The 72089-nt window shown below is 39.2% G+C and overlaps 2 non-coding genes across 2 annotated transcripts; both read left to right on the forward strand.

Annotated features, from left to right (window-relative positions):
• Positions 1–16948: 16948 nt before the first annotated feature.
• LOC114201692 (U6 spliceosomal RNA) lies at positions 16949–17052 on the forward strand. Its single transcript, XR_003607686.2, has one exon. It is a non-coding gene; the product is annotated as a U6 spliceosomal RNA (small nuclear RNA).
• A 53654-nt stretch (positions 17053–70706) lies between these two features.
• Positions 70707–70788, forward strand: TRNAS-GCU (transfer RNA serine (anticodon GCU)). The gene has a single exon. It is a non-coding gene; the product is annotated as a tRNA-Ser (tRNA).
• The last annotated feature ends 1301 nt before the right edge of the window (positions 70789–72089 follow it).

Consider the following 72089-nt stretch of genomic DNA (forward strand, 5'->3'; position numbering starts at 1 on the left):
TAAGGGACGATTTTCTTTAACTTTTACTTTTAAATTTCCTCCCTTTAGCATAAAGCACAAAGGGCAGGCAGGACTAGGAAAGAATAGAAAACATAGATGGAAAGGAGGAAACAGCAGACTACTAAAGGGCGTGCACTTTGTCTTGTAAAAGCAAACAAAGAACTTAATTTTCCAAGAGTCAAAGGAGAACAGAAAATGTGAGCAATGGAAAACTGAGCTTGCCCTGCTCAGTGATAGCAATTTTCTACCTTTTTTTTTTTTTCATTTTAGATACACAAACAATCGACGTTAAAGAAAAAGTAAACCCGTTCATTCTGAATTCCTCTTTGGTTTCTTTAATGAAATCTGGTTATGTTTTCTTTAATGAAATCTGGCATAAGATCAGCCATAAGAAAGACCTGATGTAAAAAAATATGTAAAGAATTGTAAAGAAGGGGTGCCTGGGTGGCTCAGTCAGTTAAGCATCTGCCTTTGGTTCAGGTCATGAACTCAGGGTCTTGGGATCAAGCCCTGAGTCAGCTCCTGCTCAGTGGGGAGCCTGCTTCTGCCTCTCACTGCTCCCCCCTGCTTGTGCGCTCTTTATCAAATAAATAAAATCTAAAAAAAAAAAATTGTAAAGAATACTTAAAATGTATTATATTAGGAATTGTGGTAGCCCCAAGATTTTATTTTTTTAAGCCCCAAGATTTTAAAAAAATTATTATATTCAAATGGAACAGATCTGAATTACGAAGATACCAGGTAAGTTAATTACCTTTGGCCACTTTAGGCAATTATTAAAAACAGTTTGTTGGTAGAAAGACACATGTAAATATTTATCAGGCATAATTCCCTCTACAAATTCACTGAACTTTTGAAAAATTAAGCTGATTTTATACCTATCTTAAAAAGATTCTTTAAAAAGGTTTATTTGAGAGAGGGAGAGCACAGATGGAGAAGCAGACTCCCCACTGAGCTGAGACCCCCCCCCCCCGATGTGGGGCTCGACCCCAGGACCCTGAGATCATGACCTGAGCTGAAGCAGACGCTTAACCAACCGAGCCACCCAGGCGCCCCCTCTCTTAAAAATTTTTATCCTCTCAGATTTTCACTTTATCTACTACTGTCCTTTACCAAGATTTTATACCTTCAAATCACAGTAAATAATTAGACATTACTTTCAGACCGAAGAGCAGGAGAAATTAGATACACATTTTTAGAAAGTTTATAAAATTGACCTGAAAATCTTTTAATTTTCCCCAAATTCCCACTTTTACTTTATTCCCACCATGCTTTTGCTGTAACAATACCCTGAGTTTCAATGTATGTTTTAGCCAATAAATTTAAAACTTTGAAGTTTAATTGGTATATAAATTGAATATACAATTATACACATGAAATTAATACAGAAGATTTGGGGAGAGGAAGCTTTCAGCAACAGAAGTAACAAGCAAGGAGTAGTCAAATGTGCTTCAAAAACCAAAATAAGTCACATGAATCACATGAAGGGGAGCATAGCTGGAGATGAGCTGGGAAGTAAGGCAAGAAGAAATCAGTTTAATCTGTTACAGTTCTCAGAGACTAGGAACCTTTCTGATCTTTGATAATACCTCTTGGTGCAGGTCTTATATTCTGTTCAACCACGAGCCTTTTCTCAGGAATTAGCAGAAGCTATACACATGGCTCTCATACTCAAGCTAATGTTTCTAGTAATAGGAGTAAGAAAAAAGTTTTTTTTTAAATAAGTTTTAATTGATATCCAAGAATTTAATTTCTGCATATTATGTATATCTAAAAACCATTTTCCAAAAAAATTTGTTTTGAATTTTAGAAGTTACAAACATGTTTTTAATATATGTGCTGCCAAAGCAAACACAATAAACATGTTTATTTTTTTTTTTAAGATTTTATTTATTTGAGAGAGAGAGCAGGAGCACGAGCAGGGGGAGGGGCAAATGGAGAGGGAGCAGCAGACTCGCCACTGGGCAGGGAGCCTGACAAGGGATTCAATTCCAGGACCCTGGGATCACGACCTGAGCCGAAGGCAGACGCCAACTGACTGAGCCATGCAGGTACCCCTAAACATGTTCTTTTAAAATGCTGTCCTTTTTTAGCTTATTTTCCTACGTAATATCCTTTCTCAAGCACGATGATATATTACTACATGTAGTTTATTTTGTTAGAATTTGATACAAATTAAATGCTTCAAAATTTTAATTACCCAATGTTAAAAAAGACGTAATTTTTAACTTTCATTAAGAAAATTCTATCCTGTCCTCAGTAAATAAAAAAGTATGGTTTTGGTATATATTAGATACTTAAATGTTTATTGTTTAATATTCTTAGCCTTTTTCATTCAGAATCAATGCCAATATAATTGCCTGGATATCTACTAGGTAAATGGATATGGTAATTACCAATTTTGCCTTTAAATAGGCCTCTTTTTTCTTCTACAGTCTACAGAATAATGGTAATTATACAGTAGAATGGCAAAGACAAGCAATGACTTTCTAGCAATTTGCTGCAAAAGAACATGGTTTACTTTTTAAATAGAAAAAGTCTCTCAGATCTTCTAAAATATAAAAACTTATTACATATGTACCTGCAGACATTCTCTTCCAGAAACAAAGGGTGAAAATGAAAGATTAGTTCTAGTTTTGCCAAAATACCCACTCACTATAAGAGGCTCTTTTAGCTGGGCAGCCACTGGAACACCTTCCAGGAATCTCAAATTTACCAACTCCAAAATGGGACCTGTCATCTTTCCCATCAAAACCCACTCTTCCTTCTCTGTCACCCATGTTTCAATCAATGGTAAGTACATACTGCCTTAGTCAGACTCCTGAGAGCCATTCTTAACTCATACCCCATATTATCGAGTCACCAGGACCTGACCATACTACCCTGTAATCTCCAAAATTCTTCCACTTTTCCAACTACTACTTCACTTGGCTACTAATCATTTACTGTCTGTACTACTGCAAAAACTTCCTTAACTGACCTCTATACTTCTAGTGTTACAGTTTCTCCAGTCTTTTATGGTTGCAATGTGAAGATGTGTTTTCTACAAAGAAAATGTGATAAGGAATGTGAAACTGAATAAAGGAAACCTCATTTAAAATGGAGTCGGGAGGCCAGAAGGACTTGAGATTGTGGGTACCAAAAGGGAGAGACATACCTCACATTCCCAAAGGGAAGAAGCCTACTTTACTCCTACAGGAGAAGAGAAGAATTTCTCCTTGCCTACAGCAACAAGCTCAGATATTAAGAAAATACCACAACTCCACCTATGAGAAACCATCACCACTGAACTCCCAATTTCCTCTAAAGGACTTTTGTTCAACTTCCAACTTTCTCCTTTTCTCTACGAAGTAAGGTTCTTCTTTGATCTCAACTTGCCCATGGTGTCCCAAATTGCAATTGTAGGTTGGCCTACTATCTACCCCAGAGCTGATACCCATTATTTTTAGAGTGAATGAGTAAGAACTTTGGAGTTAAGACCTACATTTCAATCCTAGTTCTGTCACTTATGTGATCCTTTATCAAGTTACTTAAATTGCTGGGGTGCCTGGGTGGCTCAGTCATTAAGCATCTGCCTTTGGCTCAGGTCATGATCCCAGGGTCCTGGGATCGAGCCCCACATCGGGCTCCCTGCTCAGCGGGGAGCCTGCTTCTCCCTCTTCGTCTGCCTGCTGCTCTGCCTACTTGTGCTCTCACTCTGTCAAATAAATAAATAAATAAAATCTTTAAAAAAAATTACTTAAATTGCTCCTAAACCCTAAGTTTTTTTTTTGATGATTAATAATACCTACCTTGCAAGGTTATGACAATTAACTAACATTATATAGAGAGCAGCTAACACATAAAAAAAGACAAGTGTTTGCATTGGTAAAGACTCTTCTGGCTACAAGGACAGAATCTGACTAAAGGTAGCTGAAGCAAAAAGGAGAATTTTTTTTTTTTTTTTGAGATTTTATTTATTTACTTGACAGAGAGAGCACAAGCAGGGGGAGCAGCAGAGGGAGAGGGAGAAGCAGGCTCTCCACTGAGCAGGGAGCCTGATGTGAGGCTCGATCCCAGGACCCTGAGATCATGACCTGAGCTGAAGACAGAAGCTTCATGACTGAGCCACCCAGGCACCCAAAAACGGAGAATTTTTATAAAGCCTACAGGACTTTCTCATGGAATTCAAAGTCATAGGGAAAAACTAGAACCAGGAACTTAAATAATAAGTACATTTCCTTGTTTTCTTTTTTCTGGTCCTTCTGTCTGCCCCCCTTCCAACCCTTTCTTCCTCATCTCCTCCTCTCCTATTTATCGATCTCTCTCCTCCTTTCCCTTCATGTGTTTGTTTCCATCTCTCCCCATCTTTCACCTCTGCTACCCTGTTCATCTGTGTCATTCTTCTCTCCTACAGCAGAATAGCTTTTTCGACTCTTTACAGGGTAGAACATGGCTGCCAATACTTCGAGTTATAGATCCTTATTTTAGAGCTAAAGAGAGGGATTCTAAGTATGAACTCCAAATTCCTAAAGAACTCTAGCCCAGACCCCTCAGGCTAGTGGGATCACCACTGAAACATGGCAGATGGGGAAGGTCTTAGAAAATGAGGGAGTCTAGGCAATCAAAACATTCGGGGCTTACTACTCCATCCATTAAGTAAATGCTATTAATGTTTCACAAGAATTATTTTACTTAAGTGAATTAGCTACAATAAGAATATATTAGTAATTAGTCAAGTTTTAAGTTACACTTCTCTGATTTTAAGTTTGTATGAATGGAAAATGTGATATCAACATGAAACATGTAAAAAGGATTATTCTCTTTATTTTTAACTCCCTGAACTTCTGATCTGAACAGCTAATGACGCAAGACAGACTACAAAGTATTTAAGGATATTCTAAGAAAATTCCAAATTATACAGCACACTTCTAGCTAGAGATCCAGAGAGAGCTGGGAATAGATCTCAAAAACACCTTTTAAAATCTGAATTAGCACCCTCTAAATGCCTTCCTCTTATCTTGTTCCAAACTGAACAGAAAACCTTATATAAAGTGGAAAAAAACATTTGGGAAAAATCATCACATAACATTTTACATCTCTCTAGCAATAAGTATAGATCCAAGGTTATAACAAAACTGTATCTGAGAGCTCAACTTAGTTCAATTGGAAAAATCAGCATAAAACAGTCAGAGTGAGTTAACATATCTACTTCCCTGCCTCTACACAGATTTTTCTAAGCTTCTATATGTAGTATCATTTACTGGTTAATTTTTCACCTGATATTAATATTTGTAATATACAATTAAAGTTTTTTACCTGTTTCCTTTAATAATAAAATAAACACGTTATTTACACTAAAGAAAACAGGAATGCTAAATTAACTGAGTCTTCCCAAATTTCTTATTTGCCAAAATGCCTATTTTGAGACACATTTTGTCACATATATGGCCAAAACTTTTCTTGCAACTGTAATGTCCATAGGATATTTATTAAACACAATTTCTAGTTTCTTCTTGTATTAAGAGCAAGTTTTTAAAATTTTCTTTTTAACTGCAAATTTCCTCCATGCTCATATTAAAATTTAAATAACAGATGTGGGGCACCTGGGTGGCTCAGTCAGTTAAGCATCGGACTCCTGATCTCAGCTCAGGTCTTGACCCCTGGGTCATGAGTTCAAGCCCCACACTGAGCCCCATGTTGGGCTCCACACTAAGTGTGGAGCCTACTTTATAAATAAATAAACAAACAAATAAATAAAACTTAAATAACATGTATATAAAGTAAAAAGGTGTTGGATGCACTAAGTGATTTAATTCAGACAGTAACCATTGAAGATATGTGCCATTATCCCTGTTTACAAATGAGGAAATTTAAAACCTGAGAGATTAAGTTGGTTCTATGTCACAAAACTAGTAATAGAGACAAAGCCAGAAGTTGAATGAACTCAGATTTTGTCTGTGTTTTCTACTTCTACTTCCGCTTCAGGCGTAATAAATTACCTATTTCTATTGCTACCATAACAAATTGTCACAAACTTAGTAGATTTAAACAACACAAATTTATTATTTTACCATTCAGAAGTCTAACATGGGCCTCATTAGGCTAAAATCAAGGTGTCAACAGGGTTGCATTCTCTCCTGGAGAATCTATGAGACTTGGTTTTCTTGTCCTTTCCAGCTTCTGGGGGATGCCTGCATTCCTTGGCTCATGGAGTAGTCTCTTCATCTTCAAAGTGAGCAACACTGCCTGGCTAAGCTTCTGCCTGTTAATTTCTTTGACTCTTCTGCCTTCCTCTTCCACTCTTAAAAAACCCTTGTTACTAAACTGAACCCACGTGGATAATCCAGGCTACTCTTCCTACTTTAGAATCAGTTAATTAGCCATGTTAATTCCATCTACAACTGTACTTCCCCTCAGCTATGTAACCGAATACATTCACTGGTCCTGGGAGTTAGGATATGGATTTTTTGGGGAAGCCATCATTCTGCCTATCACAGTGCCTATATTTGTAATAAATATGCTACCAAAATTATACTGATCTGTTATGGTTTAGATAGTGAACATGTTTTGGCTCAAAATGTATCATATGTTAATTAGGTACTAAGGAACATAACTTTTCTAAATTAGAAGAATGGTTTAATTTATTTAGCTCTCAAAGTAGAACAAAGTCAACTGAATGAACTCACTCATCTAACTAGGTCTTAGAGGGAAATAAAGCCAATAAGAGATATCATCTTCCTCTTCCTTATTAAACCTCTGAAGCACTAGCCTTTGGTGGAGGAGAAACAAGTAAAGCTGGCCTTGTTCTACGTGGCTAGGAGGAGACAGAAACATTGTAAAAGGCTTGAATCCTGGTAACAGGCCTGTGGTTGGCATAAACCTGTTCGGATGACACTGGACCCAACTGTTCTTCAAGTGCACCCTAACGAGAATTCGACAGGAAACTGGTCTCAGCAGAAAAATTACCAAAATTACCAGGGATTTAAAGATGGGAGACTTTGGGTGAGTACATGGGTGACTTCCTTCTTTGTTACAACACCAAACATCGACGCACTTTTTCCTTTTTATCCCCTCCCTGCAGAGGGAGGGGTGCTTGATAAAAGAATACTTAATTTGAGGGAGTTATCTGTGAATTAGCCTACTCTACTAAGATTTATCTGTAAACACCCCTAACTCAATGTTCATGGCGTTTTTATGGTCATTTGCAGATACGTGCAGAGCTGTGAAAATTTAAGTTGCCAGATCCACATGTCCCCAGCTCAGGTCAAACATGATTCTCATACTGTAAACAAGTGTCCTTTCTGAAGTCTATCATAGTGTCACTTTGTGTGTGTTTTGTTGGTGATGTCATTGTTTAAAATGGCCCCCAGATGTCAGTGCTGAAGCGCTGTCTAGGGGTCTTAAACCAAAAATGCTGAGGTGTGCCTTAGAGAGAATGTGTTATATAAGCTTCACTTGGACATCAGTTATAGTGCTGTTGAGTTCAGTGTTAATGAATCAACAGTATACATTAAATAAGATGTCACACATTGAACAGAAGCACACATGGAATGAGATTATGAATTGATCAGTTGATAGAAACATTGTAACCAGAGGCTCAAAGGAACCTAACCTTGTAACTCCTCTAGGAGCAATGAGTCAGTATTCACTAATTCAGTGTTCACAGTGACTTTCTAAAACATAACTACTGTAAATAATGACAATTAACTGTATATGAACACTTTGATAGAAAAAATTTCTGAGTCAAAAGTTATGCTTTTTTAAAGTTGTGACATATAGTATCAAATTTCCCTCTAATAAATTTTTAAAAGAAAAATCTAAAATGCCATACTTTTAAAATGTTTTTAAACATTTAGCTTCTTGGGATGCCTGGGTGACTCAGTCAGTTGAGCATCTGCCTTCAGGTTGGGTCATGATCGCAGAGTCCTTGCTCAGTGGGGACCCTGCTTCTCCCTCTGCCTCTCCCCCTGCCTGTGCTGTCTCTCTGACAAATAAAGTCTTCAAAAATAAATAAATAAAATTTAAAAAATAAAAGTATAATTTCTTGTTTGTTCTATTTTTAAAGATTTTATTTATTTATTTGACAGAGAGAGACACAGAGAGAGAGGGAACACAAGCAGGGGGAGTGGGAGAGGGAGAAGCAGGCTTCCTGCTGAGCAGGGAGCCCAATGCGGGGCTCGATCCCAGGACCCTGGGATCATGACCTGAGCAGAAGGCAGACGCTTAATGACTGAGCCACCCAGATGCCCCTGTTCTATTTTTAAATTACATCTTTAAATGAATTAAAACCAACAATATCCATACTACCTTTGTATTTTTGAATGAATTAAAAATCCATTCAAATGAATTGTTACATTATATTGTTTTGCCTTAAACAGAGAAAGTATTGAATTTGCTAACCATGTATTTCATTGTCAATTACTAAAAAAAAAAAAAAATCAGGGGCACCTGGGTGGCTCAGCTGGTTGAGTGTCCGATCTTGATTTTGGCTCAGGTTATGATCTCAGGGTCCTGAGATAGAGCCCCACATCAGGCTCTGAGCTCAGTGCAGTCTGCTTGTCCCTTTCCCTCTGCTCCTCCCCTCACTCCCACATTCTCTTTCTCAAATAAAATCTTAAAAAATAAATAAAACAAAAATCAATGTGAGCAAATAAGAACAAGTAGTTATGACATTCATATTTTATATGTATATTTAATAATGCACATTAAATTATTATTACATTTCAAAGGGTTTTGATGAATAAAGGAGTAAACGAAGTAACTGAACACAAGGTAATACACCAAGAAGTAGTCTGATGAAGTATGTAGAGTAGAATAACTAATGAACTGAATTATAATCTAGCAAAAAAAATACATTTCTCTTAATTAGATGACAATATCTACAAAACAACAGATGACACTTACTGAGCAGTTACTACACTGTAGCCACTATGCTTAGTACTTAGAATGGTTTATCTCATTTAGGCCTCAAAATATCCTAAAAAAACAATTACTGTTACTTTTCTTATTTACAGATACAGAACCTGATACACAGAGGATTAAGTAACTTGTCCAAGGTCATACAGCAAATGAGGCAATAAGACTTCAGAGCTCCAGTGGTTTACCAGTGTCAAAATAAACATATTTAAAGCTTCAAGTTGTACAAAAGTGTCCCTACAATAGCCTCAGGTATTTAGTAAAAATGAAGGTTCCTGGCTCTCAGTCCAGGTTTACTGAATTATAATTCCTAGAGGTAGAATTTAGGAGCCTACATTTCAACAGACATCCCAGGTGATGAGTAGCAACAGTGAAGTTTGAAAGCCACTAAGTATATGACTGACCCCTATTCCTTTTTTTTAAAGATTTTATTTATTTGAGAGAGAGACAGCGAGAGAGAGCACAAGCAGAGGGAGAGGCAGAGGGAGAGAAACTGACTCCTCACCAAGCAAGGAGCCAACGTGGTGGGGCTCAAACCCAGGACACCAGGATCACGACCCAAGCTGAAGGCAGACGTGTAACCGACTGAGCCACCCAGGCGCCCCGTGACTGACCCCTATTCCTATGCTAGAAGCACATACATTTCTGTGCTAGAAGCACCCTATAACCAGAAAGCATCTTGCCTTTGCCATCTTCTTTGTGTCTTTGTTCATGTTATTCACTCCCTCTGGAATGTCCATTTATCCTTCAAAACACTCAAATCCCACCTCCACCACGCCTTCCCTGAACGTGTGTTTCTCTCCTCTTGATCTGCCATTGAACTTTAAACCTCCAATACAAAATTTCTTCTAAGTCTACAGTAGTAGTATATAGTAGTATATTTAATAAACAGGAAACTAATAAACAGAGTTTCCTTTTTATCTCCTAAAAAGCTTAATTAACATGGTGCCTTGCCTGAAGTAGACATTTTTTTTTCTTTTGAAGTTTGTTGAAATGAATTACAGGTCCTCTCCCAATCAATGTTTACGACTGGACCCAAAAGATAAATATTAGCCAACAAATTAACGTCTGAATCTGGCTTCTTTAACTGAAGGGAGTGTAGATAAAAAAACACTGCATGTAAGATAAAAAAAATAAATTCAACCCATAGTAAACATATATATTAATTTACTAGTTACCTATATCCCCTTTAAGCTGTAAAGACTTGATAATGCTATGACTTCAAAAACTGCTCTAGCTTCAAAATGTCAGTATAAAGTGGGTGACAAGACAAGCAGTTACATTAGAAAGGCAAAATGCAGGGTGCCTGGGTGGCTCAGTTGGTTAGGCGACTGCTTTCGGCTCAGGTCATGATCCTGGAGTCCCGGGATCGAGTCCCACATCGGGCTCCCTGCTCAGCAGGGAGTCTGCTTCTCCCTCTGACCCTCTTCCCTCTCGTGCTATCTCTCATTCTCTAATAAATAAATTAAAAAAAAAAAAAAGAAAGGCAAAATGCATGGTGACCATTTCCAGAAATCATCTTAGCAATTCAGGGAGGCAACAAAATTGATATTATTAGTTTCCTGTACTGTTCATTATTTAGCAACAGCTACTCTTTCCATATAGAAATATTATAGATACTTGAATAAACTGAATTTTACGGGAAAAAAGTATTTGGACATAACAAATTTTTATATATTTGAGCTCCATGGACCATATATGTATCATAAAATCAAATATATCGCATGACATATGTTCTGAAGAACTTCATTCCATCTATAATTTGAATCTCCAAAGAATATGAAGTTGCCTGCTTTTACTTTTTGAAGTAAAAAAATAATGTGGAAATAGTATGAATGGTTTTGTTCTAGTCTGATGAAGGTGTTGCATTAAAAGGAGACCAAGTTTTTAATTAAAGAAAAGTTGATGTTTTCTTTCCTTCTACCTTCATATTTTATAAGTCTTTTCCCCTGAGCTAAGAATGATCACTTAGTCTCAGTCCCAAGTTCCTTCGCATGACTTAAGAATTAAAGCCAGAACACTGGTACAATATTTCTGAACTATTCCTTACCTCTGTGCTCTACTATTTCAATCCTGTTATTTTTTAAAAAACATATGTATGGTAACTATGTATATATAAAATATTCTCTAAAATCTTCTTTAAAAAAAAAGAACACGTTTGATTTTTAAGGTTTCTCATATACAGGAGTAGAAGTTTCCAACTATGGAAAACTATTAGAATTCAACAAGAATTTTTTTTTACTCCCCAATACTATCTTGTGCTATTACCAGAATCTTAACAGCAGTATTAGCAGTATTTGCTTGCTCAGGTCAAGTATCTAAAAAAGTTTGAACTGAATCACATCAACATTTGTCATATTATTATGGTCTACATTTTGTATTTCTGGTTTGGGGAACAGATATTTAAAATTCCACATACATGAATACGTTACTTCTGACTGGAAACAATTTTCTGATGTTTTTATCATTTAGTGAGTATCGACAACAGAATATATACTATAAAATCTGAGGAAATGGCAACACAAGAATGTTCTGTTTGGGGCACCTGACTGGCTCAGTCGGCAGAGCATGTGACTCCATCTCTCAGGGTCATGAGTTCCAGCCATACATTGGGTGTAAAGTTTACTTTAAAAAAAAAAAGTTTTCAAGTTTTCCTAGATAAATACATAAAGTTTTTCATGATCCAATACTCTTATGTCAAAGAGGAAACAGACTAAGTTATAAAATAAAAAGAGTAACAACTTTTTACCACATTAGTGAGCTTCAGCAAAGGCTATATTCAGAGCATAGCCTTACACACTTACTACCAAAAAGGAAATAAACAAGGAAAAAACAAAAACCAAAAAAACCCAAAAGAGGATTATTTTTAAATCATACTGAGATTTCTTTTTCCATTGTTTCTAATTCATTAACTTTTCTTTTAATTTTCTGTTCTTTCACTATTATAATAAAAAAATTCTAATATGGTTTATAAATAAAAATCAGTGAAATAAGTTGCTAGATTTAATCTTAATCAAAAAACAACAAAAAAACAGAGTATCAGGTGCAAGAACAGTGCTAGAGCCATCGAGGATTTGAAATGACTATAAAAGGGAACTCTGTAAAACACCTTGCTCATAAAATGTTAACTAGATGAGGGACACCTGGGTAGCTCAGTCGGTTAAGCATCTGCTTTCGGCTCAGGTCATGATCCTAGGGTCCCACGTCAGGCTCAACTGGTCAGCGGGAAGCCTGCTTCTCCCTCTGCCAGCCACCCCCCTGCTTGTGCACGTGTGCGCACTCTCTCTCTCTGACAAATAAAATCTTAAAAAAAATTAGAACAAAATTTTTTTAACTAGATGAAAAGGATGACTATCTAGGCAAATAGAAATTAATAAAAGTTCAGTTAAAGACAGGAGACCTAAAGAAATCAATAAGCATGAAAATACTTCAAACCTTTCCCAAAAATCCATCAAAAAAAGAATGTATTTCATGGATAAATTAAGTTTTCTGACACTTACATGAATAAATTAGTCTTACACTCTTTAATCTCTTACAAAGCATTCAGGAAAAAGCTTCCTTCTTATTTTTTTTGCTGATAGCCCAATCGCGACAGAGCCAAAAAGTCGGGGGAACAAGGGCAAGATCTAGTAAAGAGGCTCTGAGTGAGGTAAATCTCTCTCTTCCCACCCTCAAGAATCTTCTCTTGAACTGCTAGAAAATATAAGCATTACTTAGTCACTAGCTAATCAGTTTTCCTGGAGAAGTAACTGCACTGAAAATCCCCTAATATTCTATAACCACCAAGGACCAGCAGCAGTGTTCTCTCCTCTCCCACCATATTTGAACCCTGAATATAATTTTTTGTTTTTCAGATCTAGAGTCTAGGACAGTTCTGAAAATGCAGTGCAAATACAAAAGAATACATGTTTTTCTACTTCCTAATCTTAAAACATCTAATTTGTCCTTCGATTTTTCTAACCTTTTGATACAAAGATTTAACCTAAGAGAGTAGTCCAGGCCATTTGTCTTTTAGAGATTTCAATTTTCTTGGTTGTAGTATTGTTTCAACAGACATTCTGGGTTATCAAAATACCTGCTTCCCAAAGACTCATAAAACAGTGATAGGTGCCAGAGAAATGCTAGAGCCAAGGAGCTCTGGCACAGAACTCCTAAAACCCCTTGGAATTTCCTAAGTGGTAAGAGCAATAAGGTGAAAGGAATACCTTTTGTTATTCATACTCTCTTTCAACCACACTTGCGTTTATGTTAATGTGGTGATTTTTGGAAAGCCCAAAGTGTAGAGGGCTGCTCACCAGAGGACCAACCATGTATGATTAGTTGGTTGGGACTTTCTGCCCCACCACACACTCCCACCTCAGGGAAAGGAAAAGAAACTGAGGTTAAGCTAATAACCAACAGTCAATGATTTAACCAGTTATTTCTACGTAAAGAAGCCTCCATAAAAATCCTAACTGAAAGGGTTCTGAGACCTTCCAGATTGGTGAACCCAGGTAGGTGCTAGGAGGGTGGCTTACCTGGAAGTTCATGCCCTTTCCCACATATTCTGCCTTACGCATCTCTTCCACCTGGTGGTTCCTGAGTTGTACTCTTTTATAATAAACCATTAATCTAGTAAGTGAACTGTTTTCCTGAGTTCTGTTAGCCATTCTGGCAGATTATCAAACCTGAGGAGGGAGTTGCACAAACTCCCAATTTATAACCTTGTTGGACATAAGCTGTGGGTAACCTGAGAATCCACTATTTACAACTGGCACCTGAGGTTGGGGGTGGGGGACCAGTCTTGAAAAACTGAGCCCCTAATCTGTGAGATCTAAAGCTAACTCCAGGTAAAGAGTGTCAGAACTGAAGAACACCCAGCTGGTGTTGGAAAACTAGCTGTTATGGGAAAAACCCCATATGCCTGTTGACCAGAATATTCTGTGGGTACTGTACAAAGGAAACAGAGTTTTCCTCTAGCTTGTTTTTTTTTTCCTTTCACTACTATACTCGACAGTGCTTGTAACCACTATTGTATGCTTCTCTACTAAAAAAAATATGTAGTTTATTCTCAGAATCTAAGGACAGTTTTGTATTAGTATGTCTATTCATAATATTAATTCATATTACAAAATAAGAAAAGCCATTAAAAAAACCCAAGAGAAAAAATTAGGTCAGCATCCACCCCTACTTGATAAAATAAATCACGACACAGATATAGAAATCCTTCTATTATGGGGCGCCTGGGTGGCTCAGTCATTAAGCGTCTGCCTTCGGCTCAGGTCATAATCCTGGGGTCCTGGGATTGAGCCCCGCATCGGGCTCCCTGCTCAGCAGGAAGCCTGCTTCTCCCTCTCCCACTCCCCCTGCTTGTGTTCCCTCTCTTGCTGTGTCTCTCTCTCTCAAATAAATAAAAAAAAAAATTTAAAAAAACACCAAATAAAATCTTAAAAAAAAAAAAGAAATCCTTCTATTCTATATCCAGAGCTAAAGCTCAAATAAACTCTGGCATCATGGTTTAATGACAAACCCTAGAAACACTCTTAACTAAATTTATAACATTTTGACCTGTTCTCAAAGTACTAAACAATGTAATTAGACAAGAGAACCAAATAAGATGGAAAAATATTAGAAATAAGTTGGGGATAGAATAATTATTTATGCATAGTGATTATTTATACAGAAAAACCTAAGAGAATTAAATGAAAAACCATCAGAAACAAGAGATTTCTATAGAACAATTACAAAATATATACAGATAAATAGCTTCTTTATATACCCAAAATAGCCAGTTATAAAAATATACTTTAAAAACAAAGCATTCAAAATCACACATACCTGGCTAAAAGGAATCAATGCTCCTTCGATAAGGAGCAAGGTAAGTACAAGATGAGCCTGTACATCTCACACCAAAAAAATAATAATAATAATAAAGTAGTTCTCAGAAAATGATGGGACTAAATCAAATATATCAAAAGTACACAGGAAGCATCTTGAAGATCTTGCTGGCCAAAAATAGAACAAATTTGAGCATCAAAATTAATAAAGACAGGGGCACCTGGGTGGCTCAGTTTTTTAAGGGTCTGATTTCGGCTCAGGTCACGATCTCAGGGTCCTGGATGGAGTCCTACACCGGGCTCCCCTGATCAGCAGAGAGTCTGCTTCTCCCTCTCCCCCAGCTCGTGCGTGCTCTCAAACAAAATCTTTTTAAAAAATGAATAAGGATATTAATGGATTATAACCTGTTGACTAAAAAAAAGTCTATAAATCATTCTGATAGTAAACAAACGAGGAATATGGAAAGGTCTTCTCTTACAGAATCTCAACTAATAAACATAGAAGGAATTACAGAACTAGAAAAGTATTATTTTGCAACCAATGTTAAATAATCAATTCAGGCAAGACTCACTGATAAATGAGCTAAAAGTACTTCCCCACATACTACTTATTAATTTAAAAGAGAAAAATGCTAACTCTACAGTGAAGAAGCCTGACAGGTATCACCTTACCTGAGTTAATATTGCCAATAATGGGGCAGACTAACATAGAGTGCCTCTTCATGGCCTATACTAGGAAGGACACAATACTCCTTACATAGCATTGCTGCCCTAAATTCATAATCTTAATCTAATCATGAAAAACACCAGAAAAATCCTAAGGTACACTGTACAAAACATGTAGTCTGACTTTTCAAAAATACCAACATCTGAAAGTGCTGAAGAACTGTTCAAACTAAGAGACCAAAAAGACAGGATAACTAATTGCAATAGATTAGATTCTGGATTTTTGTCATAAGGAATTACGAAGACAACTGGGAAAATACCAATTAGTTTCTTAGGGCTGCTATAAAAAAAAAAAAAAGGCTTAGGACAACAAAAATTTAAGCTCTCAGACTAGAATTTTGAAATCAAGGGTGTTAGCAGGGCCATGTTCCCTTTGAAACTCTGGACAGAATCCTTCCTTGCCTCCTCCTAGCTTCTGATTGTTGTTGGCAATCCCAGAGGTTCCTTGGCTTGGGCTGGCTCACTCCAATCTCTGCCTCTGTTGTCACATGGCATTTTCCTCTTCTTATAAGGACACTGGTCATACTGGATTACGGCCCACCCTAATTTGGTATTAATTCATCTTAACCTGATTACATCTACGACTACCCTTTCAAATAAGGTCACATTCACAAGTACTGGGGGTTAGGACTTAAAACTATCTTTAAGGAAAAGACAATTCAACCTACAACTGTATATTGGATAACTGTATAACAGTGTCATTAAAATTTCTAAATCTAATAATCGTACTGTGGTTAAGAAAATGTCCCTGTTTTTAGGAAATACAGGCTGAAGTACTTAAGGGTAATAAGACATGATGTTTGCAACTAATTTTCAAATGGTGGGGGTGGGTGGAAAGAGTGGGAATATCCATACACATATACACAATGCGGGAATATAAAATCAAATGTAGCAAAATGTTAACAACTGGTAAATCTGGGTGAGGGAGATCCAGAAGTTCTTTGTACTATTCTTGTAACTCTTCTGTAACTTTGAAATTATTTCCAAGTAACAAGTTTTTTCAAACCACACATGAAATAATACCTACAAATAAGTTTAAGGAAAAATGTTTGGAGTCTATATTACAAAAATAAAACTGTGTGATATAAAGAACCTCAATAAATGGAAACCTATAACTTTTTAGATGGTAAGAGCCATTATTAAAAGATGCCCATTCTTCCTAAATAAACCTAAATAATTAACATTATCTAAATCAAAATCACAATGAAGCTCATATGGATAAGTGAACACATAATAATAGCCGGGAAATTTTTGAAAAAGAAAAATGAGATTTGTCCTACTAGTAATCACAACTTCATAGTTCAGAAAATGGGCTCTGAAGTTAGAGAGTTGGTTGTAGCCCTAGCTTGTACATGAATAAATGTAACATCTTGGGGTGCATGGGTGGCTCAGTCATTAAGCGATGGCCTCTTGATCTCAGCTCAGGTCTTGAGCTCAGGGTCGTGAATTCAAGCCCCACGTTGGGCTCCACCCTGGGTGTGGAGTGTACTTAAAAGAATACTAACTCAGTGCTCCCTTTGGCAGCACATATACTAAAACTGGAAAGATACAAAGATTAGCACAGCCTGTAGACAAGGATGAAACACAAATTTGTGCAGCATTCCGTATTTTCTTATAAAGAAAATCCTTTCACGAAATAAAATGGCTAAATGTCAGAATATTTAGCCAAATTTTCAGAAGAAAAATACTTAACTCATAGAGTTTTGTGAGAAATGTTAAAATATATTAAAGTATTTTTTACCATGACTGGCACACAGGCAGTACTCAACATTAACTGCTCTTCTTGCTGTTATCATGGTCCTAATCATTAGGCTACGTGGTATTGGCACAGGAATAAACAATATCTGGACAAGAACAAAAGCCCAGAAACAGGCCCGAGAGTAAACAAACCTCATTTAAGGTATCGTTTAATCAATTTTTTTTTTTTTGGAAACGTCTACCTGTCTCTATTTATTTCTCTATTACCGAGGCCCTGGGAATATGAGAAATGTCTTTCAGAACCTTCAGAAAGAATCCTTCTGGACCTAGAAGCTTGAAATCAACTGAAGCCAGATGCCCTCTTAACTATCTATTATCTACTTTCTTACTCTCTTTTCTAGCTTTTCTAACTTCAAGAGCATGTTACAGAAGTCAGGAGATTCAAAGAAGACATGCTAGGCATTTCCCATTATCTATTATGCCACCTTCCCTAAGTTGTGGATCTGTGGCTTCCTTCTTCCAACTTTGAATTTATCTCTAAGAATCATCTACATTGTCATTAGTTTTTTTTCTCCTAGGCATCAATCATTCTAAAAATCCTATTCATCTTCTGACAATATCCTAAGAGGTTCTTGACCCTCTCTTCTACTTGACCTTTACTGAGTTCCTCCTTCTGACTTAAGTCCTATTCATTAAAAAAAAAAACCAAGGGTGCCTGGGTGGCTCAGTTGGTTAAGCGACTGCCTTCGGCTCAGGTCATGATCCTGGAGTCCCGGGATCGAGTCCCGCATCGGGCTCCCTGCTCAGCAGGGAGTCTGCCTCTCCGTCTGACCTTCTTCCCTCTCATGCTCTCTCTCTACCATTCTCTCTCTCAATAAATAAATACGAATCTTTAAAAAAAAAATAAAGATAAATAAAAATAAAAAAAACAAAACAAAAAAACAAAAAACAAAAACTAAGCCCCAGCAGGAGTGGCTAAGGGGGTGAGAAGTAATGAGGTGGGAAGGAGGGAGTGGGGTAGGGCTTTAGCTCTATCAAAATTCCCACCTGCTACTATCCCCACCAAATTCTTTGCTACGGCTAATTACTATCTTTTCTCAATCACTAAAAGGACTACATAAATGCAGATACAATCCACAATTCTCCTCTGACCCCCTCCCACATCAGAGCGCTTCCCAAGCTCTTCGTATAAAAAGTTTGGGGCCTTTTTAGACTTTTCATTCCTTTAGGTGGAATACTGCACATCAGAATCTGAAATCAAAGACTCTTGCTGGTTTTCAAATATGTTTCCTAAAGTCTAGGGCATACATCTTCTTACTGTCCAAAATTACTTTTCCTGTTACTTTTACTATAAACCCAGGGCAACATGGTCCCTATCTCCAAAAGTTCTTTCTATAATTTGTATATCACTTTTTCCTACTGGTCCTAATTAAGTTCAAAACAGCAAATATCTTTATAGCTTCCTTTACCACCTAAAACATGAAATGATATTTTTCCAGATGCTCTGCTCTAAAAAGCAAACTTCCAGAAGGTGCTGGGATGTCTGACTTTTTCCATCATAATTAGTTTGCTTCTGTACTAATATGTTGTCTTCAATTAAGAAGATACCATCTTGGGGCACCTAGCTGGCTGGCTCTGTCAGTAGAGCATGCAACTCTCGATCTCAGGGTCATGAGGGCATTCAGCGTAGGGCTTACTTTAAAAACAAAAAAAAAAAAGATATCATCTTTATCCACAACTTTCAAATATTCTAACCATGTTTCTACAACCAAATAGTATATTTCCATATAGATGTCTAACTTTAACAGGTTACTTTCTCTCCCCTTCTGGGACAAAGGCAACTACTCTTCCACCAAAAATTCATTCTCCCCTTCTAAGGCTGTCACTGTAAGGTAGTCCTACCACAGACTATTTTTCTTAGTCTACTTGCAACCAGATATATGCCTATAACTCATTTACATCAACATACTGTAAGAGGAACTGATGTGTGTCACAGTTTTTAAGAAACACAGCTACTAGAAATATAAAGAATAAGATATAAAGAAAACAAATCCCCTTATTGCACATTTTTTTTTTACTGGTCTTTAACACAAGTCACTGCTAAATCAAACCTCAATTTCTCCAGCAGACTCAAGTACAATGTTTATTTGAATTCACCCTGAGCGGGGCACCTGGGTGGCTCAGTAGGTTAAGTGACTGCCTTCGGCTCAGGTCACGATCTCAGGGTCCGGGATCAAGCCCCTCATCGGGTCCCTTGCTCAGCGGGGAGTCTGCTTTTCCTTCTCCCTCTACAGTTTCCCCCACTTGTCTCTCTAGCCCCCCCCCGTTAAATAAATAAATAAAATCTTAAAAAAAAAAAAAATGAATTCACCCTGAGCACTGATGCCACTAGTTTAGCTCTAGGCCTGCCACTCCAAGGAGCCTGCAGTAAAAAGCAGCTGTGTTTGCAGCATGAGTTTCCAATGAGGAGCCAGCTATTTGTTGACATTTCTTTCTCCCATGCCCATGAGAAGCAAACACTGCCAGCAGACTGTTACACTGTCATACATTTTAGAGCATTTAATAAGTGCCAAGATTGTGCTATTGTTCCAGATGCTTGAGATAACTTCTGTAACCAAAACAAAGATCCCTCCCTACCTCCATGGAGCTTACATTCTAGCAGCAGCCACTCCCATCATTTAGACTTGGTGCAACAGTTTAAAACCTATCTGCCAACACTTACATAGACTTAATAAACATGGGCAATGATGGAATTGTTGGAGTGATGTATGAAGGAGCTATATTCTATGTGGGATAATAATGCTACGATAATCAACCTAGCATTCCCACTAGAAAACAATGCTCCAGCTTATTAAAGAGGACAAAGGGTACATTCTTAGATACAACTGAAGAAATAAAAGGAAGCCAAAGAAGAAAAGGCTTCTAAGGTGGTTAAAGAAATCTTTGTCAATAGAATTTGACACAGTGGTAAATAAGTAGCAAACAAAATTTCCATTTGGAGCTTTAGATGAGATTTTCATCCAGAGAGTAAGGAATTTATATAAGAAGATTCATAGGACAAGCCAGTATGGAAGAATCCTACTGTATCCTCCAGAAGGTAGGAAAGCTTTGAATGGCTGATGAGTCTGTACCAAGGTGTAGGAAACTGCCATCTTACTGACAGGGCAAATTAAAAAGTATGCTCTCTTTCTGCAGCATATCCAAAATATGATGTAGGACCATTCAGAAAAGGCAGACCTTCCATCTATTTCTACCAACTCATCTAGGAAAAAATGATTTAATTAGTAGAAATAAAGGCAATGTTGCACAATAGAAGTTTGAGCCAGCTTTTGACTCAGAAGACTCATATTTGAGCATAAACTCAATTCAGGGGAGGAGGAATGACAGGGAAATAGAGAGAGGAGCTGACTATATACACACAAACTCCATATACACTCTACACACCCAAACTTACAAATGGACAGCATTTGCTACAGTTTAGTTAGCGTAATACCCATCTTTTGCCTGCTTTGTTCTTTTGATGAGTTAAATTTAGATTAAAAAAAAAGAAAAGCAGCAGCTTGATTAGAAAAACATCCAAACACTGCCTCTTTGTTAATCTGGGCTGAACATCTTGTTATAAAAAGATAAAGAGCGCTCTGGAATTAGTATATCAATTTTCCATTACAAAGCCAAACTACAAAAGGAAAGCATTTGCTAGAGTTTAGTGTAATAACCCATCTTTTTCAGTTCATATAATAACTGACCTTGATTCCCATTATGAAATAAGTATGGCAAAGCTACGTCAATTAAAAAGAAAAGTGTGAGTTGAAAATTCACAGCCCCAATAAAAATGTACAGTTTAAGGGAGAAGGAAAAAGATAAATTCTCCTTTCTATCACTGCTCGTTATCCATAAGGAAGTTGTCTTATAGGGAACAGGCTTATTGTCAGGTAGATAAATTCAGTTCCACTAGTCATCACTAATCATGTGACCTTAGCAAATTACATATACTTTCTGATCCTCAGTTTCTTCACATGTAATAAATGCCTATTTCATCCACAATTTTTTTATTTTGGAAAGGCATTTCAAATATTTAACTGCAATAATGCATATGAACTACACATGTAGCACAGCACCTGCCATAAAACAGGTTTTCTTCCTTCATAACCAATTCCTATGACAAGTAAATGAGTGGGAAACAGAAAAAAAGGCCCAAAGAAGGAAATTATAAACTTCTACATTACATTCATTCCTCATTTTCCCAAGCACTTTTCTACTTTCCTCATTTTTGTTTCTCATTTCCAATCTTTTGAAGCTTTCCCATTCGTCACACTGTCCTATAGGGATAAAGTAGGAAGTAGGCTTAGAGTGCCTGGAACAAGCAGGTGGGAGAAACTAGGGACCCTCCTGTACTTAAATTCAGCTTAACAGCAAGGCGTCACTGGGAGGGTTCCTGGCATTCTAATATGAAACTCGTAACAGAGTGATTTTTAAATGGTGAAGAGCTGGGAAGGTGAGGAGACAGTGTAACTGGCAAGGCAATGGGGTCATACCCTATATAATCAGAGCATTTAGTGGACCAAATATTTCCTATGTTCAAAGAGCTCAGATTTAAAAAAACAAAAACCTGAAAAACTGAAACACTATTATAACTGTTAAATTTTTATAAACTCTAATGGTCTGCCTAGAAATCCAACCAAAAAGGCTAACCTTCCAGGAAAGACTTTTTCTGGGAAAAGATTTTGATTTTCAAAGACCCAACTGACAAACTTTGGGAACACAAACTACTTATAATTTTAGTGGCTTTCTTCTTTTTCCTTTTTTTAACAAGATCTTTTTTGCAAACCTTAAAAAGCTAACCATTTTCTAATGTCTATGTTTATTTTGTTCTAACTAGTAACTAAATGTGTTAAAGAAAAAAATCCAGAACAATTATTCTGTGTTTTTATCAATTAAAAAAATTAAATGTTTTAATGTTAGTGGCTATTTTCCTGATATAAAGTGGCAAAGCTATCATCCAAATAGTCATGATTATCTGTTAACTGACATCACATCTAATTGCCTCAATGAATAAAGCCCTTATCTTTTTAATTTTACTGCTAAATAAATCTGCAATGTTTATTTATTTGACACAGAGAGAGAGTGAGAGAGAGAACACAAGCAGGAGGAGCGGCAGGCAGAGGGAGAGGCAGGCAGAGGGAGAAGCAGGCTTCCTGCTGAGCAAGGAGCCCAACGCGGGGCTTGATCCCAGAACCCTGGGATCATGACCTGAGCTGATGGCAGATGGTTGACCAGTTGAGCCACCCGGACACCCTTGAAATGGTTTTTAAAGGCCTTATTTTCAAATGTGCCTCTTTTTTTTTAAAAAGATTTTATTTATTTATTTATTTGAGAGAGAGAATGAGAGAGAGAGAGCACATTAGAGGGGGGAGGGTCAGAGGGAGAAGGAGACTCCCTGCTGAGCAGGGAGCCCGATGCAGGACTCAATCCCGAGACTCCAGGATCATGACCTGAGCCGAAGGCAGTCGCTTAACCAACTGAGCCACCCAGGTGCCCCCAAATGTGCCTTCTTATAGTAAAACTTCTAAGTGTTATGGAACCTGCATATGTGTCACACATATCCGTAATGAACTGTCTAGAAAATCAAATCAAGTCTTCCTGCCTAGAGAATTGAATCAGTTTGCTTTGAGGCTACAAGTATCTAGTGCAAAGGGATTCATTAAAGTTTCAGAGGTATCACACAGTAATACCATCAAAAACCAGAGAAGTGTTGTACTAGATTATCACACTAAAAAGATCTACCCATCTACAAAATTTGTAACAATCTCCTAATCATAGCCAGTCCCACCCAACTGTGAATTCCTAAAAGGCAGCAGTCATGCTACAAACATTTTTATAACATAAAAACTAGCACAGTATTTGTTACGCCATGGGTTTAATAAATATCCACTTAATGAAATAATACTATGTTTGCTGGAGAAAAGTCCAGTGCCAAGTCCATGGGTCAGGTTTTTACTACAACCTTTACTTACCTGTTATTCACTTCAAATTCTAGATTCTGAAACGTTTCCTTAAAATGTTATCAATATAAAAACTTCAACTGTAACAGAACCACACATTTATATAAGGCTGAAAGGATATCAGAAACCATCTGGCCCAACTACCTCCTGTTTCAAATGATGAAACTGAGGCATAGGGCACTTACTGAACTGACCAAGGCCACATAGCTCCTCATTGTCCAAAGTGGCATTAAAATCCAGATGACCTTCTACCTTTTAGTCCTTTCCTTATTATACCATGTTGCCTTCTCTGCTCCTTTTCAAAGTCCTGACAGCGATTATTCTAAAAATGTTCTTATCTGTAAAATAGTAATTGGGGGTGCCGGGGTGGCTCAGTTGTTAAGCGTCTGCCTTTGGCTCAGGTCATGATCCCAAGGTCCTGGGATTGAGCCCCACGTTGGGCTCCCTGCTCGACGGGAAGCCTGCTTCTCCCTCTCCCGCTCCCCCTGCTTGTGCTCCTGCTCTTGGTATCTCTCTGTCAAATAAATAAAATTTTTAAAATAAATAAATAAATAAAATAAAATAGTAATTGTGTGAGAACAAATGTAAGAAATAAACTTGCCAAAGAACAATTATAAGTATTAAATTATGCAGCAAAAGCCACCAACTTTCTCCACTCCACTCCCATTTCTACTTAACGCTAACAAACTGTAAGTTACATTAAAAAATTAGAGAACTAGCCTCCATAATTAAAGAAAATCTATAGTTTACATACTGCTAGGAACATAGGCTGAAACCAGACAATCTTTAAGTTTCAGTGGTCAGCCCTTTCCTCCCAGTACTTCCTGTCTTCACCCACACCCCCAGTAACAGCAGACATATCCTATAAAATACACATTCTTTTACACACATTACATCAAGAAAATCAGGACTTTTTTCTTTTTGTCCTTGGAAGATATGAACATAAGCCATGATTATAATACTGATTGTCACTAGTAACATGATAGGATGACAAATGTATTTTAGAAAAATCTAGGTTTCTTTCTTTCCTTTTTTTTTTTTTTTTTGGTGGATAGCCTGGGCTTTCTATATGCATTAAAACAGTAAAAAACAGGGGCGCCTGGGTGGTTCAGTCGTTAAGCGTCTGCCTTCGGCTCAGGTCATGGTCCCAAGGTCCTGGGATCACTCCCTGCTCAGCGGGAAGCCTGCTTCTCCCTCTCCCACTCTCCCTGCTTGTGTTCCCTCTCCTGCTGTGTCTCTGTCAAATAAATAAATAAAATCTTAAAAAAAAAACAGTAAAAACCATTTCTTTAAAATAAATCTTATTAAAGACTAGTTTAACTTCACTACAAAGAGTTCCCAGTTTATTAGAAATATCAAAATGACCTTTAAATTCACATTTGCAAGTGTTTACAAACTGTTTTATAAAATCATTTTCTAGAACAAAACTTTGAGGGTAAAAATCTAAAGAATTTGTTTTAACATTAGCTTACGGAAAAGCACTAAGTTTTATAAAATTTTAGAGGTAGATCTTTAGAACATGTGTAGCAAAAGTCTGTATATTATAGTCATAAAACACACAGAACCACATCTCTGTATACAACTCAAAATTTATTAAGCATTTATTCTACTGGAGACTGTTCTCAAAAATTCATATAAAACAGTTCCTTGCCACATGTATCACAGTAATGGAAAGAATTATAATGTAAGGAGAATGTGCTTTCATATCAGAGGAGTTTTGTGGGAGCACAAAGATGGGAGCCAATATACCAGTGTTTTGCTAAGTATGTGCCACAACGACAATGTGCACTTGTTAACGTTCAGGAGTACGGTCTTCCATACCTCTTCCTTCCTTCTGGTTATATATGTTGGAGCACTGATTCTCCCAATGCTCCCTATTACCCACCCCAAATTAGCCAACCCCAAACTAAGTTTCAAGCCAGAATTAGCAAAAGGAATCGTCTCTGCAGATTTTCTGACAGTCATGGTAAAAGAGAGGAAAAGATAATGCTCTTTGCTTAGCATGTTTATAAAATGAGTAACATTTCAGAAGCAGCAAAATTTGCCTGTGGCATCTTCCAGTCTGGGGCTCGCCATATATAGCTGATAATGTATCTGCGTTTGTTGATGTCCATCTTCTCATACCCCAGGAATAAAGAACAAAAGAAAAGAAATCTAGGGTTCCTACTTGCAAAATTCAGGCAGACACAGGGCATATACCATGTGCAAGTAGTTCTAGAAATAATCCCTCTTGAGGGTCTTCCACTTCCTGGGAAAAAGTAGGATGTCCAAAGAACCTGCATATAAGCTCTCCTGCAACTCCACAAACAGTAATAGCAGCAGCACTTCTAAGTGACACAGCTTGCGGCAGCATGGAGTATATGGTATAAATTTCAGGGACCCTGCAGTCGCAATATAGGCACTCAAGCAAGAGAAACTGAAGGGCGCTGCTCTCCTGGGCTAGGAGGCTTGTAATTCAGTCCATCGGTATTATCCTGTACTTTGAAATTACAGGATTCTCTCTCTTTCCTGGAGTGAGCTTCAAGATTTTAAAGAGTAACATCAGGTAAACTCAATCCAGACCAGGATATGTTGCCGTCAAGTCTGCCAGTTCCAAGACAACAGTAGTGCTGCTGCAGCCAACAATTCCTTGGCATAGAGACATGTTAAAATGATACTGGCAGCAGCACTGGCTCTTCTCTTTCACCCTCTGCTGTTACTATAGCTCCTTTTGCTAAATCTGCCTCTGAGTTTAGACAGGAGCTGGATGGTTCATAATCACCCAGCAGCTGCAGCTGAGCAATACTCAGCCTAATTGTGGCACTGGAGCAGCTGAGAGGAAGAAAAGCGATAATACATACCCTACCATAGCCACACACAAACTGCTGTATACAATACCAATAAGATGCCAAGATACTTTAATAGGAACAGATTACTACCTTTAAAGAAAAGCAGTTGTACTTCTCTGGAAGAATTCTGGATTTGTATTATAGACCTGTTTAAATGTGAACTGAAGATGACCTAAGCCACATAGAGCTCTGAACAATGGAAGATCTTAACTAAAACTTCCTGTAAATATTCATATAACAAAGCCAGCGCCGCAAACATCACCTTTATAACATGACTAAAAGTTCCTGTGATATAAGAATCTGGCACAGACGTGATCTCTTCTTTAACTCTACATTAAGACAACGCAAAGCAACAAAATCAACGACTAAAACAGCAAGCCATTACATAAAGCAAGGAGCATAATACAATGATTCTCAGCATTTTTGAAACTCCAACACCATACTGTCATTTGCTTTCTTGAAACAAAACATACTCTTCTGTTAGGTGCCATATGGCACATCTTCATAAAGCTTAAGTAAACGAAAACTTATTATGCTGAGAATTTCATTATATCCTTAAGAATATCAAAACCAAGGCCAAAATTACTGATCCAAAGAATTACTGTTACAGAAAACAGAAAATGGGGGGTGCCTGGGTGGCTCAGTCAGTTAAGCGGCTGCCTTTGGCTTGAGTCATGATCTCAGGGTCCTGGGATAGAATCCTGCCTTAGACTCCCTGCTCAGTGGGGAGTCTGCTTCTCCCTCTCCCTCTCCCCCCAGCGCGCGGCGCGTGTGTGCACGTGTGTGTGTACACACACACGCACACTCTCGCTCAAATCTTAAAAAAAACAAAATGGTTAAAAGACTTATTACCTTGATGTGACAGTTTTGTCATTTACATAATTTTATGAAAAATAAACTGTATTTTATATTTGATGACAGAATAGTATCCATTAGTTTAATAAACATTTTGACTACCAACTATTTACCATTTACAATATATAAGCTAAAAGGATTTAAAGTTAGTAAAATCTGGTGTTCTCCCTCAAAATATTAACATAATTAACAAGTTATTTATATGTCAAAGTAGTGACAAACACTAGCTGGAATATGACAATTATGATTTAATAAGTCTAATCCTGTTTGCAAAGGATAGCCCAGTGTTCTAAAAGCACTCACTAAATGTTAAGTTCTTTACCCAAGCACCTTATATACTACATTACACCCAGGCTTTTTTTTTTTTAAAGATTTTATTTATTTGAGAGAGAAAGAATGAGAGAGAGAGAGCATGAGAGGGAAGAGGGTCAGAGGGAGAAGCAGACCCCCAGCTGAGCAGGGAGCCGGATGTGGGACTCGATCCCGGGACTCCAGGATCATGACCTGAGCCGAAGGCAGTTGCTTAACCAACTGAGCCACCCAGGCGCCCTACACCCAGGCTGCTTAAAAAAAATTTTATGTGGATTAAAACAGATACAGAAAAGCATACAGAACAAATGTATGGTTTGGTGAATATACTAAGGAACACCCTTGCAACCACCACCAGGTTAAAACTTTGTAACCACTGCAGAAGCCGGGTCCCAATCACAACTTCCTCCCACCTCCTTATCTTTACTTTTATAGAAATCACTTCCTTGCAGGTTTTTTTTTTTAATATAGTTTTATTTCCCAAGTTTGCATTCCCAGACACCAGAGCTTAGTATTGCTTTTAAATTTTTTGATATTAGGCAATTTTTTTTTTTTTTGACTGAGAGAGAGCACAAGCAGGCAGAGTAGCAGGTAGAGGGAGAGGGAGAAGCAGGCTCCCCGCTGAACAAGGAGCCCCAATGCGGGGCTCGATCCCAGGACTCTGAGATCGTGACCCAAACCGATGGCAGTTGCTTAACGAACTGAGCCACCCAGGCATCCCTAGGCACTTCTTTTAATTGAAGTATAAAAGACATAGAATACACTGCCAGTTTCAACTGTACATCATAGTGACTTGATATTTTTATACATCATGAAACAAACCCCTCCAGTATAAGTCTAGTTACCATTTGTCTCCGTACAAAGTTGTTACAATATTACTGACCATATTCTCTATGCTGTACCTTACATTCCCGTGACTTATTTTGTAACTGGGTTTGTACCTCTTCTTAATATAATGCTAAAAGGAACTAATGACGCCTACACTGAACACTAGATTGAGAGCTACATGTTTATTAAAAAAATTACTCACGTTAACAAATTACTGCCTAAAAATATGCAAATGTGGACTTTGCATTAATAAATCTTATACCATGGGTTGGTAATATTTCACTTATACTGGATTGTTGCTATTAGCTTAGAACATTTATTCTTTTAACATTACATATCAGGAAGGAGATTTGCATGGACGTTGATTTTTCAGCTTGAGATTTTCCTGAATTAAAAAAAAACAAAAAAACCTTAAGCCATGTATTAATATTATACTTCAGCCATAAGACAAATTCCACCTATCCCAGGAAGACAGGTCAAAGCCATAATTTCACTTTCGGTTGAATAGAAAGGAGTCAATTTTGTGGTTTATGAAGTCAGCAAAAACATACTGCAAAATTAAAAGCTATTATAACATTATGGTGGTTACAGCAGAGTACATATTTTAAGAGCCTTTTTGTCTTTTATTCTGGAAACATGGATATGAACTGTCTTTTATTTAGATTCAGATCAAAGGCAATTGTTTCGTTTTGTTTTTCAAATTTAGGACCCTATGAATTGTCAACCAGCATTCAAAATCTCCACTTGAGGTTTAGGTAATGTCCAAAATTTAAAATAATTAAACTTCCTTTTCTTAAGTGTCAACTCTGACAGAGGTCTCACGTATTAGTAAAACAAAACATATGTATGGCTTAGTGAAATACAACTTTCTTACAGAATATATGAAAATCATGTATGATGCACACAAGATCCTCTTTCTCCTACAAGACACTCCTTCATAACCTGCCCATTCAAAATGTTTTCTGTCCACTGTATGCATTGCCCTAGTTAAGATACTAGATTTACCAGGATACTATGCCTAAAGTGCACAGTTACATGTACACATTTAGTAACATTGTCCTTAGTGTGTAACTTAACTTTAGAAATTTAACAAGATGGTTTAAATATACTCAGAATTAATCGAGATACTTTCGGCACTGAAATCCTAGTTACAAGGACACGAATATACTACAATCATATGCATATATGTGAAATCATGTATGTGAAAGCACACCACGAAACACATATACATAATGGCATGAACATAAAGTTGTGATTCCATTAGAGACTTATTTCTTTAATAATTTATAAATTGTTAGAATGTATGTTATTCCATGACTTTAAATTAATTACGCAGAAAATTCAACCAAATCCGAACTATGTTGTGTCCCACTCACTACAAAACAAAAATTAAAGCGGTCCCTGCACTGGACTTATTTTCCACTCACCACAAAACAAAAATTAAAGCAATCCCTACATTGGACTTGGTTTTCGACGCGCTTCTTAAAACGACACTGCCCCATGCCCAATAAAGCAAAAGCTGGAAGCAATTATCAAGAAGAAAAAAACACTTTAAAACAGAATTTTCTGTAACATGTGGACAGAGAACCGAACCAAACGGGAGGCGGAGTGGCTTAGTACTGTAAAAGTGGATGCTGAATGGCATACTTCCCAACCCCCAACCCAAAACAAAGGAAAACTTTAACATGTTGCGGTTTTCAATCAAACCGAGTAAAGCGAGAGGCTCACCCACTCGCCCCCACACACACCCACGTCCGCTCTCCCAGCACAGTAGCCACCCGGCGTCAGCTAACACGGAGACCCTCAAGCTCCGGGACAGAAAGGGGCCGCCGCTCTCGGCCCTCAGTCTGGCCAAGCGAGCCAAAATTAATCTCGCCCCCAGGCACCGATGGGAGGTAGCGTACCGCTCCAAGGACCTTAAGTCGGACTTGGGCGGGACCGGGAAGGACTGGACGGGGCGGAGACCGAGTCAGGGGGCAAGCAGGTAGCGCCGGGAAGGAGACACGCCCGCCGGGCGAGCCGGGACGGGGGAGGGGAGAAGTTTCTCCCCAACTTCCCGACTCGGAGTCTGCGGGGGCGGGGAGCGCCGGCGCCTTTGGACGCGGGCGGGCGCCGGGGCCTAGCGCTGCCCGGGCCAGGGTCGGGCGCCTCCGCCAGCGGGGCCCCGCCGGGTCCTTACCTGCCCTCCAGCCGCGCTCTCATGAGTCGCCGCTATCGCGGCTCGGGGCGGTGAGGAGGGGGCGGCGGGCGGAGGCGAGGACCGCGGGGCCCTCTCCCTCCTCCACCTCCTCGTCCCGAGCGCCCGGCTGCAGCGACGACTGCACAGCCGCCCCGCACTCGTTACTTCAGGAGGAGGGAATTCCCGGGCTCCCCCACCCCTCGGCCTCACTCTCCACCTCCACTCCGCGCGGCGCCCGCCCTCACTCCCGGCTCCGCCCCTCCTCGGCGGGGGCGGGGCGGGGGCGAGGGCGGGGGCGAGGGTGGGGGCTGCGGCTACCTGCGCGCGCGGCCGGCCTCCTCACCGGAACTCGCGCCGCGCCCGCACGGGCTCGAGCGCCCCCCGCCTTCCGGCGCCGGCGCGCTCCGCCGGCTGCGGGCCGTCCCGCCGCGGTCCCCGTCGGCTGCTAGTCCGAGTCACTTATCCGGACCCAACATGGCGGCGGGGTCCGGGGCGGATTCCCGAGGCGGCGCAGGCTGAGGGGGCGTGAGGAGGAGGTGCTTCTTGCACGCGGAGAGCGGACCCACAGCGCCCCCTCCCCTTCCGCGGACCCTGCGGCCACACACGCGCCTGCCCCTGGAGATGGAGTGAGGGGCGCAGCTTCCGCCCCCTCTGCCTTTCTCCGTTCCCTTCGCCCCGTTCTGTAGTGCCGAAGGCTTTGGGGCTTTGTTTTTGTGGGGGAGGACAGGGTTGAGTTATTTTGGTTCACTGTTTGCTTTTTAGTACTATGCTTCCGCACCCTTTGTCGCTGATAGTAAAATCTCAGCCCAGCCGCATGAGCCAGGGGGGCGTTCCTAACGCTCTCATCACCAGCCTGATCACCGTCCAAAAACGCTCGCGTCTGGCCTCCTTCCGAGCCAGGGATCCTGTCCCAACCCCTGGAGCTTCCTGTTGACTGTTGGTCGAACCAGCCTTGCCGGGAGAGGGAACCGAAGCTGAGTTCTCTTGGCGACTCTCCCAGTAATGGTGGCCTTGGCTTATCTGGAGACAACGTATTATATGATCCCGGCAACTTCCCAGTGAGGGACAGGTACTAATATCCTGTTTGACAGCTTGGGAAACTGAGGCTGCGACCCCGAAAGTGAGGCAGCCAGAACTAGAATTCTGCTAACTCGAATCCGAGCACCTTTCCTGTCTGCCCAGTAGCCAGTGCCTGAAGGAGAAGGGAGAGGATCCAGAAGGAACTGGGATAAAGATGAGGGTTAGTCAGTGGTCGGAACGGGCTGAATATTGAGGCTCTTCTGCTAAAATCACTTCTGCCCTATCAGACTTGTAGATTAACTTCCTCTCTGTATTTCCTCCTTGGTGGGGTTATCAGAATTATTAATGTGGGTTTGTTGGTTTCCTTTGTGGTTTTCAGCGAAATTCAGAATCATCTTTGACAAATAAATAGTACAATCGTATGTGTCAGTATTCTGGTATTCTAGGAACTTAGGAAATGCATTTAAGGGTGAAATTTTTTTCTTCAGCTCACTAAATGAACCAAAAGTAGGCATATGCATTCACATTAACAAAAAGGTACACATAATATGGCGTGGTGCTTTAATTTGACTTAGCTACTAAAATTTCATCTGCCCTTAGTTGTATTGGGGATTAAACATTTTTATGTAGATTTATATTCAGCTTTTTTAAAAAAAAAAAAGAAGTTAGAAAATGGCACGTGCGTGGCTCAGTAGGTTAAACGTCTGCCTTTGGCTCAGGTCATGATCCTAGGAGCCTGGGATCTGGTCCGGCCTCTGGCTTCCTGCTCAGCCTGAAGCCTGCTTCTCCCTCCGCCTGCCACTCCCCTGCTTGTACTCTCTCTCCTTCTGTCTCTCTGACAAATAAAATCTTTAAAAAAAATAAACTAGGAAATAAATTTTTGAGCTGTTACTTTCCTAAACTTCTAGATAAAATATATTTTTGTTGTCCTAAACTGGCAGACTCAAAAAATGAACTCTAAAGTACTAGTTTACCCAGTTTAAGGAATGAGGTGGCTTTGAAAATGTTCTGTATGGAGTTTTAAAGGTGGGAAAGGGTGTCAAAATCTCCGACATGTTCTGTTAACTTACTAGGTTTTCTTCTACTCACCCTCATTTTGATTCTTTTTGTTACCTCATTCCCTGTTTTGTCTTTTGGAATATTCATCTACAATGTCAAGTTTTACTCTGTAAATAATCTGGAGACTTCAATCTTAGACTCAATGGCTCACTTATTTCCAAGGATATGTAAAACAACAAACCAAAACCAACAAAAACAAATACCAACCAAAACCCAACACTAACACCACCAAAAACAAAAAAGTGAGAAAGAGAATCTCTAAAGTCTTGCTGAGTTTGATACAATAGAAATTGCTTTTAAGTGAAAATCTGTTCATTCAGGAAGACAAGTGCACCCCTGTGTCCCTCCTACATAGCATAGAGAGGTCTGGTATGTATGTGTTAAGGAGGGATAAGTCTTGGAATCCCCGGGAGAGTCCACTGGTTGAGGAAGCTAGGGGAATGCTTGAAACAAAAGTAGGGAGATATGTTAAGTCCCTACAAAAGTGAAATGTATCATTTATTCAAGTTTATTAATGCTTACTGAATGCTTTGAAAGTTTAAAAGATTCAGAGTTTAGCTGGGGCACATTCAATCTCACCCTAGAACATGTGATTTTGCCAGGAAATGTTTGTGTTTAGGATAAATTTACCTGCTGCTTCCATCACTAAGGCTGTGATGATGATTTTCTTTTCCTGATAACTAGAAAGCCTGCAGTCCTACATAGGGTGCATGCAGTGGTCTCTGCTCTCTAATTACCATCCCATTACAACTGCCCTCAAAATGCCTCCCACTCAAAGCCTGGCTCTTCTCATGTCCGCTTGATGCCTAAAGTTACCTAAAGTTACCTATAGCATGTTAGACTTGGCTTCTCCACCTGGCCAAAACAGCTCCTAGGCCCCATTAGGAAAAATATGAGGACCCCTCTAAACAAAGATCTGGAAAATTAGGCAAATGGAAAGTATTCATCCTGGAATGTTAGGCTCATTGTGCCAAGTTTAAGGAGAGGTACAATAACCCATCAATTTCTGAATGCTCCTGATGCCTTTATTGCCTCAAGGACTGGTGCCAGCGTATTATACTTTTTACTTCCCCTCAACTGGCCAAGGCCTAAGAGAACCAATTCATTGGATGTGTAAGGACACATCCTACAATGAATAGATGTAACAAATGTCAATCTTATATCAGCTTCAGCAAAACCAGCCAATCTTTTTGCCGTTTTGTTGTTCTCTCCAGCTTCTAAACTTGGCTACCCCGTCTAAAATCAAATTCCACCTTGTGCCCAGTGTGCCTCCCGAGCTCCAGGACTATTTTTTGGAAGTCTGGTCTTTGGGTTGGAATCTACTTTGGGGTCATTTCTTTGTTTGTTTCTCTAACTCACGTTCTTTCTATTTCTTCTGCAGTTTGGTCCTAGGCCTGTTATATCTAGCAAAACCCCTAGTTTCTGCTCTAGCTCTTCCTAGTACCCACTGTGCCTAATCCTAGGTAGCCTTACCTATAACTTTAAACTTTCACACTCTCAATTTAGTTCTGTGTCAGCAGTTTCTAAGCTGGATGGCGCATGACATCTTCTCACATGCCTTCCGCCTAGCAGAATATAGCATGAGGTGGACACCTTTTGAGGGTATTGTTTAACTCCGAGTTCCTCTTCCCTGAGAACAAATCCTCTACTGATAGCAGGAGTGTAGCCCTGTGATCTGAGTGCCACTATTCCCAGGCTTCAGGTTGGAATTTTGAATTTTGAGGGAGTGACGCAAAGGTGACTTGGTGATTATTCATGGTGGCTGTGGTATTGAGAATCCAGTGGCAGAAGACTGATGTCTAGGGGTAGGGGAGTCCAGCAGCTGTAGGCAAGTGTCCAGTGCTGAGGGTGCCTGCATCCTAAGCAGACCATCCCTATGGCAGGACCTGGACTCTGCCCTGCCTTCCTTGGCTCCACCAATCTTCCTGTCGCTTCTCTGAACTTCCAAAAGAAAATTCTCTTTCTGCTTAAATTAAGTACAGACCTCTGTTCTTTGCAAATAAAAACCACTAAGTCTCTGCTACTTGTTTGTACTACCAACAGGAAACTCAAATGTTGTTAAGGGAAACATCTCCTGTCTCATGCACATAGCAGGGGTGGGCATTAGATAGGAGAACCAGTTTTCAGAGAGAGAATGAAGAAGATGCATAGTGAAAAGCAGGCATAAGATATTGTAGGACCCCAAGGCTGACTCTAACTGCCTTTAGCCACATGTAACACCCCAAACCTAGAACAGAGCTGGCAAATCCTGCCTGCCCAGGGCAGCATTGCTCTTAGATCACAGCATAGTACACACCTTTTCTCCCAGAGCACTAACTCCCATCCTCAAGATCCCCAACACAAAAATTCAGGCAGCAAACACCTGAAATTAGTGTTAGATGTTGAAACTCATTTGATATCTCTGCCCTACAGACTTGTAATTTCCTCCCAAGATCTATATTTGCAATTCCTGTAGCCATTACCAAGTGTTTGGCTCTTACTTTTCTGGTACATTAAGCTGGTGTGTGGTCATAATATGTCAGTGTCTCTGACATTGAGTTTAAGCACGACTAAAATTGCTACCAGATTGCTACTTCCTGGAAATCTTTACAAATGGGTTATGAAAAGTAGAACATAACTTTGCTTGAAGGCAAGAAGTTAGAATGTTTACCTACATCAAAGTTTTGGAAAAGAAACTATAAATCACGCATGCTCTTATCTCTTAAGTCAACTGACATCAGATTATGAAACATAAAGGGTTAGTATTAGGGACTAATTAATTAGATATTTTACAAGCTAACACTGGTTGGCATTTTTTTTAAAAAATGTGTTGAAAATAAATCTATGCATTTTGAAAACCTTAGTATCCTTTTTAAGCTAACTCTTCTTTTTGTATATTCAGTGGTATAATTATTTTTCACATTTGTGAAAAGTAAATTAAATCTGAGCAAATTAAAATCTGACCAGATTTTATTATGCAATGTACACCATAATGCATTTAATCCTTTAGTAAAGTGTATTTACACTCCTTTTGATTTGTATATAAATAGGGCTTTTGAGTACTTAAAATAGCTACTTAATTTTTCTTCTTTCTAAGGGAATAACAGAGGCAACAAATAAGATCTATGCTTTGGTGAAATGTTTTAGGTCATGTGAATGAATCGGTGAGATTGGCAATACAGATACCAGGATTGATAATAAGAATAACAATGGCTATCTTTTATTAAGCCCTCTCTGTAAGTATGCCAAGTGCTTTACCCGCACCATTCACTGAATCACCCTGGAGGCGGGTAGTGTTATCCCCAATTACAGATTGGATTCCTCTGGCTTGGAGAGGTTAAGCAGCACACAACTAATAAGAGGAAAGTTTCCAAAACCTATTCTACTGAAAGTCTTTGTGATTACAAAAAGGAAATTATTTTTAAATGTTATTTCAATGGCCATGAAAACAGCATTTATTTCTCCAAATTCTGGAATAATTAAAATTAGTAAATTGTTTGTATAAATAGGAATCTATAAATAAGAAATGTGGAATTCTACAGATTTGTAGGAAATTCTTTATTTTATCATCTTGTATCTCTAAGAAAGGTTTGGGAGGGGCAAACTAAAAAAAATAATGTATGAGACTAGCCTAAAAGGAATGAATTCAATTCAGAAAAAACAACATTCATTAAGCATAACTTTCTGGAGATTAGCATTTGGCATCTATTGTCAATCTTCCAATGATACCTCCCCCAAACCATGGTCTTCAGATGGAGAACCAAATGTCTGAGAACTGAATACATGTACAACATAATCACCTTGCCAAATACAAAATATTTAGGTTAAGTCAATGTTAAAGTTTACATTTTAATATGCCAAGGCTATGTAATTATACTTAAGTCTTCCCTAGTAACCATAACTCAGTGATTAGAGTCAGTACACTGTTAATAACCCAACACTAGGAAAGGTTGTTTAATATTTTTAAAATCAACTTATTCATTCATAAAGCATCTATACAATATTTCCTGATGAATTCTTTATATTTTAGTTTATATAGTATTTAAAAGGTCTTGGGACTTGACTTGGAGAACTAGAAATTGATGGTAGGATATTTTCTTTGTGTTGAAATCCAAGGAATATAAATATTAATAAATTTTCAAAGCTTTTACTGGGATTTTTTTTTCAGAGAAAAAGGAATTAATATCCTACCAAATTTAATTTAAAATATATAGTTTTCTTTTGGAAATTTTCATTAGAGACTAAAAATCAGTTTTTACAGGTTATACCTAATTTGATTAATTTTTTTTTATTTTGCTTAAAAGAACTAGCTACTATATTTTTTAAATTATTTTTTGGTTTTATTGTCATTATCATCATTTTCATTTCTTTATGGTGGACTAATCTACAACCATTTCAAATTTTTTGAACCCTGAGTTCTTTTTTTTTTTTGAGCCCTGAGTTCTGAATCATTAATTTGCCTGGGCCTATGTCCTTATGAATACTTGAAACTGTGTTTACTAAAGAATCAACAATTTTGCACTGAAGAACCAAAAAATATACAATGACTCACACTTTAGAGAATACTATTTAAATAATCCAAATGTGACAGAGATATTTCTTTTAGAAACCTCGTAATTAAAATAGAAAATAGGTACTCATGTTCATTTTATGGGAAATTAATTCCAACCTAGTTAAAATAGAAGCAAAGCCAGAGACCAAGGAATGGATATTTTAAAAATAAGAGTGAAAATTTTGGTTTATATTGCCGTGAGGCACTTTTAAAATTTAGTTGAACTCCTGTTCAAGAAAATATGTAGATTCTCCTTAGACCTCTTAAGGACCTATTGTCTAGTTGTGCATTTTATTTGAAAACTTTGAAATAGAAAAAAAAATTCCTCCTTTTGTGAAAGGCTCCAAGTCTCACATACTCTCTAGAAGTCACTAGTCTCATTTCCTTTGAGATGATGAGCTATACATCCAAAAAACAAAACATTTCCTGAGTCTGTTTAGAATACATAGACTCTTTTCTTAAGTGTTTGTCAGGTACCCTTAAGAATATGGTAGATATTTTTTTAAAAAAAGAATATAGAAATTTATGTAAAATCTTAGGATGGTTAATGGCACAGACTCACGTAAACTCCAAGCATGTATTTGGTAAATTTGGTCATTTAGACATATCAACCCTTGTTAAACTTTACTTACCTTAAGATAATCAGTTTGGAAATTCATATAAAGCTTTGATAGTGGAAAGATCTTTGATCTGGGAGTAAATACTAATTCTGGTTCCACTGCTAGTGGGTATGAGGTTTCTTTTAGGGTTATGAAAATATTCTGGAATTGGAAAAAGGTAACAGTTGCACAACTATGTGAATATACTAAAAACCACTGAATTATACATTTTAAAGGGTGAATTTTATGGTACATAAAATATATCTCAAAAGAAATTCTGGTCCCAGAATTTTATGCCTTTATGTAGCTATGTAATCTTCATCCTCAGCTTTACTGAGATATAATTGACATACAACATTATGTAAGTTAAGGTATAAAATATGATGACTTGATACACATATCTATTGTAAAATGATTACCACAATAAGGTCAGTTAGCATATCCATCACTGTTTATACTATATAGAATTGATCAAAGATATAAAGTACATCAATATAAGGAAATAAAATTATTAATATAATTTCCAATGGAAAGAATAGGACACTGGGAATCTGTCCATCTGAAGAAAGGAAAATTTGCCTAGAAAATTTGTGCACATTTATTGGCTATCCATATTTCTAAACTTTTTTTTTTAAAGATTTTATTTATTTATTTGAGAGAGAGAGACACAGAGAGAGAATGGGAACACAAGCAGAGGGACTGGGAGAGGGAGAAGCAGGCTTCCCGCAGAGCAGGGAGCCTAATGCGGGGCTCAATCCCAGGACCCTGGGATCATGACCTGAGCTGAAGGCAGATGCTTAACCGACTGAGCCACCCAGGCTCCCCAGCTATCCATGTTTCTAATTTTGTGAATTGTCCTTTACCAAATTTACAATTAGGTGTGATTGTTCTTTCTTTATGGATTTGTAAATATTCTTTATATTTTGAATGTTTGAATTCTTTATTTTTCATCAACAATGGTAACATTTCCCCCATGTTTTCATGTGCCATTTAACTTTATTTGTGGATTTTCCTTTAATACAGAAAAATTGAAAAGTATTTTAATCTATCAATCTCTTTCTTTTTGGTTTCTTTTAAATTGGCAGTCTTAAAATTTCCTTTCTAATCCTAAAGTTATTTATATGTTTTTCTACTATTTTTGTGATTTCCTTTTACATTAAAATATTCAGTGCATTTGAATACATTTGATACTGATGCAGAATAGGAAGTAGTGATCTAATTTTTCTCTTTTTCCAAGTAGGTGGTCACTTGCCCCCATATTCTATTCTTTCCACTGGAAATTACACTTATTTATTTTTCTTGCCTAATTGACTAGGACTTCCAGTATTATGTTGAATAGGAGTTGTGAGAGTGGGCACTTTTGTCTCATTCCTGATTTCAGAGGAAAAGCTTTCAGCTTTTTATCATTGAGTATGATGTTAGCTGTGGGTTTGTCACATAAAGCCTTTATTATATGTTCCTTCTATTCTTGATTTGTTCAAAGATTTTATCATGAAATGGTGTTGAGTTTTGTCAAATGCTTTTCTGCATCTATTGAGAGGATTATATAATTTTTATCTTTTATTCGATTAACGTGGTGAATCATGTTTTCTAGCTATATAATCTTAAATGAGTTTCCCAAGTTCTTAAGACTCCAGTTTTCTCCACTGTAAAGTGAAGGCATTTTATTAGATCAACTTTTTTCACACTGTAGGTTGTAATTCCTTAATAAGTAGCAAAACAATTTAGTAGATGGCAACCAACATCTTTTAGAAAATGAAACAAGGAAATAGGAGTGTGAGCCACATATAATAAGTATTATTTTGCCAAACTCTTGTTTCCCTTATAGGTGTGTATACACTGAGTCATGATGTAAAATTTTTTTTTCACTGTGTTACAATTAAAAGTTTGCAATCCACTGTATTAGCTGATTTGTAATGTCTCTCCTTCTATAAAAATCTGTCAGTTTACACTATTTGATTTGGTAGTAGCAAAATTTCTCTCTGATCTTGTAAAACTTGCAGTTAACATTCTTTGAACACATACAGTATATCAGAAGCTATTCTGAACTCTTTATGTACTAACAATCCTCACTGCAAACTACGAAACAGTTCAATTATTGTAAACCCTCCTGTCTTATAGGCAAAGAAAATGAAGGAAAAAGAATGTCCTAACTAAGACAAAAATATATAGCTGGAAGTGGTAGAAATGAAAATTAAACCCAAATGGTTTAATTTTAGAGCCAACAGTTTTAACCACTATGTCATTCTATTAAGAATTCTGGCAAAAAACCTTTAAAGTTTTAAATTGATCTACAATCTTGTAGTTCTTCTCCACTCAATATTATAAAATTACATATTTTAGGTGGTGAATATTGACCTAAAAAAAGAAACATTTTCCTTGATATTAACAAAACCACACTTGAGAAAGCATTAAGAGGTGGGGGAGGGATAGTCAACATATCATTTCAGACCAGTGCCCTCCATAGATCTTAAGGTTTTGACCGAGTAGCAGAAAATTTTCACTTATAAAGAGACAGAAAGAAAGAGAGAGAGACAGAGAGATTTCTCTGCAATAGTCTTCCCTTAAGAAAAAACAGCAACAACAACAAAACTCCTTTAATTCTTTTGTTTCTATTAATATAAGATTTCTTCAACTTTAGTTCAGTTGAATTTGGTCACAAAAATGTCTAGTGTCTTTCTACATCTCAAAATTGTCCCAGTTAGCATCTAAAAAAGGCAAATGATAATAAGATGCATAAGAGATAAGAAACAGAATTTAAATGAATGGCTGAAGAAAATGCAATTAAAACAACAGCAACAAATGCTAGATTCTCTGTCTTCCTATGTTTTTTTTCCTTTTGATGATAGCTATATTCTGTGGCATGCATACATACTCTTCTACTAATTCAATAAACACAATAATTATTTTGACATGGTCCCTGCTTCTCAAGGAGCTTCCAATCTCTTGGCAATAAAAATTGGAAACTATTGGGACGCCTGGGTGGCTCAGTCATTAAGCGTCTGCCTTCAACTCAGGTCACGATCCCAGGACCCTGGGATCGAGCCCCATATCGGGCTCCCTGCTCCATGGGAAGCCTGCTTCTCCCTCTCCCACTCCCCCTGCTTGTGTTCCCTCTCTCACTGTGTCTCTCTCTGTCAAATAAATAAATAAAATCTTCAAAAAAAAAAGACACAAAATAGAAAAAAAAATTGGAAACTATTATTTGTTGAGTGTTTGTTCTTTACCAGGCACTTGCCCTGATTTATATACTAATTCACTTGCATTTGTCTTCTCCACCATCTGTGAGGTTACTCCCCCCTTTAAACTGAAACTTAGTTAAAATAATTTGGTATTAAAAGATCCATCTTGAGTTAAGCGTCAGATTCTCTGAGCCACACCTCCTAGTTTTTCCCACTATACAGCCCTGAAGTGTTGCTCTTCCCCTCTAGCCCATACCCAGTATATATGTATTTAGTATGTTTTCTGTTGTTGCAATTATTTGAAATAAATATAATACTCTCATTCTTTGGTTTCCACCTGCTATGGGATCTATTTTACTGTTATAAGCTATTTAAAAGATTTGGTTTAACTATAGGGACCCTTATTATTCTTTCACCATTGGTTCAGCTCAAATCATGAATATTTCCTTTATATTTACAATCATATGTACATTTTTCACATTTCCTTTTTAATGCTTCACTGTGAATTATTAAATTTAAATCCTGCTGCTAATGCCTAATGGGCCAGGAACAATGTAGCTATTTAGATGGAATTTTGCAAATTCATTATGGAACTTAAAGAGGAAGGGAGACCCCTGGTTGAGTTTCTTTTAATCCAAACCTCTATAATCATACCCTGAGAGGGGTGCCTGGGTGGCTCAGTCGTTAAGCATCTGCCTTCGGCTCAGGTCAGGGTTTGGGCTTCCTGCTCCACGGGAAGCCTGCTCCTCCCTCTCCCACTCCCCCTGCTTGTGTTCCTTCTCTTGCAGTGTCTCTCTCTGTCAAATAAATAAATAAAATCTTAAAAAAAAAATTATACCCTTGGAACAATGCTTGAGATAATGATCCCCACAAAGAACATTAAATAATGTAAAGTAAAAGCGTTTGTATAAAGCATAACAGAGAGAAACTTCTAACCTATAAAACCTATTTTGGAAAAATCAGATTATGAACTTCTTCAAGGCAGAGGAAGAACACATTTAACAGACAGGGTGTCTGGGTGGTCAAGCATCTGCCTTCAGCTCAGGTCATGAGTCCTGGGATCAAGTCCTGCATCGAATCAGGCTCCCTGCTCAGTGGGGAGTCTGCTTCTCCCTCTTCCTATACCCTTCCCCCTGTTCATGCTCTGTCTCTCAAAAATAAATAAATAAGATCTTAAAAAAAAAAAAAAGAACACATTTAACAGAGATTTTAGCCATGCAGGAATAATGCAGAACTAGTATGAAGAACTTAGTGTGACGAGCCATATACAAGCTTTCTGGCCATTCTGGGTAAATTTAAAGATCAAACAGGTCTTTGTTCAGTGATTCCTGAATCAAGCAGCAGCCCATCTAGCAAATAGAGAGGAGCTCCAAGGAGCCGAACAAAATAGGAGACTTTTATTTATTTTCATTTTTAAGATCTTTTTAAAAAGATTTTATTTTTAAGTAATCTCTACTTCCAACGTGGGGCTCAAACTCACAACCCTGAGATCAAGAGTCACATGCTCTACTGACTGAGCCAGCCAGATGCCCCATTGGGAGACTTTTATAAACAGATGGGACAGGGACAAGGAAAGAGTGAATTACTTCTTTCTTTAGAGGATGGAAGGGGTCTGTCAGGCGGCACTACTGCTGACCAGGAAATTCCAGATTGACTAGTTCAAGATTACATTCCTAGGAGAAGTTGAAATTGCAAGTAGGTTGGGTATCAAGTCTTGGTGTGCTTAGGTAGGCTTAGCACAAGTGACTCTATTTTGACCTGTTGTCTCTTCTTAACATCAGGTACCATTTATTTCACAATCACTAAGTACCAGGCAAATTACTAGTACTTCACATCATGATAGCTCATTTAATCCCTCATATCAGTCCTACAAATCTGGGTATTAATGAGGTACAAATGTCCTGGGAATCAGAAATATTCTTCTGTGATGAATATCCTTTTCAATTTATGCCAAATAAAAAGAGAATAAAATTCTAATTTATGAATTTTCATTGTGAGACTTTGTAAGGCTAGTGTGTCCAAGTTTGTGCCCTTATAACAAGTAGCATCATTATTATAAACTGAGTCTGATTCATAATAAGTTTTCTCCACTGCCTCCACAAATTAAAAGGTGCTCAACAACCCTACCTATTTTCTTAGAGAGCTCAGTTCCTTAAGCACATATCAATAAATTTGAACTGTAAATTGTATCTGGCTTAAGCATTTTTCAAAAATTAAAATTTAACTACTGAATATAGATTAGAATCCTTACATAAGGGAATACTTTTGGATATTTGTCATGGACAGAAAATATCTAATCTCAGTAACAGAGTTGATTAATTTCCTTATTGTCATAATGACATCATGAGCAGATTATTCTATTTGTAACCTACTTAATTTTTTCTCTCTTGATAACAAAAAATACTTTACATAGAATTCCCATTATCAAGTATCTTCTTCATTGTGTAGGTTACAAAAAATTAACATTGAAAAGAGGTGATTCCCCAGTTTCTTATCACTAGTCAATAGAAGAAATCATTATTGTTACTCAAGAATGTATTGAATGAAACAAAGAAATGAAAGGATATATTCTGCTTTTAGAAAATTAACACCTAGAATATTATACACAAAGATGAATAATAGCTCATATCTGATACATGCTAATGAAGAGCACAGAAAATAAAAACTTTGGGAAATTAGAGTAGAGGGAAATCTTAATAGGCAGTTGAACTTTGAAAAGGCAGTGGGACATAATGGAGAAATCTATTCCATAAAGACATTTCTCAAAGGGAAGAAGATTACTTAGGCAGAGTTTCAGAGCCCAAAATGTGTGTGGAGATGGAGTGCAAGCGATGCCAGCAGCACAGTTTGTGTGGGGGATAGATAAGAGATAAAGGTGTCTGATGATTCAACATATATGACTCTTGACTTTGGACATGAATGTTTCTATCAAATGCCTCCAGCTCTCCCTCTACTGAATTTTTTAAGGGTGGGGCCTTTATCTTATCTACCCTGATATCCTTAGTGCCTAACACAGTAAATTCAGTGCCTTCTGAAAGTATTTGGTGATTGAATGAATGAATGAATGAATGAGTCTCAGATAGTTTAAGTGAATTACTCAAGGTCAAACAACTAGAAAGTGATAGAGTTATGACTGGAACAGACCATTTGTTTTTATCCTACTCAGACATGAACTGTAAAATGTTACAAAATCATTATTTTTCCATTCTCCTTGGCTTTTTGGATATTTTCTTGTGTGGCCTTTAAGTTTGTATTAGTCAAAGTTCTCCAGAGAAACTAAGAAACAGAACCAATAAGATACATATGTGTGTATGTGTGTGTGTACACATGCATGTGAGTATATGTATTGAGACGAATGAGAGAGAGAGATTATGAGGAATTGGCTCATGCAATTATGGAGGCTGACAAGTTCCAAAATCTGCAGGGTATGTCAACAAGCTAGAGACCTGGAAGAGCCAATGCTATAGTTTCCGTATGATTCTCAAGGCCTGAGAACCATGACTAGCTGATGTTTTAGTTGTAGTTTGAAAACAGGGAAAAGTCTCAGTTTGAAGTCAGTCAGGCAGGAGCAATTCTTCCTTACTTGGGGGGAGGGCCAGTCCTTTGGTTCTGGACAGGCCTTCAACTGATTAGATGAGGCCTACCCACACCAGGGAGGACAATCTGCTTTACTCATTCTACTAATTTAAATGTTAACCTCATTTAGGAGCCCCCACAAAGACATGCCCAGAATAATATCTGACCAAATATCTTGGGATCACATGGCCCAGGCAAGGTAACACATAAAATTAACCATCATGAAGCTTCACTATTCACAAGTAATGTGATCAGTTGAATATCCCAAATCTATTCCATTAAAACGTCATGGTCTATAAATTTAATTCTAAATGTGGATTTTAAACCAGTTCCTTTTGTTGAAATAGTACAGCATGGTGGTGAAGAACACCTCTGCTTGGGGTCAAATGCCAGTTACTAGATGTGGGATATTGGAAGTTACTTCTGTTGTGTCAGTTTCTTTATCTATAAATTGGGAATAATAATTTTTTCTCCATCATACTGTTGTTTTGAGAATGAAATAAAGTAAGTGCATAAAGCACTTAGTACAGTGCATGGCTCGGAGTAGTCACTGACTAAGTGGTGGTTACTATAAAATTAAAAAAAAAGAAAAAATATTAATAAAAACTTAATGAATGAGGCATACCACTACTACTCCTTTGATTCTATCACATAAGTATTCTTTTAAAATGACAAATTATGTTTTTAATTTTAAACATTCAAGTGGAATAATAATACTCACCTTGGCAGGTACCATTCCTATATATTTCTATTTTTAACTCCTGGTATCCTGCCTGATACATAGTGAGTACACGATACAAATTTTAGGAACAGTTAATATTGTTATATAGAAAGAATATGATTTAGGGTATTTGAATTCTGTAATTATAAAAATGCACAGTTTGAGAATAAATAATATTTTCTTATTAACAAATGCTAATTTGATTTGAAATGAAACATTTGGAGGAGTTGTACTGGCAGAAGGCAGGTATTTTCATTTACTTCATATCTGTTAATTATGTTGCCTTGGAAACCTGTATGTCTAAAACTGTTTCCATAAACAACAACATGAACTTCTAGTTGACTCAATAAAGTATATAATTTGTATCATAACATCTTTAAATCTCAGTGGCATAAATGTAATAACAATACTTTACACTGAATAACACTTTATTTAACTACTTGATTCTTACAACAATCTTGAAGACTGGGTAAGTAGATATCACCATCCCTGTTTTACAGGTGAGGAAACTGAGAAAGGAGAGATCCAAACATTAGTATGCAAACCATTACACATCAAATTAATGACTGAGCTCAAAACCATTAACTTAGTGTGCTTTCTAATAACCAAACTTCATTAGACTAAATTCCAAATTCCTAAGTATAAAATATCAGCACGATCTTTAATTAGAAAGTGATTTTCCTCTAATGTGATTATTAGGCAGTATTATCCCATGTTAAAATCTCAAAATTGTATATTAATAGGAATGCAAAATAAACCTTTTATATATCACATCAATAACAAGAGATTATAATTATAGTAACTAATTTTATACTCCTGAGTATTAGTTAAGGTAGTTTGGTTTACTAAATAAAATCATATACTCTAGATGATAGCTTTTCTCATATGAGAGTCTTGTGCTTGACACAGCTGCCTTTTTCTATGTTTACTGTAATACATTTTTTCTGTTGACATGATGCTGTTTACTGTGATCTTAAACTCAATCAAAATTTTTTTTTAATAGGAGTTTGGTATGCAGTGGAAATAAGAGTTTTTGTGATTTGGTGAGGGATTCATATCCTTAACCCCAATCTAAGACTCAAATTTGCAAGTGAAGTTATAGTCTTTTTTATTTTTATTTTTTTTAAGTAAACTCTACGTCCAATGTGGGGCTTGAACTCGCAACCCCCAGATCAAGAGTCTCATGCTCTACTGACTGAGCCAGCCAGGCACCCCTGGAGTTATAGTCTTGACAAGATGATAAAATAATTAGAATTACCCCAAATCTGCCACTCTGGTGGGATATTTATTTGGTATCCTTGCATAATTTTCTCCTGCAATTCTGTCCCCTTAGTGTCTAAAGAAGAGTGGATTCCAGTTGGATTCACAAAGACCCAACCTAAATGGCTTCCTTGTACTTCTACTATGTTTATACCCCCTCTTACAGTGCCCAGGCAATGCCTGGCAGGCAGAAGTTTCTCAATATGTTGAGCAATGCATATATAAATGGAATGGGTTTAAAAGAGAAATGGGGGCATCTGGGATAGAGGAATGGGAAGACTCTCTTTGTTAGAAGTAAAGATGAATAGATACCTCAACACGGGGACATCAAAAATGACATCCTGTGTAGCAACTGATGAAGAGAAGCCAAAAATAAGGGGGAAATGAAGTACAGGCAGGCACAGAGGCAGTCCAAGGAAATGAAGGCAAGCTTTGACCATGAGACTAAAGACAAGGGGGTGTTGGGGAAGGGAATGATGTCATCAGAACAACAATAGAGGAAGACAGTTTTGGCAGCAGCTTTTGAATAGACTTTGAAGAAAAAAAATTAGAGAGAGGGGAAAAAGGAAACGGGAAAGGGAAGTCTGCTCAGAACTCAGCATGACATTTGGAGTGGGTGGGGAGCTTCCTGTCACAGCTTGATGTTTGGAACATCTGGTCACCTCTTATAATAACGGGTCTTAGAAACTTCAGCTTTCTCAAGTAACCAGGTTAGAAAACGTACGGATTCCATGGCCTAATGGTCATCACTGGTAGACAGGCATATCTGAAGAAAAAAGAAATACAGATGGGAAACGAACTCTTCTCTTACCCTGAGAACACTCCCGCTAGTTTTCCACAAGGTAAGTATTCATATTTGTAAATATTTATGCTTTACGCATTTTGGGAGTTTATTGGTTTTGTATTAAAATTAAAGTATTGCAAATTCACTTTTTAAAAAAAAATTATCTATTTATTTGACAGAGAGAGACAGCGGGAGAGGGAACACAAGCAGGGGGAGTGGGAGAGGGAGAAGCAGGCTTCCGGTGGAGCAGGGAGCCCAGCGCGTGGTTCCATCCCAGGACCCTGGGACCATGACCTGAGCTGAAGGCAGACGCTTAACAACCAAGCCATCCAGGTGCCCTGCAAACTCACTTCTCAAATGGTGAAATGTAGCCAACAGATTTATAAAGAAGACAATTGTTTCAAAAACTAATGATTTGCACCACTCATTTTTCTGTTGCATTGTGTAATTTTTACAAGATTCCATACCTTGCTTCATTTACGATAGTGGCCAAAAATCTCTACAACTCAATTGTGCCCTCTAGTGTTTCATAGTATTTAATGCAGGACTACTTTGGAATCTTCAAAAGTGGTCACACGTAAAACCAACTCTTGCAAGGAGAAAGGAAGCTAATAATGATTCCGGCTTTATCAGCTGTAGTCCTCCTGCTGTTTTAGCCAGGATGGTGGCTATGCTATGGTAACAACCCCCAAATCTCAGTGGCTCAAAAAACAAAAATTTATTTCTCACAAAAGTTCCAGGGCAGCCTGACCAGGCCTGTCTGTGCGCCGCGCTTTGGGGATGCAGAATTCCTTCATCCTGCAATTCTATCACTTTCTTAGCTGCTAAAGTCACCAGGACAGGAGAAGGTGAGGCACACTGGCTTTGAGCTGCTCCAGCCTGGAAGTGACACAGGTCACTCTGCTATTTTCTACTGGCCAGAACCAGTAACCTGCCCCAGCCCGATGGCAAGGGGGTCTGGAGGACACAGAGAAGCCCACGGATGTTCTGGGACAACTGTCTCCACCACAGCTTCTACAAGAGCAGCTGGGAATGAACACATTGGACATTCTAGGCTTTATTATTTTGGGAAATATTTTTGGTTTGAAGTTTTCTAGTGGGAGAGAATTAAATCAAAAAGAGAATAGTAATAGCAATTTTAATATTCATAATTCTTCATTTTTCAATATGACCCTCAAAATTAAATATTTCATTTGTAAAATGGTAGAAGTTTAGGGACAGATTTTTATATTACAATTTCTATACTAATTGACTTTATAAAATAAAGTCATTGTATATATATCTTTTATACAAAGACATGGTATAAAATGAAATGTCCCTTATTTCCTTATTCTTTGAAAGAACTATCATCTTCCTCCTGCAACTATTTCTTCCATGTAAGTTATAATCTTGTTTTTAATTATCTCTTTCCAACTTTAACTTGGATATACTTGAAAGCTGTTCCCTAACAGCTATCCCTCTTTACTGATATTCCATCTTGGAGTAAATGACATTTATTAATGAAATAAAAATTTTGCAAGTTTTACCTATTATTAGGGAAAATGTATTTAAGGAAACTTTGTAATTATTAAGTATTGAGCTTAATGGCTTTTTGATTTTTTTTTTAATTTGTGGTAAAATATACATAGTATAAAAATTACCATTTGAACTATTTAAAAAATGCACTGTTCTGAGTCATAAAGTACAGTCACATTGTTGTGCAACCATCACCAGTATTTATCTGGACATTTTTCATCTTCCTGAACTAAAACCCTGTACCCTTTAAACACTAACACTCGGGCGCCTGGGTGGCTCAGTCGGTTAAGCATCTGCCTTCGGCTCGGGCCATGATCCTGGAGTCCCGGGATCGAGTCCCACATCGGGCTCCCTGCTCAGCAGGGAGTCTGCTTCTCCCTCTGACCCTCCTCCCTCTCGTGCTCTCTGTCTCTCATTCTCTCTCTCAAATAAATAAATAAAATCTTTAAAAAAAAATAAACACTAACACTCATTTCCTCCTCCCTCTTTTCCCTGGAAACCATCATTCTACTTTCCGTTTCTACAAATTTGACTACTTTGCATACTTCACTTACTTTAGCATAACATTTACAAGCTTCATCCACCTGGTAGTATGTGTCAGAATTTCATTCCTTTTTAAGGCTGACTAATATTCTATTGTATGTTTATGCCACATCTTGTTTATCCATTCATAAGGGCTCATCTTTAAGAATGTCACATTAATTTTGTTTAGTTAGTGAATCCTTAATACATATTTTGAGAGTCTTCTATAATCTATAGCACATCTTGATTAGAGAGACATAAAATTGCTCAACCCTTGGTTCATCCTCTCACTCTATATAGCTGATATATCTTGCTATTTCTACCTTTCATTAGGTCTTCTGGCAAATCTCCACTTTTCAAAGGAGGTTTTCTACACTGTATCTAATGGTGCTCTGGGGATAATCAACCATGGTACATGGCCTACAGTATAAACGTGTTACATCATTAAACTTTTTCTTTTCTACCATGATATTTAAGAGACTTAAATAAATAAAGTTTTATTTATTTAAGTAATCTCTACACCCCATGTGGGGCTCAACTCATGGCCCCAAGACTGAGAGTCGCACGCTCCTCCAGCTGAGCCAGCCAGGCACCCAAATCTCCACTTTTCAAAGGAGGTTTTCTACACTGTATCTAATGGTGCTCTGGGGATAATCAACCATGGTACATGGCCTACAGTATAAACGTGTTACATCATTAAACTTTTTCTTTTCTACCATGATATTTAAGAGACTGATTTTTTTTAAAGTTATCTTACACAGAGATGCTATAGAGTGGTAGGCACTTAACCATCAGCTTCACCACGTTTCTAAAGTCTTGGTCGTAATGCTATTACTATAATTCTATTGCTAATTATATTATGAACCCTCATATAATAATAGCTACTGAGTACAATACTAAGTATTTGAAATGCACAGTACATACTGATGCTAGTTTTTTTTAAAGATTTTATCTATTTATTTGAGAGAGAGCATGAGAGAACACAAGCCACGTGAGGGGCAGAGGAGAAACAGACTCACAGCTGAGCAGGGAGCCCGACTTGGGGCTCGATCCCAGGACCCTGGGATTATGACCTGAGCAGAAGGCAGATGCTTAACCAACTGAGCCACCCAGGTGCCCCTGATGCTAGTTTTTGAAATAGAAAACACAGGAGGAAAAGCAGGGTGGAAAGGAGGAAATGATAACTTGAGTTTTGGACATGTAGGGTTTAAGGTGCCTGAGGAAAGCAGTATCTTGTGGAAAGACAGCCTGTGGGAAATGTGAATTTGCGTCAAGTTTCAGGAGCACTGCAGGGCTGGAGGTAGATTTGGGAATGAATAATATGTAGGCAAGAGCTCCAGCTGCAGAACAAATGACATTTCCAAGGGAGAGAAGACTGTGGAGTTTCCACTAGCCCAACACCAGCTCTGAGCTGAGCCCGAGGCATGAGTAGGAATTAGCCAGGCAGGAAGGCAGGAAGGAACGTTTCAGGTGGAGAAAACAGTCCCTGGTAACCCCTGTTCTACTTTTCATCTCCATGAATTTGACCATCCGGGCGCCTCTTGTAAATGGAATCACTGTATGCTTACCTGTTGTGCTCGGCTTCTTGGGAGCAGTGGTTCTTTTTTTTTTTTTTAAACATTTTTATTTATTTATTTGAGAGAGAGAGAATGAGAGATAGAGAGCACGAGAGGGTCAGAGGGAGAAGCAGACTCCCGGCTGAGCAGGGAGCCCGATGATGTGGGACTCGATCCCGGGACTCCAGGATCACGACCTGAGCCGAAGGCAGTCGCTTAACCAACTGAGCCACCCAGGCGCCCGGGGGCAGTGGTTCTTAACCTGGCTGTTCAGCCACATCACCTGGGATGCTTTGAAAAACTACAAATGCCTGAACCTCTGAGCCAAGAGTTCTGAGTTGTGTGGTCTGAGGTAGGAGTTCAGCATTTGCCTTGAAAGAAATAAACAAGTGAGAACATCTGCTGTAGAAGTAGAAGGTCAGGTGAGGGCCATGTCCCGTAAACTAAAAGGGGCAAGGCTGCAGGTGAGGGAGATGGCTGACAGTGAAAAAGTGTTTCCCGGCGACTTAGCAGGGAGAGGACTCTGGAGCAGCCGCTGGGGTTGGCAAACAAGGTTTTATCAGAAGCTTCCATGGAATACTTCCAGTAGAGGGATAAGGGAACAATAACTGGCAGAGCGAATCTTCTGGGACACCGAGAGAAATTGGGATCAAGATTATTGATAGAAAGGGAAGGATTCAAGGACAGGTGGAGGTGCAGGTAAGTGAAGAGATGGGGCGGGGGGCGGGCATGGAGGGACTCACCCTGATAATTTCTGTTTTCTAAGCAGAGGCCACACCAGGGGTGATAAGAACACGCCCTCAAATTCTGCCTCTGCCATTTCCCTGTCTGTGAACTCTGTGCCTCAGATTTCTCATCTGTAAAATGGGGATTTCAAATACTATTTCCTGCCCGGTAGAACTGTTGTGAATGTTCTTAGGAGAGCGCGTGGCACACAGAGTGGACACAGGTTTATTCACAGACACGGAGGTTAAGCTTGGACTTGATGACGGCCCACCTCTGAGACGAACGGAAAAGAAACCAACCTGAACTGAAAAGGGGGTTGTGGGGTCAGTGTTGGTGGCGCAGCCCAAGCTAGAAATTTGTAGCAGAATAGTTGAGTTCTTGTTTGACTTCCTTGGCCGAATTCCGCCACAGGAAGCAGCGAAGGCGGGGCATTAGCAAATGAGGGGCAGGAGGCGGGGCCAAGAATCACAGGCACCGCCCAGAGCGTGGTGGGGGTTCTTGGGGGACTTGGGATCAGGAAGGACTTCTGGTGCCTGTACCCTGCCGAGGTCCCAGAGGAAGCTTCGTGCCTGGGAAGCGGGTGGAGATGCGGCAGGGGAGAAAGTTAGGGTTTGGGAGAGAAATTCTATACGGGAAGCACGTTTTAGGATTTCTAAGTTTATTCCACCCCCATCAATCGTTTTCAACTCCTCTTGAGATGAGGAAACTGAAGGGACCCCATAGAGGACTGCTTTTTTTGCTCATTTTCCTGCTTCTATTTTGCTGGGACCTGCACCCATGCTTTACACATGCCTCATACACAAATAATGTAGGTCCTTGTAAGGGATAAGGAATTAAAAGATTTCTTTGGAGTGTTCCAGCATGATAGATAACATCTAAGAAGCCACTGGTGGGGTTGTTATGTACGTTTTCCAAGACCACTGATTCCAGACACCTTGACGCCAGGACCCGTGGCTCCAGGGCGTAACAGGGCTGCAGAAAGTGACCCTTTCTGCTCTAACACCATCATTCTAGCTGGTGAGGGCCGGGATTCAGCCACTCAGCCGCACAGCGCCTGTGGAGGTTGCGGGCGCCACCTTGTGGTAGAAACGGATAGTGCTGTCCACAGGCTCTGACCAGACTTAAGACTGAGGGACGCGCGCCGCTTTTATTTATATACAGAAAAATCTCTCCGGGGACAGGGAGCCCTATCCAGGATAGGAGTGCTCTCTTGTTAAGATAAATTGAGGATGAGCTGGTTATGGCACAGTGGCCAGAATCTCATCACAGCGACCAGAATAACTCAACACACGTGAATAATTTATGGCATGCTCAGCCTGTTGGAGAGAGAAGGCCAATAACGTTGGCCAAAACTTACTCAGAGTCTGCTTACTTCGATTAAATTTTTCTTTATTGAGACAGTGACCTTGAAAATAACGTCATCATCGTATTCAGGCCCATCCCCCGAGTTTCCCAGTAGAGTTGCAAAACTGCTCTGTGTTTGCTCTTTATGTCACTGCACCTGTTGAGCTGAAATGAAGTCATGGTCACTGTGCAATGAGCCACAACAGCCTCTTTGGTCTCTGAAGGATTTTTAAAATGACTAATGAGTAATACTGGAGAGCCAGTATTGATTCAAAAGGGTTGTTGGGACAAAAGCTTCTGGGAATGGACTTGGATTATGAATTTCCTACCCATGGGCAGAAACGGTGTCTGCCATGAAGGTTGTCAGGAAACAGATACAATTAAATGATAAGAGAGCAGAAGTTGGAGGGAATTTTCCTGTCATTGTGCTTGTCCTTGAACCCTCAAGGAATGAGATCCTTGCCTCTGGTTTTGGATTGCACATACTCTAGGTTTAACCTCACTTTTTTTTTTTTTTTAACAGCAAAGCTAAAGCTTTCCCCTCCAAAGAGCTGGATTCAAAAATGTCTTGGAAGAGTTTGTCTTCTTTTATATTTTGGGTTATTTCATTTCCTCTATGAAGAAATTTATGGATTAAAAATTATAGTATCCAAAATTTATTATAGGCTGATATCAAACCAATCACCTACTTTTATAATTTTATAGGTCAATCCTGTAATCCTTCCCTTCAAGTCCTTGCCCCCCGGTCTCAGATCTAACTTCTAGCACACTGTGAGAAATCTAAACTCTTGACTCCCATCCCCAAAAGCCTACGACATTTATACTCATTCATCTCCCCTCATTCACAACAAAAGTGAGTGCCCTCACCCGCATCCTGGATCCTAGGAGCTCTGACTTCCTCCCTATCCATCAACTGTCATTGTCTTCCGTATGTGTAGCTTCTCCTCCAGAGCACATTATCCTGCGTACATAAGTGTACATCTTTAGACAAAGAATCAGACTTGATCTTATTCTCCACTTTGGTTACTGCCTTGGGCCTCTTCTTCTGGTCTGAGCCAACCCTCTTAACAGAGCAGGGTGTGTTCTCTATCTCCAGTCCCATATTGTATAAGAATTCCTCAAATGATAGTAACAAGGCTTCCAACTCAACCATGCTACTGAAACTGCTCCACCAGACTTACCACAGCCAGATTCAGTGGATGCTTTTCTGGCCCATCTTGACCTCTCTGTCACATTTAATACCTCTGACCACCTTCATTTTTCAGCTCTCTCAACCGGCTTTGGTGACACCACTCTCCCAGATGCTCCTTTCTCTTGAGAAGCTCCTTCTTAGTTTCCTATTCAGGCTTATGCTGTGTGTGTGAGAGAGAGAGAGAGAAAGAGAGAGAGAAAGAGAGATGCTGGCCATTCACTGAGCCCCTCCTAAGTGCCAGGTCCTATAATAGTTTGTATACATTATCTCATTGAATATTCAGAACAACCTTATATATAAGGTAGGTGTTTTTAATTCCCATTTTATATGAGGATCTCAAGACTCAGAGTTAAATAACTTCCTGAGTAACAGACAGAAACCCAGTGTCATCTGCCTTTTAAAGGCAGATGTTACAGCGTTTCTTCTTCATCAGTCCCCCCCTTTTTTAAGATTTTACTTATTTATTTACTAAAATTATTTAGTTATTTATTAGAGAGAGAGAGAGAGCATAAGCAGGGGGGAGAGGCAAAGGGAGAGGGGCAAAGCGAGAGGGAGAAGCAGACCCCCCCTGGGCAGGGACCCCAATGTGGGGCTTGATCCCAGGATGCGTGGCTGGCTCTCAGGACCCCGAGATCATGACCTGAGCCAAAAGCAGATGCTTAACCGACTGAGCCACCCAGGTGCCCCTTCATCGGGCCTCTTAAAGTCTGCCCTGCTTGAAGGCTCTGTCCACAGTTCCCTCGCCTTCCTCCGGGAGTATCATTCCCACACTGGGGTTTGATGACTGTTTCTATGCTGATACATGTGAAGTCACCATGCGCACTGTCACTCCCCATAAATAAAAATCCATGTCCCACAGGTCCCTCAACCTTAACTTTTTGAAGTCTTTGTTTGTTAATTACGGAAAGAACACTTAATATGACATTTAGCCTCTTACCAAAACTTTGAACGTACAATATGTTATTGTTGACTGCAGTCAAATCTTATCAAAACCCAGAGTCCTATAGGCAGGGACCTCACCACCTTCAACCTCATGTCTTCCTGCTCTGCTCCTCACATTTGGCGCTCCAGCCATACCAACCTATTTGCTGTTCTTCCGGTCTGAGGATGTTCCTACTTGGCGCTGCCTCAAGGCCACTGTCCATGTTGTTCTCTTTGGCTGCAACATTCTTACCACAGCTTATTTCACAGTTGGCTCCTTCTTATACTTTATGTCTCAGCTTATTTACTCTCTCCTCAGAGAAAGTCTCCTGACTGTCCCTGGCCGTCCTATCTATAGAAGTCTTTCTTCAGTTTTTCTTGATCATATCATCCTCTACCCTTATCTTGTGTTTACTTGGTCATTGTCTGTCTGCTCCCACTATAACAGAAGCCCTTTGAAGTCAAGTGACTTGCCCAGGGCCACCATGAACATTTATACAGGGTGTGCACTATATGAGGGAGCCTAGCTGACGTGAGTGAAGGCGCTAAAATCTGGTCTGCCTCTATTCATGTGCCGGAAGAGCTCCGTTTAAGGAAATTGTTCAGGGATAACAACCAGGCTGGCATAGACATGGCTTTTGTCTGTCTTGTTCAACAGTTTATTTATAGAGCCTACAACAGTGACTGGTACATATTGGACTTTAACAAAATATTCATTGAGTGAATGGAAGGGAGTGATGTAGCTGCAAGACAGGTTTATACTTGAACATGACCTAGTCCTTAACGTTTGAAAATCTTCCGATGGGTTCCATGCCACATAGAGTAAGATAAAAATTCTTTATGTGGCCCACTGGGTCGGGCATGCCCTGCCTCCAGCCTATGTCTGCCGCCACATTGCGCACACCTTCCCCGTGAATTGTTATGACAAATGGCAGTCATTCTGACCTGCTTCACAACAGACAAACCACCAGAAATCTCTTGCTAATCAAACTCTGATCACAAGTCCAGAGCCTACAAAACATAGGGAATGCTGTTTCTTGCTACGTTTCAATTTGTATGAAGGGATAGTTTGTATTCCAGGACTCAGCTGAAGATGTCCTCGATGCTTGCATTTTCTCCCCATCATAGGAACACTTTCGATGAGACTCTTCACCAAAAAAACTGCCTAGTAACATCGGTTCCCTCAGGTCATGAGAACCCAAACAAATTTACCCATGAATGCTTCCTTATTAATTTTTATTTGAATACCCATGTAAGTGGGAATTCTGTACCAATTCTGGAAGTTCTTTGACACTCTCTTTAAGAGCTATCTCTAACCACTTGGTTCCTTAAAGTAATTCCTCCTTCGATTTCTGCTGTTCCGTTAGATTCTCATCTTCACCAAATTCCATTACACCAGGCATATAATGGCTGCTTCTGGCTGCCTTCTTACTGTGTCCTTTCTCCTCTCCATCTTCACAAGGGTTGCCCACGCATCCAGGGGAGACCTCTGATCCTGGTGGTAATAGTAATGAAGCAACTGTGGAATCATTCCCGTCAAGCTCTCCAAGCAAATGATGAGGTTTTTTTTTTTTTTTCTTAGTCCTGAAGGTGACTGGAAATTCATTTCCTAATGACTAACTTCCTTTTTTTTTGGGTAACATGATAGGAAGGGAAGCAGGGCAAAGACCCCAACCTCTAAACTCCCTTTTGGGCTTTTGTAAGATGTGTTTACATAGGAACAATTTTAGAACACCAAACCAAGCCAAACAAAATCCCAGGGCCAACGTTTTAGATTTTTCCTTATTCACTCATGTGGGAAAGTAAGTGGTAGTGGTGGTGAGGGTGGCCGGGATGACCTTAGTTAACATCAAGAACACGTGATTTCTCTTAGTCTGTATTTCTGCTTAGTCCTACTTTAATATGCTATGCATTCAGAACTCTCGGATCTCTGGAACAAATGTGACAGCCTCCTAAGCCCTCATTAGAAGCTTAATAATTTTAGGAAATTGTGGCACTGGAGGGCTCCAAGCTCCAACCATAGGAAGCCTGGTGTGGAGAGACTGCTTTTCCAGGGGCCATTTCTCTGGGTTTCCAAATGGAAACCATCTGGCCAAGTGAATTTATTGTCATGAGCTAATAATACTGTATATTTTCATTTCGATTTAAAGGGCTTGGTTTTTGAAAAAAATTGGCACTTTAATAGTCAGCCATTCTTATTTCAGTTTGAGGTAGATATTTGAAAATATAAAAATTTTTAAAGATTTTATTTATTTTAGATAGAGAGAGAGAGAAAGAGAGCCATGAGCAGGGGGGAGGGGCAGAGGGAGAAGGAGAAGCAGACTCCCTGCTGAGCAGGGGCTCCATCCCAGGACCCTGAGATCATGACCTGAGCTAACACTTAACCAACTGAACCAACCAATCACCCTGAAAATTAAATTTTAAATTTAATTAGTGATCAGGGCTCAGTCAGTAGAGCATGTGACTCTTGATTTGTGGGTTCGAGCCTCATGTTGGGTGTAGAGATTACTTAAAAATAAAATCTTTGAAAAAATAAATTTAATTAGAGATGAAATTAAAAGTGGTCATTTTCCTTTTAAAATATATTCTGCCTCTCTGTATGGTTGCTTTTCAAAAGTGGATTTGACCATCCTTAACTCAAATGGTAAGATAATGATGACAAAATGTTAAGAAGAAGTAGGCATCTTTCCAATCCCACAAGAAACTTTCCACGAAGAGGGTTTTTGGCAGAGGATTTCATTGTATACAGTAACACATTTTAATAGTCTGGAAGCAGCCTAGATGACTTGATGTAATAATGATAATAGTTATCAGTTATTAAGCATAAAATACATGACCTGCTAAATATATGTGCTAAGTATTTTACATCTTCAGTGTAGTTATCAATTTTATTTTATAAAGTAAGTAAAGCTCAGAGGAACTAAGAGACTTACCCCAGGCATGACAGGTGGTAGGCAGCAAAGTGGGATCTCAATTGAGGTCTGTATGCCACCAAACACACGTTCTGCATGCTATGTGCAGACAGTAGAGGTAACTGCTCATTTTTCCTTGACTTAAAACTGTCATGGTGTTAAAATAAATCCTAAACTTGTGAAATCATTCCTCAAATGGAATTTAAGATTAAAAACAAATTTGTTAAGGTCTAGTCCTTTTAAAAACAACTTCTTACTCTGGAAAAGTTGGCCCATAGTGAGATGACTAGGGCTTATTTGTCAGGGCTAATACCATCCACATATTGACATGATAGTTCCTGATGCCAGGCCTAGCCAGGAGGAGTCGTAGAAATACAGGTCTTTCTGTTCACTTTGCCATCCTTCTATTTTTTTTTGGCTCTGTCTTTAGTAGATTCCAGGGTTCCTTTTAGCTAGAATTCAGCACCCATCAACTTACAAGTACCAATCATTTAAAATAAAATAAAAAAATCCAACAGAATTCTTTTATAGCCAGAATTGTTTCAATGTTAGCTTCGATTCATCTGGATTCTTTCGGTTATCATGACAGATACCCAACTCAAATCAGCTTAAGGAAAAACAATGATTTCAAGGCTCATGCAGTTGAGAAGGATTCTGGGCTGGCTCCCCAGATGGAGGCAGAGCTGCAGGGACCAGGGCTTAGGTCACGAGGTCTCTCCTAATGGACATCTGTCTTCCATCTCTGTTGGCCCCACTTGGCTTCCATCTGTAGACAGGTGCTCTCCACAGGGCGAGAAAGGGGATCAGCAGAAGCCTCAGCTGCACTCCCATCTTAGCTGCTCCAGGGAAAGATCCTGGCCTGCCTCAGTGATGCCTTCCCTTCACTATGTGCTGGTATGAAGATCAGCCAGGCTGGTGGAACATGCCTACCCCTGGGTCTAGGGCTGGAGCCAGGCACAGTTACCTGACAAAGGGCAATGGGGGAACAAACGTGCTGGGCAGCCAGAAGCAAGAGCCACCGCAGCACATTGCATGCCCTGGGTAGTGTACCCCGTTCCTCACCAGATGCACCAGTTTAATGAGATGTAATTCCTTCAGATTGGAATCTGAGTACTGTCTACCCTTGTACCAGTCAGATTAGATGACCTAGCATTCCAAAATAAACAGCTCCAAGATCACAGTGGTTCACAAAACCGAAGATTTATTTCTCCCTCCTGGTATATGTTGGTTCAGCAACTTGTCTCCTTCTATTCTGATTTGCCCCCAACTGGGTGTGCTGCCATGCATGTCTGATGTGCACCACTTGGAGATTGGGTCATGCCTCACAAGTTAAGGGCTCGCTTCTCTACAAGACCGTCCTTACCGGGGACACTGGACACACTTCAGGGTTCCCAAGGCCACCCACACTTCTGACTGACTGGCTATAAATTCAGGGGTTTCCACAACTCTCTCGGGTTTGATAATTTGCTAGAATGACTCACAGAACTCAAGGAAGGGCTATACTTAGTTTATTTTGTTTATTTCTTTTAATCATCTCTACACCCAACACGGGGCTCAAACTTACAACCAAGAGTTGCATGCTCTTCCGACTGAACCAGCCAGGTGCCCCAAAAGTGCTATACTTATGATTACAGTTATAGTCTGAAGGGTCCTCCCAGGGCAAGGTCTGGGAGGGAATGCAGAGCTGCCAAGCCCTCTCCTTGGGGAGCCAGCGTGCATCATACTCCCAGCAGTTCACCCATTCACCAACCAGGAAGCTCCACTGGGTTTCGGTGTCCAGAGTCTCACATGATTCAACTCAGTCTCCGGATCCCCTCTGCTTCCCGGAGGTCAGGCTGACCCAGAGTTCCAACCCTCTAGTCACATGGTTGATCTTTCTGGTATCCTGAAAGCTATCTAGGTGCCTGCCACAGTCACGTCATTAGATAACAAAGACACTCCTGTCACTCAGGAAATTCCAAGCGTTTTAGAAGCTCTGTGCCCTAAAACAACCACACAAATTGTTTATTATTCCACATCTTCGCTCTAGGATCAAGGCTGAAGGAGCAGCTCCTTTCTGGGACAGTGAGAGAATGAAAGAACGATGTTGGAACCTCATGTTGGCTCTTAAAGCTTCGGCTTGCAAATGGAGCGATTTACTTCCATTCCCGTACCCTTGGCTTGCTTAAGTCGTGTGGCGGGCTCTGACATTCCTGAGATGAGGAGATACACTCTTCCCCCAGTGAGGAGCAGCAAATATTTTGAACAGACAACACTGTTTACCACAGAGCTAAAGCTCTGTCACGGAAATGAAATCTTGTTAGTTTGATAAATCTTTTATTAGTCTTCTAGTTAGTTTTTCTTAGTTTTTTTTAGTTTTCTTCCTGGGTAGGAAAGCAGGATTTATACTAAGTGCCTACAACATGGCAATTGCTTTATATTATGCTATATAATTAACATACTGATTATATAAAGTGTGTATTATTTTATTATATTTTAATAATAATAATAGGTATGTATACCCATTCTACAGATATGGAAACTGAGTCTCAAAGATAACTTATCACAGAATTATTCATTGAGTCAGGTGCAAATCCAGGTCTGTCTGGTTGTAAAGCTTCTTCCTGGAAGCTTGTTAGATGCAGAATCTCAGGGCCCATCTTCCCACCCTCACCTGCTGAAGGAGAATCTGCATTTTATCAAGATTCCAGGTGATTAGTATGCACACTGATGTTTGGAATTAGACAACACAGAGATTTCAGAAGCTGAGTTCTTTTTTATTGCCTCTTCCCTGTTTTCTGCCCCTCATCTGTTAAAATAACCTAAGAAAAACATCTGTTTAGTTGCTATCACTCACTAATACTTCATAGACAGTCTCATTTAAGCCTCATAAAAACCACGTACTGTCAATACCATCACCGCCATTTCGGAGGTAAGGAAACTGAGTTTTGGGGAGACTGGAGTGCTAATGCAGGAATTGGAAAATGAAAATAATTCCTCTCAGGTGAAATTTAAGTTAAAAATGGTATAAAGTATTGCTGCTTTTGACTTTCCTTTTTACAAATATTTAATCATCAAATAAAGCTGATAAAGGTACTGACAAAGAAAATGGTAGCTATTTGTTGAGTGCTCACAATTTACTAAGCACTGTACTAAGTGCTTTACTTTAAATATGTACAATTATTGGGTGAATGGAATTTCTTCTCTCTGACCATAACAAGTAGAAAGACAAATATGAAAGCATTTGGCTCATTTAACAGGAACTTATGGCTTAAAAGAAGGAATGAAAACTTTTAACTAAGTATTGTCAGCAAGACCATCTGAACTTTAGCCAGTATGGGATCCCAGCACAACCAAATATTGTCTGTCCCCAAATGCCACTGGCACTCTCCTTGAGGAATGAAGAACGTTGTCACAGTTTTTGTATTCATAAAACAAATTTCAACTTTGAGGAGAACAATACCAATTATTCCCACCTCAAAGAGTTAACACATTCCGCTACTAACTCATTGTGATAAACCCTCTAGGACACAGCTGTACTGACACCCAGGGGCAATGAGAGATCCTTAGAGGTCAGAGGGACAAAGTCCTTCTCCCATAGAATTCCAGGTAGCTCACAGATGGGGAATCTTCTTCCTCCTGGCCTGCCTGGCCTGTGTTCCTTGGGAAGAGGAGTGGCTAGTTTGTGAGGCAGGTTTTACTAGTGCGCGGGGGTTACCTCGCTTAAATTCACCCTTCCTTCTTCACTATCTCCTGAAGGGGTTCCTACCCAGACTGCAGGCAAAAGGTCAAGAGTCCCCAGGGAGCCGACCTACGCCAGCTGAAAGTCCAGACTGTTGCTCACCGTTTTGCCATTTGCTTGGCATTGGGAATGTACTTTGGTCTGGCCATTCTCTGTGTGGCAATAGCTCCACCTGCCCTTGGATTTGCCGGTGAAACAGGTGGATAAGGAAGGGAAGCAGTCGGTAGCCTCAGGCCTGAGCCTTTCTCCAGTCCCTACGAGAATTCCTCAGCTATTAACAAGAGACACTGTCTTTACTTCTGTGTTCCTTCCCTCGGCGCAGGCTCCCTCAGCCTGAGGAAGGAGCTGCAGGAGGCTGCAGGGAGGGGGCCAAAGGGGGTCTGGAGAGAAGAGGGTCTGGAGAGAGGGGCCTGGAGGGAGGGGTGTGGAGGGGGGGGCGTCTGGAGGGAGGAGGGGCTGGAGGGAGGGAGTTGAGCCTTGAGCAGCAGTAGAAGCAGCCATCTATGAAGTATTTACAGAGTGCTGAGCACTTTACAGTATTTTCCTTACTCAAAACAACTCTGAGGGGCGCGCCTGGCTGGCTCAGTCTTTAAGCGTCTGCCTTCGGCGTGGGTCATGATCCCGGGGTCCTGGGATTGAGCCCTGCATCCGGGCTCCCTGCTCAGTGGGAAGCCTGCTTCTCCCTCTTCTTCTGCGCTCCCCCTGCTTGTGCGCCCTCACGCTCACTCTCTCTCTCAGTCAAATAAATAAAATTTTTAAAAACAAACAAACAAACAAACAAAAAACAACTGTGAGAAATGGGTATTATCCCTGACATGGAAACAGAAACTTGGAGATATTAGTAACTTGCTCAGGGCTACTTAATTAACAGGTACTAGAGTTGTAATTAAAATATTGTCTGGACTCTGAAGACCATCCTTAAAGAACCTTAAAAGACAAAGCAATTTATTCCATGTTTTATGATACAGATTTACCAACAATGCATTTTTTTTGAGTTTGTGAGTAGATCTGAAACTTTTTTTTTTTCTAAGATTTTTATTTACTTATTTGACAGAGAGAGACAGAGAGAGAGAGAGAGAGAGAGCACAAGCAGGGGGAGCTGGAACAGGAGAAGCAGGCTCCCTGCTGAGCAGGGGCTTCATCCCAGGACCCTAGAATCATGACCTGAGCCAAAGGCAGATGTCTAATGACTGAGCCACCCAGGCGCCCCATGAAGCTGTTTTTTGTTCTTTTTTTTGAGAAAAAATATTGTGGTTCTGGTAGCTTCTCTGAGAAAGTAGGATGCTCTGTCTCTGGCAAGAATATAAATCAGGTTCCTAAATTTCTGCAACACTTTCAACCATACCATCTGCATGTCTAGGATCTAAAACATATGTATTTTCCTCCACTCAACAACACAGAAGACTGGCATTCTAGTCATGTGAATTTATTGCAATTTAGCACTTGCCAGAAGTTTGCTTGTGACATCTGAAGAGAGAGAAAGAGAGAGAGATAAATAGAGAAAGGAAGAATGTGAAAAAGGTTTGTGGAAATTATGTTTATCTGCTTCTCCAGGGTCTCTAAGTTATTTGACTGTATTATAGGAGATGATCAGAAAATAACGTTCTTGGCTGTGTGTGTGTGTGTGTGTAATCATAGTTCCCTTAGAAATATCTTTATAAGAGTAATCAAATAATACTGTTAGGCAAATCTGTCTTTTTATTAATTTCTAAGGGCGCTTTAATTGATCTGGCAGGAGTGATAGTGGTCCCTTTTCTCACTGTTTAGAGTCTGTCTATAAAATTGATGTGTGATGGAGGAAGACTTTCTTTTCAGATATGGAAGCCTGGTTCTTCAGTCAAAGTATACAAATGTCCGGGCTCTCATACTTATTAAAATAATTATCCACTACATTATTCAGTGTGTTTATATAAGCATCCCTGTGAGAAATTCTTGCTGGAGTCCAGTTCACCTTTATGGAAGAATTTATGTGCCTTATTCTATTTGGAAGTGAGACCTTGCACTAAATGTCTTCGCTTTATTGTTTTGGTTACCAGAAAACTCATGGCCAAATACAGACTCAACTACACTACTTAATTCGTTCCAGATGCTAAGTATACATATTATTCCTTAAAATATTATTTTTAATTTTAATCATCACCTTGTGTTTTAATATTTTGTAAATTCCCTAAAACATCCCCTCCCAATTATTGGGTTTTTTTTTTTTTTTTTTTTTTTGGCCATAGGCGTAGAATTACCCCACAGATTTCTTGCTAACTGTCAAGGGCAAAAATACCTTAAAAATGTTGCTGTCTGGCTTTTACCACTCCAACACAATGATCAGTTTTATAAATCACTAATAGTAGGACAATCAGGCATTATGTGCTTCTTGATACATGCAATATGATGTACATATTACCACTTGCCAAAAATGTTAGCCTGAATGTAATCAAGTCTTTAGGTCTTCTAGTTCCTAGAAATAGAATAGAAAATAAGTTAAACTAAACAATATTGTAAAGAAACAAAGTTAATGGGTGCCTGGGTGGCTTGGTTGGTGAAGCGTCTGCCTTCGGCTCAGGTCATGATCTCAGGGTCCTGGGATCGAGTCCCGCATCGGGCTCTCTGCTTCGTGGAGAGCCTGCTTCTCCCTCTCCCTCTGCTCCTCACCCTGCTCGTGCTTTCTCTCTCTGTGTCAAATAAATAAATAAAATCTTAAAAAAAAAAGTTAAATGTAGAATATGGGAAATTGTACAATACAACTGGCCCGGTCTCTTAAAAAACTAAATTTCATGAAAATAGGAGGTAGAGTGTGTTCTAGATTAAGAGAGATGGGAGCAGGTACAGAAACTAAGTCAGTCATTATTGATGGGCTTGTAAAATAGTACAGCCACTTTGGAAAATCGTTAACAAGTTAAATGTACTTTTACTATGTGACCCAGCAATTCCTCGCCTAGATATCCAACCAAGAGAAAATATATATTCACACAAGGACTTATATACGAATGTTCGTTGTAGCATTATTTGTAAAGTCCCCAGACTGGAAATAATCCAGATGTCTGTCACCTGGCGAATAGATAAACAAAATATGATCTGTGCCTACAATGGAATACTACTCAGTCATAAAAAGGAACAAACTATTGCCACATGTCATAACACAGATGAACATCACAAACATTATGCTAAATAAAAGAAACCAGATGCAGAAGACTGCATATTGTATGATTCCATTGATATGACATGTCTAGAAAAGTCAAATCTATAGAGACAGTAAGTAGATGAGTGGTTGTCAGGGGCTGGGGTAGAAATAGAGATTTACTACAGTGGTCACGAGGGATCTTTTTGGGGTTAAAAAAAGTGTTCTAAAACTAGATGGTTTTTGTAAATTTTGCAAAAGTATATGATTGTGTGACTACACTTTTGGGGTCCTTCCAGTGAGGGGTTCTGATCCTGATGCTTCATCAGCTTCGTGGTAAATCTGCTGAAGTTGTTTGGATTTCCCCAGAAGAAGACTGGGGATGAGGAAGTGAATGTAAGTGGTGGATATGGGAAATAATTCCAGGCAATACTGGTGATGGATGGCAATGTGAGAGAGAGAAGAAAAATAAGTCAAGGAATGTGCTCACTCCTACCCGGGGAACTAGGACATAGCATAGAACATGAAACTCAGACTTCCTCATGTGAAGGGCAAGGAGACTGGGGTGTGTCTCCTAGATAGGACACTATCTCCTGTCAGTCACTGGTTGAAGCTTGTTTCAGGGGCATCATTTCTGGGGCACCTCTGGCCTGTAGAGGCAGAGTGGGTGCCAGCAGTTGGAAATGGGACTGGTGTGCACTGGAGTATTTAGAGGGAGATGTGGGTCCTGCCTCAAGGGCAAGTCCCTACTTGCCCCACTGTCACCAATTCTTCTGCGTTGGCCAGATTTTCTAAAATATACACATGTAACAGGATGGTTGGAAGCTCATGCTATAGCTTTTCTCTGCGGTAGTTGGTCCCCAAACTGCAGCTAATATTCACCATCTCTGTCATCTGCCACCATTCTAGACTCTCCCCACCCTTAGCTCATCCTTCTGCTGGTGTAGGTTGCTTGGCCAGTGGGAAACCCAAACCCTTTCCTGGAGGGGTCTGGAAATGACAGGTGGTGGCCTGGTGAATCCCTAAGTTGCAGACATATCCTTCCCTGCCTCAGTGATGCAGCAGCAATCTTATTTCCTCAGAGTATCTGGGTCACCTACTTCCACCAGTATAGTAGCTCCACTCTGCTTTCTTTCTTTCTTTCTTTCTTTTTTTTTTTTTTTAAGATTTTATTTATTTATTTGACAGAAGAGACATAGCAAGAGAGGGGACACAAACAGGGAGTGGGAGAGGAAGAAGCAGGCTTCCTGCTGAGCAGGGAGCCCGAGGTGGGGATCGATCCCAGGACCCTGGGATCATGACCTGAGCCGAAGGCAGACACTAAACAACTGAGCCACCCGGGCACCCCGTCCACTCTGCTTTCTGATCTACTAGCATGAGAAGCTCCCAATGGCAGTCAAAGCTTTTGCTCCAGTAGAACTATTGCTTAATTCGTCAGAAGAAGTGTCTTTGTGGTCAAGGAGAGCCTAAAATTGCAGGGACAGTAACAGCTTCTACTTTTTGTTTTCAAGACCTGGGTACTCTATCTAACAGAGATATAGTACCACATCTTAGTTAGTTGAAAGAGAGTTCATCCTTTCAATATGGGCAGAGAGGAAGTACCGCAAAGGCCCAGGCAGAGAAAAACAGATGTTTTAAAAGGAACAAAGCATGGGCTTAGATGTCTATGGATACTGGAAGAAAACAGATTGATGCTAACACGACCTGTAGAGAAAAGTATATAGTTGGAGAAAATTATGGGTGGCCAGATTTTTTGTTTGGGAAAATTAAAGGAAGGTGTTATCATATGTGCAAAAGCCCTGATAAATACTTGTATGGAAAAAAAACTGCTTAGACGTATGACCAAGTTCATCAAGAGTTAAACCAACATTTAAAATTTAAGAATTGAGAGATCATGGCATGAAGGACTGGTAATAGACATCAAAACCATTTAAACTTAAGATTAGACTATAAAACCAATTGCAAATTTTATTGGAAACCTTGAGGAGGACCTAAATTAGTGGAGAGATTGATAACATTGAGAGAGGAAAGCCTATGTATTTATCCCACTCACTGACTCTTCTGTTGATGAACACCGAATTTGTTTTCCTATTACAAATAAGACTGAAGTGAATATTCTCATATTCTTCTTCCTATGCCCAAAGGCTAGAGTTTCTCTATTACATGTACTTTCAAGTGGAATTCTTGATTTGAAAGATGTTCTTATATTCAATTTAATGTTCCTAAATCATTCTCCAAAGGGGTTGTACACATTATTCTCCCACCAGTAGGACATGAAAGTCCTTGTTGCTTCACATTCTTGCCAATATTTAGGACTTTATCGTTATTGAAATTTACATGAGTACTGGTGAGATTGAGCACCCATTCATATGTTCTGGCTGTATGATTTAACCTGTCTGACAATTGCCTGTTCATATCTTCTGTTCATTTTTCTGTTGGGTTATTTTTTGTTGTTGTTGTCTTTGATTAGTAGGGTTTCTCAGTACATTCTAGATACCAATCATTGGTAATTTATATACATTATAGACTTCTCCTGCCAGTCTATGGTGTGTCATTTGATTTTATTTATGATATCCTTTTGGGAGTTTGTTTTGTAGTGTTTGAGCCTTGGGGTATCTACCCAAGACCCAGGTGTCTGAGTAGTAAAGATCTGGGGATTTTTAGCAGGATGATGAATGATGTGCATGACAGTGGTAGGCTCTTTTTTTTTTTTTTAAGATTTTATTTATTTATTTGACAGAGAGATAGCGAGAACAGGAACATGATGTGGGAACGGGAGCCCGATGTGGGGCTCGATCCCAGGACCCTGGGATCATGACCTGAGCCGAAGGCAGACACTTAATGACTGAGCCACCCAGGTGCCCCGAGTGGGGAGGCTCTTATGCCAGACTGTTGGCATTTAAATCCTCTGGGCAAGTTATTAATCTTTCTGCCTCATTTTTCTTATTTGTAAAGTGGGGATATTAATAGTACATGTCTCATAAGGCTGTTGTAACGATTGAATGAGTGTATTTTTTTCTATTGCTGCATAACAAATTACCACAAATTTAGCAGCTTAAAACAACATCAGCTTATTATTTTACAGTTTCTGTGGGTCAGGAGTTGAGTTTGTTTTCCTCTCCCATGACCACCACACTCATAGCACCTCTGACACCAGATACATGGGGGCTTTTCCCCCTGCCGAGCAATTCTCTGTGACACTAGCTGGCTGTCCTACAATTTAACTCAAATCCAACACCATCTACCTGGAGATGATATGAGACCCCACAGGTTAAGGGCTCAGTCCTACAAGACTGCCCTCCATCCTCACTTCAGATGCCAATTGCGAGTTTAGGTTGTCACCTGTGCTTCTGACCTATAGGCTATAAATCCGAGGTTCCCATGACTCCCTTTTTGGGTTCAATTAGCTTACTAGAGTGGCACACGGAACTCAGGAAAATAGTTTTCTTAATATTTACCAGTTTATTAGAAAAGGACATGATAAAAGATGCAGATGAACATCCAGATGGAACAGGTGCATAGAACAAGGTATGTGGGAAGGCATGGAGCTTCCATCTTTATAAGGGCACCACTCTCCCCAATCCTCCACACGTTCACCAACCTGGAAGCTCTCAGAAACCTGTACTTTGGGATTTTTGTGGCGGCTTCATCACATAGGCATAAATCATTAACTCCATTTCTATCCCTTCTCCCCTCTCTAGAGAATGGGCATGGGGCTGAAAATTCCAAGCTGCCTTTCTTGGTTTGGTCCTTCTGGTGACAAGCCCCCTTCCAGGAGCCCCCAGTCATCTCATTAGAACAAAAGACACTTCTGTCACCTTGAAATTCCAAGGGATTTGGAGCTCTGTTCCTGGAGTCAAAGACCAAATATCAGAACAAAAATGTTTCTAGTGCTGTTATTACTTAGAAATTCACAAAAGTTTTAGGAGCTCTGTGCAAATATATGTATTTTCTATTATCTCATGGGATTCCAAGCATGTTTTTACTGGATCTTACGCTTTCACAAAGTGGAAATCAGGTTTTGGCTAGGGTTTCAATGTCCCCTGGAGTTTGGGGTCTTCTTCTAAGCTCATTGGTTGTTGGTAGAATTTAGTTCCTTATGGTTGTAGGATACTTTCTTTCTTGCTGTTGGCCAACTGGGCAACCTTCTTATATTCTAGAGGCTGCTTGCCTTCCCTGCAGTTTGCCCCTGTGAGGCCAGCAGGATAATCTCTCTCATCCTCCAAATTTCTTCCTTCAGGAAGGGCTCAGTGACTTTTAAGAGCTCATATGATTACGTCAGGCCCACCCAGGATGATTTCCCTTTTGATTAACTCAAACTGACGAGGGACCTTTATTATATCTGCAAAATCTCTTCTGCCATCTGATGTAATATAATCATGGGAGTCCCTATTCCACCACAGTTACAAGTCACACACACCCAGTAGGGAAGAGTTTGTACAGAGTGTATTCAACAGGTGGCAGGAATCTTGGGGTCATCTTAGAATTCTACCTACCATAACATTTCTACTCACTGGTTAAACTGCAACAGGTTTTGGTCAATTCCATAAACATGTTTGTATTTAGAACTTGAGGAATTTCATATTGGACTTTTTTTTTTTTTTAAGTAAGGTCTACACCCAATGTGGGGCTTGAGCTCACGACCCTGAGATCAAGAGTTGCATGCTCTATGAAGTGAGCCAGCCAGGTGTCCCTCAAATCGGCATTTCTTATCTATTACCCTCTGAGCCCTTTGGGAAAGAACAGTCTTGAACAGAATGGAGGGCAGAAGTAAAAGTGTTTGGGAAGCCGCCCCCCACCCCCTGCCAGAAGTCATGGAAGATCAGGACAAAGCCTAGGTTCTCTGTGCCTTCTTTTCAGGTGAGGACTGATAGCTGGAGCCAATGACATGCTTGTGTCTGACATTTGGTTGCTCTATTAATTACACAGATGGGTAACTTTTCATTAGGCTTCCTCATTCAAATTTGAATATGCCTTCATTCTCTTTAGGGTCTTTAGCAAATTAGATTTCTGATTTATTTTATAGAAATTTAACTCAGTTATTTTTAATGATGAAGAAAGAACAGAAATCATCATTCATAGAATTTTTAATGGGACAAGTGATTTCAGTATTCTTTAGGGGAAGTATTTTTGGGCAAAAGTTACCCATACAGTCCCCATGATTATTATTTCAAATATGAAACTGAATGAAAAGAAGAAAGATTTGCTGATTTTTGTGTTTGAGATTCCTGTACCTGAGGCACAGGGAGTGTTCAATTTATTTGTAATACTATAAATTATGCATTAGATTAGCATTTTTGGTGATTTATTTTCTCACTTATTAATTTAATGAATACAGTTTTTCAAAGTGAGGTTTAATATTGTGAGTAATACAGTGGTAGTAGGGATGAGGCAGACCTATCCTCGTGGGTTCAGTGAGAATACCTTCATTTTCATAACTTACAGCATTATCCCTTATATAAGAGAGATTGAACCAAATGCCACGCTTCCTGCATTTGCCTGTATTAGGATGGTTTGTTAAAGAGGAAACATTTTGTGTTTGGCTGAAAGTAGCAATTTAGAAAAAAAATCTTAGGGAAATTTTAAGAACTGAATTATTGTCAATGGTTCTAAGAACTTATAAATGAACTGTGACAATGGAAAAAATGGCATTTGAGACATTTCTCAATATGAAAGAATATGAACTAGTGTCAGCAAGAACTTAGAAACCAGGTTTTTAAAAAGATTTTATTTATTTATTTGACAGAGAGAGAGAGAGAGCACAAGCAGGGGGAGCAGCAGAGAGAGAGGGAGAAGTAGGCTCCCCATAGAGCAGAGAGCCTGACATGGGACTTGATCCCAGGATCCTTGGGTCATCACCTGAGCTGAAGGCAGACGCATAACCGGCTGAGCCACATAGGTGCCCCTAGAAACCAGATTTGATTATATTTATGGTATGTGTGAAATAATAAAACTATGTTCTTTCATTTTAATATCTATGAGTATAAAGCCAACTGAGTATCTAAAGTCTGGAACATACTTAGCTCACTCACAGTGAAGGTGTGATCACTGGCATTGATGCAAAATAAAATTCACCAATAAGCTTTAAAAGAAAGAAAACATGATCAACAATGGTTACTGTCATATAATAATATTAGTCTATGCACATGTTGGAAATGCAGTTGTTTACTGAAGTTCCATCTTAAAAACAAATTATACAGAATTCGTTTCTGGGGATATTAAATATAATTTGAGTAGGTTTCCCCTCAGTCAATCAATCATATGTGGATACTTCCAGGCGAAATGACTTTGTTGAAAATTTTGGAAAATTAGGTGACGAGGTGGCCGAGGGGTTAAGGCGATGGACTGCTAATCCATTGTGCTCTGCACGCGTGGGTTCGAATCCCATCCTCGTCGGCGGCTCCCCCGCTGCGCCGGTGGAGAGAGGTTTTAGCTCTTGGTGAGCGAGAGGCTTCGCTAGCATCTTGCCGAAAGTGTTTGTAGGAAAAAACCAGAAACAGGCTAGAAAATTTTGGAAAATTAGTTGGTTTGTTCTAGTTCTTGGTAGTCATAGCTCTGTCGGGTTGCTGTTCACTGCTACCAGATCTTCTTATTTTAAAAAATGATTTGATATGTGCATATGTTGAGAAATGATTACCATGGTAACTTTAGTTCATATCAATCACTTCACATAGTAAAAAATTTTTTCTGGTAATGAAAACTTTTGGTATTTACTCTCTTAGCAACTTTCAAATATGAAGTACAGTATTGTTAACTATACTTACCATGTTGTATGTTACTGCCCCAGAACTTTTTATCTTATAACTAGACAACCTTCATTGATTTTGCCCATCCCTCACCCCTTGCCTTTGGCAATCACCAATCTGTTCTCTGTGTCTTTCCTTTTCCAAGTTTCCACATATAAGTGAGATCATATGGTATTTGTCTTTCTCTCTCTGACTTATTTCACTTAGGATAGTGCCTTCAAGATCCATCCATGTTGTTGCAAATAGCAGGATTTCCTTCTTTTTACAGCTGAGTAATATTCCATTTTCTTTATCCATTCATCAATTGATGGACACTTAGGTTTCTTCCATGTCTTGACTATTGTGAATAATTCTACAATGAACAAGGGAGTGCAGATATCTGTTCAAGATAGTGATTTTATTCCTTTGGATATATATCCAGAAGTGGAATTGCTGGATCATATAGTAGTTCTATTTTTAATTTTTTGAGGTACCTCCATATTGTTTTCCACAGTGGCTACACCAACTTACATACATTCCCACCAACAGTGCACAAATGTTCCCTTTTCTCCACATCCTTGCCAACACTTGTTTCTTGTGTTTTTGATAATAGCCATTCAACAGATATGAGGTGATATCTTATTCTTGTTTTGATTTGCATTTCCTTGATGATTAGTGATGTTGAAAGCTTTTCATATACCTGTTGGATGTCTTTTCAGATCTTCTCATTTTTAACTTTTTTTTTTTTTTTTAAGAAAGGGAGAGTGAGTGGGGAGGGGCAGAAGGAGAGGGAGAGAATCTTAAGTAGGCTCCATGCTCAGCATAGAGACCGATGCAAGGCTTGATCTCACCACCCTGAGATCATGATGACTGGAGCCAAAACCAAGAGTCAGACACTTAACTGACTGAGCCACTCAGATACCCCAGATCTCGTTTTTAAAAGAAGCAGGAAGCTGAGCTTTGTTTTGTATG

This window comes from Eumetopias jubatus, unplaced genomic scaffold, assembly GCF_037043125.1.
Source record: "Eumetopias jubatus isolate StellerSeaLion01/CBP00866 unplaced genomic scaffold, mEumJub1_p1.0 scaffold_16, whole genome shotgun sequence".
NCBI classification, from domain to species: domain Eukaryota; kingdom Metazoa; phylum Chordata; class Mammalia; order Carnivora; family Otariidae; genus Eumetopias; species Eumetopias jubatus.